The 72,089-nt window shown below is 34.1% G+C and overlaps 2 protein-coding genes and 1 long non-coding RNA gene across 3 annotated transcripts; 1 reads left to right on the forward strand and 2 right to left on the reverse strand.

Annotated features, from left to right (window-relative positions):
• Window positions 1-7,877: 7,877 nt before the first annotated feature.
• On the forward strand, window positions 7,878-40,626 carry LOC127857037 (potassium channel subfamily T member 1-like). The gene is made up of 15 exons (XM_052393314.1): window positions 7,878-8,063; window positions 9,631-9,730; window positions 10,700-10,816; window positions 13,894-14,268; window positions 15,987-16,092; window positions 18,963-19,135; window positions 19,636-19,707; window positions 21,235-21,369; window positions 22,119-22,230; window positions 23,628-23,732; window positions 24,977-25,060; window positions 32,507-32,662; window positions 33,355-33,550; window positions 35,164-35,248; window positions 37,596-40,626. Exons 1-15 carry the CDS (start codon window positions 7,889-7,891, stop codon window positions 37,768-37,770), a joined length of 2,166 nt encoding a protein of 721 aa, XP_052249274.1. The 5' UTR covers window positions 7,878-7,888; the 3' UTR covers window positions 37,771-40,626.
• Window positions 27,380-31,602, reverse strand: LOC127857055 (uncharacterized). Its single transcript, XR_008038294.1, has 3 exons — window positions 30,861-31,602; window positions 28,709-28,861; window positions 27,380-27,469 (listed from the first exon to the last, which is right to left on the reverse strand). It is a non-coding gene; the product is annotated as an uncharacterized LOC127857055 (long non-coding RNA).
• A 25,871-nt stretch (window positions 40,627-66,497) lies between the features above and the next one.
• LOC127857481 (uncharacterized) lies at window positions 66,498-68,223 on the reverse strand. Its single transcript, XM_052393877.1, has 2 exons — window positions 67,905-68,223; window positions 66,498-67,072 (listed from the first exon to the last, which is right to left on the reverse strand). Exons 1-2 carry the CDS (start codon window positions 68,221-68,223, stop codon window positions 66,498-66,500), a joined length of 894 nt encoding a protein of 297 aa, XP_052249837.1.
• Between the last annotated feature and the right edge of the window lie 3,866 nt (window positions 68,224-72,089).

Below are 72,089 nucleotides of genomic sequence, written 5' to 3' on the forward strand. Positions count from 1 at the left end.
GTTCATGACAAACCTGTTTATATGACATTTATTTATTGATTTTTTCCAACTTGATTGAAAATTATGTTTTATGATATTTTAATACATGTAGATGAAGTAGTTGTTTTCTCAACGAGGAGAATAATAGTTGTACAGTACTAGACACGAGTACTTGTAACTTTCAGGTTTCTCTTTATACCACAGACATTATATAGTCATAAAATGATAAATATGTGTTTATAGAAATTGTAATTATAGCATGGTAAACAGACTAGAGAAATCTGAAAGTTTCACGCACAGGTCTGTGGCAATGGGGGTTTGGGCTACTTTATAAATATGAGGTCGATATGCAATGCACATCGGTAGATTACGTCTACTGTAATTATTTGGACTAGGGAAGGGCCACAATTCCAACACATCAGCCCCGTTATGTCCTGAATAAAATACATGTATAATTTCTTGAGTGCCAATTGCATCTTACAAATATCAAAAACATTCACGGCAGTCAATTCATTGTGTAAACCTACTGGTCTTCATGGCAGTAATGAACGTATTTAGTTTAATGGAGATTATATAACGAAGGGAACTAATTCAGCTTATTCAGTTTACTAGTAAAAATGATTCGGATGTTTTCGCTTTTTTTTCCGAAAAGTAATTTATTCAACATACGGAAAATACACGCGCGCCACCTGTTGTCATAATTTAGTAACTTGCATTCTGCTTACTGCCTGTTGCTAACTGCCGTTGTTAATGACGCTTAGTGGCAAAACCGATTATGACTGGTTTCAGGAATAATGAACACACAAACATTGGATAGTCACCAAGCATGTTGAAACAATCATCAAGTATAACCGATAGAGAACAAGCATGTTGGAACTGTCATGAAGCATGTTAGAATAAACATCACGCATAATGTAAATATTCATCATGAATGATGTAATGTTGCAGCAATCATCAAGTATAAACGAATAGACAACAAGCATGTTGGACTTGTCATAAAGCAAATTAGAATAAGCATCAGTCATAATGTAAATATTCACCACGAATGATGTAACTTTTACCTAAATATCCTTCCATAGACATGTGTTGTTACTAAAATAGACATAGAGATTTGAGCATTGGGAGTGACCTAATCATACTGTGCTTTAGCAGTATTACGGAATACCGTTAGTGCCATCGTGGTTACACATTAAAATCCAGAGGGCGAGAACGCGAGAACGCGATAGTACGATGGCGACAATGTGACAATACGATGATGACAGGGTGACAATACGATGGCGACAATGCGATAGTACGATGGCGACAATGCGAGAACGCGATAATACGATGACGGCAATCAGACAGTGCGATGACGACAGTGCGACAATACGATGGCGACAGTGAGATAGTACGATGGCGACAATTCTACAGTTCGATAGTGCGATAATACGATGACGACAGTGCGAAAATACGATGACGACAGTGCGACAATACGATGGAGATAGCCGACAGTGCGAAAGTACGATTGTGCCAATGCGATAACGCGATAGTATGATGGCGGCAATTCGAAAATGCGATGGCGACAGTGCGACAATACGATGGCGACAATGCGATAGAACGATGGCGACATTGCGATGATACCACGGCGACAGTACGATATGACTATCGCATTGTCGCCCCCGTACTATCGCACTGCCGCCATTGTATTGTCGCACTGTCGCATTGTCGTCATCGTACTAGCGCGTTTTCGCAATCGTACGAACGCATTGTCGCCATCGTATTGTCGCACTGTCGTCATCGTACTTTCGCGTTCTCGCATTCTCGCCCTCTGGATTTTAATGAGTAACCACGGTGGCCCTAACGGTATTTTGTACAGTAAAGTGCGTAAAATCTGGTTTGGAATAACAATTTATATGCCGAAAACAGATGTTGAAAACCCGACTTTGTTTTATAAGTAGTAGTCTAAATATACAATGAGTTTTCCGAGCATTAAATAAACATATTAAAATAAAATTCATGTTCGTATCGGTTGAAGTTCTTGTTAATAGTAGAAGCAAAGAACACAATAATACGCTGATTGGGCTTACTAATTTGAGGCAAGAAAAAACACATCGCGCTATTATATATAACATATAACGCGCATCCGCAAAGTTCGAGCGCCCGTCTCGGTGCCGTCGTTTCCGGTGAAAGTTTCGCACAGGAGCTACCGAGTTTGGATATGAGACCACGCATCATGGCTTGACTTTATATATCAGTCAGCGTAGAACCTGACCAGACTGCGCGGTTGGACAAGCTAGGATGGACCAACTTTGGCCGCATATGACATAAGACCCATTTTCGCATGACGCGGGGCATCTGACCTTTGTAATGTGTATATAGCTTTGAATGGAATCTGCACATAGTTTTTGGCATGGACTTATTGTTATGTTAATGTGTTGCACGCTTTCAAAAGCAGAGGGCATATATAAGATCAATTATACTACGGAGTTCATTTTCTGTTGCAAAATGAAATGCAATAAAGATTGTTACTCAGCGGTGTGTACAGTATGACAGCGTTGTCTGTCTGCGATGCATTTATACTGGTTCTAAGCTGGCATACTCACCAATTGGACTCAACCATCTGCTCGAACAAGAAATGATAAGTTCTACTAGCATAAACCTTTAATTGTAACTCATTTTAAAAATATTCATGTTATTTATATTATTCAATTTATTATTCAAAATTATAATTATTATTTCCTTTATTGTTGTTTTTCGCATAAAAAAACTTATTCGGCTTACGAAACTGAAAAATCCCATTTGAAAAAAAATCCCATGGGAGAAAACATTTTTTTTGTTTTTTTTTTAAAACACGACTAAACGCATTAAAATATCGTAGTTGTTCATCATTTCATAAAATATGCTGTTTCTGAAAGTTTCATGAAAAAATCTCTCAAAATAAGAAAAAAATCCCATGGGATTTTTTTCTCCCATTTTAAAATGGGATTTTTTTATTACTATATATTTATATATATAATTGGAATAAAACCAATATACAGTCCTTAAATAACGTTAAAATACTTGCAAACGCAAATAAAACACGTTTTTTAAAATGTTCAAAATCCCATGGGATTTTTCTCCCATTTGCAAATTATGGGAGAAAAAAAATCCCATGGGAGAAAAAATCCCATGGGAAAATCGAAAATCCCATGGGAAAATGCAAAAATCCCATGGGAACCCCAACTTTGCTTATAAATTTCATAGTGAAGAAAACGCGTTTTTTGAGTGAAAATAACCAATTATTAATCAACGATAAGACTTTTATCGCAAACTATGTCTCAAAGTAGCAAATCTTTAAGAAAAAGGGTAATTAAGTTTGCGAAATTTCGGTTTCGCAAAGTTTTTCCGGTGGCCGTTTTAACTGTCTTCTTCTCGTAAACCACAAATGTCAATAGTTTATTATTTGGTGTGTAATATTGTTTACTGAGCATGTACTTATATTGTACAATTCATGTCCCTGGTGTCCAAAATAGCCACGCCTCAGGGGAAACATGGTTAGTAAAGACTTATATAGTAAATGAACATATATAAATGTACTGATTTAACTTACAGAACACCGTTTTGAATTACACATTAATCAACTAGTTGCTAAAAAGACTGGTACTCACATTAATTAAGTTGTGGTTTTCTACAGTAATTAATGTTACCATTCGGTTTGCGGTCAGCACAAATTCCTCGTGGTTAACATTAAATGTTATATCATATATGATTGTTTTGATCGATTTTGATATAACTGAATATGCATATGTTTCATGGTATTTGTTTAATTATAGTTGTTTGTGTGCTTAAACCCACTCTGTAAATTTATTTTCATCTTACGATTGTATTCCCCATAGATATGGCAAAGGGTCAATAACAGGTACTTTACAAAGGTAAATGATATAATCACATATTAAAGCGTTTTGGTATTTGGTTATTAACCATTCTGTACACCATGTCATTAGAAAGCACCCATTATATTCAATAGTTTGATGTATATGGGCTTGGGCTGTATGTATGTATAGACAGTGTGTGCTCCATTATGACCATGTGCACTCTACAGGCTCCTAGAACAAGCTTTATTGTATAGCACCGATTCAACAATAATGGTGCATATTAGAATGTCCGTGGACACATTTACCGGTATGCACATATATTCTCATACATTTGTTAACTTTCAACTTTCAAATTAGCCTAGGTTGTGGATGTTGGATGGCGTTACATGCATCATCTTATGTTAAAGCATACCAAAACTATACGCCATTTACCATTTACAATAACTGCAACATTACTATTGTTGCTAATTACTAAAGTAGCAATAATATACAACTTTAAACCAACAATTTCAAGATTTATTATATTGTGTGTGAAATATTAAAAATAGGCCAGATCTTAAGCTCAATCAAATCTTCTCTTTTGGTCTAAACAGAACATACACATAAAGTCATATATATTATTTATAATTAAACCACAAATATGTATTTTCGTCGGAAACCACACATTCGAAATTTAAGTTTTAACCCCTTGGCTCTGCGTTTTCGGATATAAAAAAGCTAACATTTCGTAAGTAACATTTTATTATGATCACTAAAAATACACCTGGGTTCAAATCTTGCCGTACTCCAGGGTCCAGAATGTAATTAATACAACTTGTGAAATATAACTGCATTCGGAGTCATGTGTGGAGGATTTTGGGTAAATAGTCACTTCTTTCAAGCCGGTTAAAGTTGTACCGCCGCCAACTTTGTGTGTGGGTGTGTACTGGAATCAACTGGTTGTGGTGTTTGCTGTGTCATTCTGATTTTGCTTATGTATTTTGGGAAAGGTTTGAAGTTAATAATGTTCTGTTATATAACTCTGAACGAATGAATGCTGATTTACGTACTCAATCATTGATAGACATTATTTAAATCCGAGCATAGATTGCTTTTTGCTTCTGTCAACAATAACTAACCGAACAACCGTTCCTATATATAAATTACATATATATAATAATGACTGAACTGGTTGACAAAATGATTTAAAAACACTATGAAGGATAAAACAGAAACATGGTAATCTAATGGATGTGCCTTTATTAAATCACGTTTTATAGTACAATATTATATTCAATGTTAAAGAATTATTAAATGATAACATTTAAGCCCATCAAGTGTAAATATACTTAGTGCAAGCTGCTTTTCCGTAATCATCAAATAATTGAACAATGTTAGCATTTATGTGCTTTAAAAAATTCAATAAGTTAGATATTATGAAAGAATATAGTTTACAAAAATGTAAAATTAGACAAATATTATATAAATAAACATATAAGAGACGTTTTAAATACATATATATTCAGCCCAATTTAAAATAATAATACCATTCAATAGACCGCTGCACTTCAGTGCGACACCATGAAAGGCATACAGAAAAAAAACTGAAAAAAATGTGTGCAAAGCCTGGAAAATACATGTGTACTCATTACGACCACTGTCTTTCCACATGCACATGTAACATCAATTACAGCGATGGGGCCAAGCAAGCGGACAAATGGCAGCATACTTACGGGCGTCACTCAGGCAACGAGATATACCACATACAGCTTGGTGGCAGCTTGTTTTTCTCTTCGTACGAGGGTAAAACGTTCACCGAGGCCTCCGCAGATGCACATCAGAGGTGAGATATCAACCAGTTTAAACAGAGTGCTATTATTCATTTACTTTCCGTTGCAATATGCTATATATTTCCGACTGTGCTTTATTAATATTCCATGAAATTGCATGGGTTCAATCTTCCACTTGCCAGCTCGGAGTTGCAATTTTAATGTTGGTCATGGCAAATGCGATATCAGGAATACATGGCTTATAAAACGAACCTACTTTTATATAATTATTTGCTTTGATATTGTCACCAATATTGGTACCAACCTTTTTTTAAACCTATTTATTTTAGCTCGATTGCATAAAAGCCTAAGGCTTATATGAAGCGCTCTCGAGTCTGTTTCCTTGGTATTTATGGGGGAGATATTAAGAACGCTCCAACAGTGGGAATCGAATCCATGACCTCCCGATTGATAGGCGGACACCATATCCACTACGCCACAGGTTACTACCCTGTTGCCGTATGATAAAATGGTCATAGTTTGATGCTGTATAGTGATTGTTTGTAATGGTTTTAGGATTTAGTCACATAGACGCCATGCATTGCTAGTTGCCTTTACAGAAAATTACAACTCTGAGTGGAATTGGATATATCCTTATCAGGCTATAATGTAGTTATATGTTATTGGACCAACAATTGTTACCAAGGTTACTTAAAACTTTGGTAACCTTATTCATCAGATGAAATGTATTAATATGCACCTGGTCTATAAACAACATTTTTGAATGCTGTATTTGCGAATCTGAACATATAGTGCTCATGGTAAGCTTTTCGGATACGGTCTTATATATCGTCCGTAAGTCCGAACGTGGCTTATCCTATTGATGTTTTTAATTACACTTCAAAGTAAGTGGGTGTCTTGAGTATCCTCTTTCAAAGTTGTCGAAATCTTTCCAGTCAATTACACATATAGTTCACCAGAGCTAAATAAATATTTTAAAACACACATTTTAAAACAATCTCTGACGCCTCAACAGCAAAAACTTAACTATTTGGTTATTAATTCAGCCTCGGTGAAAGCGATCTCCTCGGGATGCATTTTTTCCCCTATGATAGTGTTTTAGTATTCGGACTCAGATTATTTATACAGAAAGAAAGTGAATAGTTTGTATGTTATATAAACAATTACATAACAATGATAGGTAAATCTCAAGAAAACAGATTTTTTACAACACACAAAGAGGTGTCTTTGGTTAAGTCTGAATCCGTTTTTACGTTTGTAAATCCGAACAATACTTCATTCTGACAGTACTTAAATCCCGACAATCGGAAAAGTTACATTACATTTGTTTCATTTTCATAAACTCGTTTTATTTTGGCTTTGTTACAAGTTGTGTATTTCCCTTCAAATACTTAACATTTAAATATTGGGATTGAATTAAAAACTATACCTTTGCTTAATGAAGCATACCTGGGAATATATTAAAAACACATTTAAGTACTTAATTCAACAAATCCACCAATATGCCGTTCTACCACGGCGTAATAAACTTGTATTAATATGTTAGTTTTTTTAAAAAGCATGTGTTCAGCTTATCAAAATTTAGATACTCTTATTTGATATTTTTATACATGTAATATGTTTTTATTCAACCAATTATTTAGTTACTTTAAATGTGCGTTATTTACTTATATTTTATAAATCACATCTATACCATTATTTGATTAGGTACCTCTACCATTGGTAAGGTTTATATTGCTACGACTACTGGATTACATATCCCTACCAACTATTTGGTTTGGTATCTCTACAATAAATACGGTCATTATCTCTATCATTGCTTCGTTAGGTATCTCAACAAACAAATGTTTGGGATGCCTACCCTTTATTATTAGTTGGGTACCTCTAACTTTACTCTATAAGGTATCGCTCCCATTACTGGAGTGTAACATCTTGTCTATTTCTAGGTTATGTATATCTCCGATTATATTGTTTGGTATCTCTACAAATACTACTGTTCTTATAAATAAAATTGACTGGTTTGGTATATCCACTATTAACTAGGTTAGGTAACTCTTCCATGTCTATGTTTCATATCTCTAACATGACCATGTAAGTTATCTCTACCATTACTAGGTTTCATATATCTACCATTAAGTGGCTTGGTTTTTTAACTTTACATTACTATTAATTTATTAGGTACCTCATTGATTATTATGTCTCATTAACCAACAATTTGTCGGTTAAGTATTTCTTCCTTCTTTTGGTTTGTGATCTCCACAACCTACTCAGTTTCTTATTACCAGATTTGGGATCTCATTGGTTGCCATGCTGGACACCACGATAGATGACCCCCACTTACAGCTTAACCCTGGCCCAAGCTACCGCCTCAAGACCTCTGACATGTGCTTCTACATCAGTGTCGCAAAGGAGGAATACTCCAAGGTGCAGCTAGACACCATGAAAGACGATGGGACGAAGTCAGTAAGGGTGAAAACTACGGGTGAGTAAACTAAAGGACACACAATATTGGTAATTAAAATATAAAAATATGAACATTATCTACGGATCCTGATTTATGGGATTTGATAAGTAGATAGTTAGTTATAGTATTTTCGTTGTGAGAGGATGAACTTGACTTGTTAATGATAAGTAGCAGAGGCTCTGTGTACATCTACAATGAGGATGATAATTGTGTCCAAAATAAGTAATCGATATCGATACATCTGTATACTGTTAACAAACGCTCGAATACTAAGTGTATCTGGAAATCTCTAGCCTTGATAGTAGGGATTTATTAACGGTTTGGTAGTAGAGAAGTGGCTATTCGATTATATGTCAGAACCTTTTAAAAAAGATCTCTCCCCGATTATCTCATGTTTACTTGTCACTTAAATACTGACACTTCTTACAAGTTTGTATTGGATAGTAAATAATTTTTATAGTAACAAACATTATGACAGTTACTAAAGAACATAGCTAATAGAATATGTGCTGAATTAATGATTGTATAGAATGACTGACGTTTGTATAATTGCAATAACTTCACTGTCAATATACAAAGTGCACCATCTAACGACTAGTGAACAACAAAAAGATCATCGCGCCCCTTCACAGACACCATAACCTTTTAATTTTGGCAAACTAAAAGTGAAAGCCTAACCTCAAAAGGCTATAACGAACGTCAATTATTTATGTAAATTGTATAAGAAAGTTAATAATCAAGGTCAATGTTGGGATATTTTTATAAACATTATATAATTTATATTCGGAACATGAAGTGACCCAGCGTAATTGTATTGAAAAACATTGTGAAACAGAAAAAAGTTATATCCAGCTACTACATTTACATGCAATTTACAATATATAAGTAATAAACGAATACACGTATAAATAATAGTCAATAGTAAAGTGCTTTGGAATGCAATGATCATTAATACAACAATTGTTATCTAAGAAAATTCGTAAATTGTACTTCATTATATAATACATACATATTGATAGAGGTATTATTCTCATCGTCTGTGCAATTCAAAGTATGTTTAATGTAAATGAGCAACCTATCTACATCAATTATTCGACTAGAAGTATTCAAACGAATCTTCACTCATGCGTTTGAGTTCACTTATTATATTCCATAACTCATAATTGCAAAATATGCACAATTGTGCCCCTTATTGTACCAAGATATTTCAACAAAACGATTGCGTACAATTAACCAATATCTCTATATCGATAACAAGTACCAATATGTCCATGGTCTTTATGAACATTCTTTCACCAAGACCTATGACATTAGAAATGTGACTAACATAAAAAATGATATTGATACATTTATGGAATTGTTGGCATTTCATTGTTGGATATATATAGTAGTACAATGGTTAGGTAAAATGAAATTTAGAAACACAGAGGTAAATTACATGACTTAATATTGGTATTCGTTTTATTTTTTAACGAAGGCATCTAATTACGGAAAATAACTATGGGAGAGTAAAAGTCCACTAAGCATGAAAGGTATTCGTAGGTATTCGGCTTTTGTATATAACATGAATTGCCTTGGTTTGCAGAGCGAACAGCCTCTGATCTGCAGGGTCACGTAAATTCTGAAGAGGAGGAGGAATATGGTGAGGAAGAGAGTGTCTTCAGTACCCTAACTCTGCATAAAGGGTACTAACAATTTTCTGATACATAAGCCAACATGGAGTTTTTATGTAAACATATATATCCCCTGGTTAATGGCATCTCTTCATTATAGGGAAACGAACGTCTTCTACAATATCGCTCTGCAGCCAGGGCATTAGATAAATAATATAATAAAAGGCATAATTGAGTTTAAACTTTTTTACTTTATTTTCAAACGTATGTCCACGTCCAGCTATGTGCGATGCTTTATTCTGCTTGTTAAAATTTGTTTCGTATAAAAAGTAGAACATGTCTCTTTTCTTCCAGCATATATAGCATATTTAGCCTGTTTCATCTTTATTATACGCTTAAACTGTTTATCTCTACTAAATAATGAATGCTCAACCTTGCAGGGATATGTACTGTTGCATAATATTGTTCTAGTAAGACATTTCAGAGTTTTAAGTCATTAGGGGTAGTTGCTTATAAGTGCTCATTTCAAGCATGTGTAACATATCAGTGTAATTGGGTTACTATACGTGTTTATTTCAAGCACGTGTAACATATCAGTGTAATTGTGTTACTTTAAGTGTTTATATCAAACGAAGTTAATGAGTGTCTATATAGCCTTTTGATAGTAAACGTTACTTCTTAACTAGCTTAATAACCGTAAGGCTAACAGTTACGACTCCCACCATCAAATATTCGACCTTTTGTGTAAGTTTTATTTTAAGTTAAACGTTTATCCATGTTGGTCTATCTTTCACGACGTGTGTACTGTTTCCTTTTGTCAATATATGTTTATAATATTATAAAAGATACGTTAGGTATATAAAGCACATATGCAGAATTACCAACAGGTCAGAAATTAGAAAGATATAAGTAATACATTAGCAAAAGGTTTGCAAACAATCTATATTCTGTAAATAAGTTACAGACGGAAATGGTTTGTTTGGCGGATTTATCTGCAAATGCACTATTTATATATTAATTTTGTTTTCTTGTTATTCCTAGCTTTGAGCTTGCAAATCGTGTAAAACGTGCGACGTTCTTATTGGGAGATAAGAGCATACCGTCCAAGGAAACGGAACAGAAAGTCATCACAAACAGCGACAACAGCTGTCGATCCAGGTAAGGAAGTTCGGTATAGAGTGAATGTTTCAGTTAAGTTTCGTGGCTTTTATTATTGAATGTGGGAAACAGGTCCTAGCCTCCCATTAATTGGAATAAGCTTTCATCAAAAATAGAAAAACAATAAAACATTGCATCATTTTAGCAGAAGTAGGAATTATTATGGGGTAAGGAATGCCATACATAACTGATATCTCAGACCTCTGTCCACCACTAAAAGACACTGAGAGTTATTTAACATGCTGATATTTTGTTTTGTAAAGCCCGTATTGCACATTAAGAGTGAACTGCACTGTGTACCACGCGTCCATCTGAATTATACAGACTGTACTTACATTACACGTTTGAGGCGAGTATTTTGATCTAAATGAGTTTTAAGTGTTATTTAAATAACACATGACAAGAAGTGATATGATGTAAGTATTATAAAATATTATACTTCGACCCAACAAGAAGCATCATGTGGAATTTAAATTATTCTAAAGCAGCTTACGAAAGCTTTGCAAATAAACCTCGGATATTAAGATTTCCTTGATAAAGTGTTTTTATATCCATTTGAACCTTTTCGATTCTTTAAAGAGACTTTCGGCAAATAATGAAATAATTCATTTTAAACATTTGTTCGTTGGACCCTTCCTTTTCTCAAAGGAATGGTTGGGAACATACATGCCCAGATTAGCTCACAACTTTACAACAGTAGTAATATCCAAGGGCTCATTTAGCTTTGCGAACGTAGTTGAAAACCAAACTTAAGGGCATATTTACTGCTACCAAAATTAAAAATCAATTAGTATGTTCGCATTATGGCAAACACACCCACAAACAAATAGCTTGATAGTGACGCCTATTTTAATGTTTAAACCCGGACATTTGTTGCAAGCGTCTTCGATGGATTAGCTCAAGAAGTTAACTTTTAACACCCACCCTAGACCGTCAGTGCATTACGAGGTCGTTGGTTTTCCGGGCGCAGACCAATCCGGTTTGCTATTATGCTGTTATGTCATTTTTGGTATCCTCTAAGTGGGCTGAAGTCCATCTTGGTGGCGACCGTTTCTTGCCAAAAAACAACAACATGGGGCTGTTTGTTTACAAATTGTGCCAGTCCAATCACTTCATTTTAACCGCCAGCAGAAGCGGTTACCAGGGTCTGGTTGGGCCATGTTCCCGGAATTAAAAGTGTCAGTGACATAAGAAAAATCATTTTGTCTATCTTTCTGCGAGCTTCTGCCAAGGGAAAAGTATAACGCTGAACAACCTCTATCTGTCTTGCAAACACGTTTGTGCCAACCAGGAGACTGCGTCCCGTCATCTGTTTGAATTTATCTTTATGTGACAACCTTGAGATCATTTGTCGTTATGTGTGTGTGTCAAATTATATATTCTAACCTGTATGTTCCAACCTGTATTTACAAACTTCTGTATATGCTAACAGTATGTACCATCTCGGCGAACGTGTTCATAATCTCATATAATTTAGTCAGAATTAATAGAAACCATTGCATTTAGATTAAGACATGTTTGAACGAATAAAAGCATATTGTAACAGCCTCTAAAAATCTAGTCGGTCTGGCTTGCAATTATCAATATAAGGCCAAATATAGCTGATCCTATACGTAATAAATATTTCTGTTTCACAGTTTCAATCTCGGTAATATTCGGTGAATTTACATCTTTTTATTCTGTTTTTGCAGTAGTGAAATTGTTTAAATATTTGCGGGGTTTGATTTACTGAAAGGGTGTACAACACTATTTATTTCAGTTGTTGTACAATAAATTATAAACACGTAGTCTCGAAACCTGTTTGTGTAAACCAGGAGATTATGTCTCATCACGAATAACGAGTATGTTTCTACCTGCATTAGATCACCAAGCGGCATTTCCCGTCTTCATTATGTGCAAACCTTAATTATATACCTGTTTAATGCTTTTAACAAAATACAGGTTGTATCAATTGTTGAAATAAAAAATCCCGTATTACGCTACTCGCTGTTTCCAATTCCGTATTACCATACTAGCCGGACTACTTTCTTCGACCCATTTAATGACGTCAAATTACGCGCACCGAAACTAGGAAACCCCCATATTACGCAATATATTACATAGTACATGGTGTGGCGTCATTTCTGTGACGAAACACAATAGTTTTATTTAAACTCTCTGGAATTTAAGGACATGTCGGACGTGGTGTTTTGTTAACAGTAAACTATTTGTTTAAAACTAACGAATGCAGAACGTTTTTCGGAGTGTGTGTGTGTGTATCATGCATTCATGTAAATTTCGATAGGAATACAATAAAATAGTGTGGTTTAAACTAAGTTTCGATAAAGACATGGAAGAATAGAAGTGGAAGTGCATATCGTTTCAACGTTTTTGTTATAAACATCGGATCAAAGTTGTCAACGTAATTGTTATAAACATTGGATTAACGATGTCATTAAGGTACGCGTGTTAAAAACCTGTGTTTTCCCGGTGTGAATGTTTACACGGTAATTTACATAAACTGTATTCATACGCGTCTTAAACAAACTATGGCGTACCGTTTAAGTCATTCTTTTGTCAGGTTTTTTAAAGCAAAAATACAATTGTTAACTGTTTTCGTTAGTTGTGTATATAATAAAATGAATATTACGCTAGCCAATTGTTCCAAGAGTTTGTATTCAGTCTCGTGGCTTGTGCTATTTCGCATCACACAAGCCACTCGACTGAATACAAACTCTTGAAACAATTTACTAGCGTAATATTCCGTATATATGGCCCAACCTGGATACCATATTTCGTTATCTGTATCTTCCAACCTGTATCTGCCAACCTCTCGATGTGACAGCCTGTATGTGCAAACCAGGAGACTGTGTCATGCTATTAATGTCTATTTACAGAAACATTTGGTGTAAGGTTTAAGTTAACTTGTGAGATTTTCAAAAAGTAATAAAAATGACAAGTTACTTTATAAAACGTTTTGGAACAGTTGTCTGGTAGAAAGCCTAGTAGGGCTTGCAAGCATCACTATTATGACCGATATTAAGGCTGAGATAACAAGTTTACGTAATAACAACGTACTAACAAATTAATTTTTAAAGTTCCAGTAATGGACAACCGATCACATCCAATGGATGCTTAGAGGAATCCAGGTTCAAAGTTACCCAGGTTAATCTGTCGGCGGAATCGCAATTGCAAAGGCGTGGAACAGGAATTAACCTTACGGCGGAATCGCCATTGCAAAGGCGGGGAACAGGAATTAACCTTTCGGCGGAATCGACATTGCCAAACCATGGAATAGGAGTTTACCTGTCGGCGGAACCACCATTGCTTAGGCGTGGAACAGGAGTTAACCTGTTGGCGGAAGCGCCAGTGCCAAGGAGCGTAACACCCGTCGACTTTCACCACGTGGAGGGGACATATCCTTCCAAGAAAGATCAAGTGCTCGATAAGTTCCTGGACATGGATCAGGACAAGTATGTATGCCCTCAGTTTTATTAAAGCTTTTGTTTTTATTTTGTTTAATGCTGTTTGTAATAAAGATTAAGTGAATATGTATACTAGTTTGTATTTATAATTTGTTAAACTTCTCACAAGTTATTTGAACAAAAATCACTTGCCTGTTAGTTGGTGGATGGAGAGGTGTACATGATGCATAGCCCCATCTAATCACAAGGTGCTCAATGTGAGCTATTATGAACACCCTGTGTCTGGCGTCTTGCGATGTTAGGTTTGTGTTCACATTTTACATTCACAATTAAATAAACGTTATCTAGACAATCCAAGCCTTCACAAACTAGGTCACCAGGTTTAATCTCAGTGAACCTTTTTTATACTCTGGATGCCGCATTTTATTAAACGTATATATATAATACTTGGTAAGAATTGTTATTTACACACTTAACTGAAATCTAAACTGAAATTAAATATTGACAACTAGCCATATTAGAGAAAACATGCTTTGTAAAATTTAATAGCGTACAAAGTAACTATGAAATATATCATTTTTTAAAGCCCCATAAGGAGTGTTTTAAATTGAAGAAGTTTTCTTAAATGTTTCATACTGAATTTGGTTATGATGTGGATATGATATTTATATTGCAATTATTATCTTTACTTAAGTTGACGTTTGTTTTTTTAAATATATACAGACGTAAGCATAAATTAAGGTCTTGAGTGAAATAATATAAGCAGCATATTCTTTTTTGAATAACGTTGTATTGCTGTACTTGGATTTTTAAAGTATAACGTGAACCAATCGGATCGCATGATTGGAATTTTTATATGGAAAACAGGCAACTTAAAATGTAGACTGATATTTCTTTGGCCGTGACAGAAACACAACATGTTTCCAAATTGTTGTATTTGATTTTTATAAATGTTCAAAACTAAAGGCGAGATTTATTTCGATAGTTGATAAACTAACATGTTTAATATTTCAAATGCTAATCTTCTGAGCTATGTTTGCGGCTTTTTTACTTTCAATAAAATTGTATCACTCGTATATACAAGTTTTATATGTAATGTTAATACTTAATGTACAGAAAAGCAGATTATCTCAGTATGTGCCATTTTGATTCTATAATAATATATATAGGATCTGGCACGAGTTGTCATATCATACCATATTTTATTAAACGAGTTCAGGAATTTTGTTAGTAAGCAAGCATTTAGTTAAATAAAAAATGGTTTGATATGACACCAAGTGTCAGATCTTTTTTATCACATGCTTTTAAATCAGCAAATTAAATAAATATTAACGCAAACATAATGATAAATCCCGAATATTGTTTAAATTTCTTGACGTCATTTGAACAAAAAAACAAAATGCGATTGGTATATAAACGAATACTAAGCCAATGGAAACGCTTAAAAATGTTGAATTACACATGTGTAATAAAAAAATGTAATGGTTATATAACATGGGAAACAGGGTATGGAATGTGATAAAATATATATTTTGATTTTAAGTTAAGGATAATGGATATGAAGCTATCGTAGGGTAAATCACAACTTGTCATTAAACAATGCGACAGTTTAAAGTGAAATATTCTTTGCGAAATCCATGGATAAGGGTTTTTTATAAATGTAAAAATGTTAGACTCCTGTTAAGATTTATTGAAAGATACTTCCGGATGGATTTGTTGAATATAACATAAATGAATGACTCTTCAAATGTTTTATCTCGTCGCAGGTTTATCACTGGCCCGTCCCCAGTAACCCTTTACGTTGGATCAAAAAGGGCCATATGTCACCTGGTGAGGGAACAACGACCCCTTTGCTGCTTAGAGTGGGGACTGGTGAGTGGGATCTAGTGATAGGATACGAAAATAGTAGGGTCCAAAAATAGTACAAACGGACACAATAGGGATACAAATCGGAAAGTTATTATACATTATAGCAAAAGACGGATTAGGTGGAAATATGTATGGTACAAGACAAAACAAAGACATATTCATTAAACAAAACAAATTGCCCTCAATAGTTTCTTTCTTTTATACAAAACTCATCTGCTTGCCTTATTTAGAAATACTTGTTATCCTTAAATATATCAGAAGTTACCGCCGACACGATAAGCGTAACCAAATAATTCATTTTGCGACTGATTTAATGGGTTACATGACCAACTGGACGAATTAGAATATAAAATATATCTTATCAAGCTTGCATGTCAGTTTTATCCATTTCTTGATTCACTACAGTTTGTTTTTCATAGTGTGCAAAGACATTTGAACATCACTTAGTTTTAATGACGCCCGAGAAAAACATTAATTAATGTTTGCTTGAAAGGTTCACATTGCTTGACGCCAGTGATACTACTTTTCACTCTAATTTGTCAGGTGATTAGCAGGACTGCGTACATAATGTTTGCATTGATAAGGCCAGCGTTTTTTTTAATACAGGTTGCGCACACAACCCATCTTTTATACCACAGCTGCGCACACTTCTGTATTAAAGTGTCTATAAACTCTGGACTTCCGCTCTACCACCTATTTCTGTATTTATATACTATTAAATATTTGTAACAAAAGCATTTTGGGAAAAATCTACAACAGGATAAATGTGTTTTCTTGTCAATCGCCTATGGAAGGGAAAGGCCGCCAATATTATGCATCACAAGATATGTTGCATGTGTTGAATATTCAGCTCATTTGTTTAACAGAGAATTCTTTAAATGCAACATATTAATATCTGTTTTGAACACTTGTAAAGTGTAAAATGTTGTATGTTTCGATTCTACAAAATGTTTAAATGTTTAAAAAACAAACATGTAACTTCTTAAACTACAGACCTGAAAATGCCTATATAAAGTTAACACCTTCATATACCTAATATTGTAGTCATATAATTAATAAGGGATTACATCTGAAAGTAAGTTGATGACAAACTAAATAAGCATGTTGAATATTTTCTAAGTTGTACGATCGGTTTAAGTAATGTGCTACAAGTCAGCATCTAACAAGTGTACACTATACAAGTGTACAGAATACAAGTTGACGAATCACAGTTCAACATTTTACAACGCATTTTCAAGTCAACCGTTGTTAGGGTACAAATTTTCATTAGTAGTAGCCACAGGTTTAGGGCGCGTGGCCAAGTCACTTAAACACTATCAATATGTCATAAAACAACATGTTTCATAATTTTGACCAAATACAAATTTCTGATATAATTTACATATACAAGGTAGGTATCTCTTGACACAGGAAAGGCACCTACATTAACATTTTTAAGCCATTCAGTGCCTAAATGGCGATCGATTTTCGTTAACTATGTACCATTTTGTTGGGAAAGGATGCCTCGTGACGTGACCACACACGGCTACTTGATAACATAAGCTACAAGAAAACACTTCTCGAACTCGTAGAAATGCTAGGTCGGCTCTCGTCTGACCGAACATTCCGTGCCGATTTTTACAAGATGAAAAGTATCGAAATATCCCAGCTACCGAATGTAATCCACATTACCGGTAGTACAATAAACAAATAGGGTTTATCAACTAACAACACATATTTGTCCTTTTTATTTGCGTTATAGCGTCGAAATCGTTGTAAATCGGGGATTGTTTATAGGCAATTTCGAGTCCTGCTCCATGTCGATCAGACGCTCAATTTTAATACGGTTCTCGATTTCAAGTATTCGGTAACTCTGAGGCGTGAAATGGATAAATAGCGTAGGGTGAAGGACGGATCATCGTACACGATTGAAATAAACATTCAAACAAAACGATTATATAAGTGCTTGGTGTGGACAAAACACAAATCTATGTTGTTATTGGATAAATTGTATTTCGATACTTTTACTCTTGTTAAAATCGGCATCGAAGGTTCGGTCAGACGAGAGCCGACCTAGCATTTATATCAGAAAAAATGTTTTGGTCAAAATGACAAAAGCGTTGTTTTATAACATATTGATAGTGTTCAAGTGACTTGGCCACGCGCCCAACACATGTGCACCAGAGGAATCATTGTTTACAGTTACAATGGTTTCCGACCCGTAAGCGAGGGATTTGTTCCTGGCTATGACAAGAAATTATTTTGTCGCTTCCACCGCGTGTAGATTCCATGCAGACTTTACAACTGTTCGAATGTCAACCTGTAACATTGCAAGATGTAAAGATACGCGATGACTTATCTAGACGTGTTTACGTGCTCACAGCGGAAATCGGCAGTTCGTTAAATTTACTGTTGCAAATTTGTATACGTAAGCATTCACCTCTGTTAAGAAGCGTAAGAGTTTTGTGCGTTGTGTATGTGATTTGAAAATAAAAGTTAATGTATATTTTACATTTTGTACATTAAATATTTTATTAATTGAAAAGTTTTAATTGGACAATGCACACGATGAACATTTGAGCTGTCTCCACCTTAAAACTTTACATTGTTGAAAATTGAAACATTAAAGATCAACAATTTTTTATTTGAACGGATAGTATTAGACATGTTTGTATAATCTATAATTACAACATGGATCATATCAGCTGAATACTCAACACGTGCACCATTTCTGGTGGTAAACAATATTGGCGGTCTTTCCCTTCCATAATCGCCCAACACTTTCCGATTCACGGTCTCTATAGTATTGTAGATTTGAATTGTTTCAGTCGCAATTTATAGGCAATCGCCTTGCATAAACCTAGACCATTTTGTACAGTATTGATTTTTTTCAGAACTGCTCCCACTGCTCGTATAAGAACACAAACGATCAGCGCTGGACCAATCAGCTTATCATTCTCTCGGCGGAAAAAGCGTGTAATGGAATCTACAACTTTATCGTTCCGCTGCGTTCCCAGTTCATTGGCATGAAATCACTATGCCCTATTATTCTGCTTCTCGGAGAAAAGTGAGTGATGTTGGCTTTAAAACGCACTGAGTACCTATGTATTGGTGGGAAAAAAGAAAACGACATAAACACACCATTCTTGCGCTCGAGTTAGTATCAAGTACTACTAAATAAAGTATTTATTGTAGGTAATGGTGGGTCTCTACTAATTCTATATTGCAATAAATAAACACTTCAAAACATTTTGTGGGTGCCTGGGTGGTTGTTTTGCAATGCCATTTTCTTAATATAATTAGCTATTTACAACAGTTTCAAAATGTTTCTCTGCCATGAAGAATCAATTTGGTGTTTCACTTCAAAGCAATTATTCTGCTTTGCTTATGGGTGGTAAAATATTCATGTCGATTTGCCGCATGCTAAAGGTTACTTAGAAACTAACTGTGTTAAGATGACGTCTTAATTCTGTGTCATAAACATAATTTAAGTGTACGCCTGCCTTCTTGGTATTGTCTTCATTCTATAAGTTTTGATTATAATCACTATCTTTTGTGTGGTTCCAGACCGGAGAGGATGTTCTTAGAGACCGTTTCCTTCTTCCCTCTCGTCTACTGGATGTTGGGAACCATAACCAGGTATGTGTCAGTGTGGTTATGTACTGGGAAACATTACCAGGTATATGGCATTGTGATTATGTACTGGGAACCATTACCAGGTATGTGGTATTGATGTTAAGTACTGGGAAACATTATCAGGTATGTGGCATTGTGGTTATGTACTGGGAACCATCTCGAGGTATGTGACAGGGAAGTTTTGTGCTGGAGGGAACATTAAACTAGCTATGTTGCTGTGTAGCTATATGCTCAGAATCATAACTAGGTATGTGCAGATGTGGATATTTTATGTGAAACATGACTATTTGCTTATTAAGTTTTGTGCTGATAACATTTAACAGAGATGTTGCCTGGTGTGAATTATCATGTTCAAGTATGTGTGATTATATATATGGATTGGTAATCTTCCCAAGGTATATATTGTTGTAGATTGTAGATATGTGTTTAAACCGTTACCAGGTATGCGTCATTAAAGATATGTGCTGGAAACCGTTAACAGACATGTGCTGCGAACCATTACTTTGAATTTGTTTATTAAGATATGTGCTTTAAACCATTATCATGTATTTGAAATTGTAAATATGTGATGCGAACAATTTCCGTGTTGTGCTACCTTAGGTATGTGATTCGAAACATTACCAAATACGTGCTAATGGAGATATTTGCTTTTTACAACCCCGATACTTAAGGTGGTAGAGCACTTGGTCACACAGACAAAGAGTACAGGTTGGTTTCCTTGCCCGGTAAAATAACTTTTTGGACCTCGGCCCATTTACTAAGTATGTAGCCAGCTTACTTTGAAATTGAAGATTGTTGGTTTGATATCCGATTAGGCCAAATAAATTGTAAAAACCCGGCCAACCGGCCCAGGGGCTCTATCCCAAGACACATAACTTTTCAGGTGTTCACATATTGACCGATATAACGTCGCTATTATGTTTTTAACATACTGCACCGATATTGATGTATTGTGATCACTTTTTGTCAACCGTATGCCGTCAATATTTATTTTTTTAAATCTATAGAGGCAAAATTAACTTGCTTTTTCTTCCTTTAACTATTTCAAAATATGGTCATAGTGATAACTCGGCCGAGTTTCAAACTGGGTAGCATGTAGTCACAAAAACTAAGTAAACTGACAGAATAAGCTTCTGAACACTATAGAATCATTATTGTATTTAAAATCGTCATGAAACTGATTTAAAAAAACGAAAAATGCATAGCCGAGTTCGAAATGGTTTCGGTCTGTTGAATAACATGGCAAACTTTGGGCTGAGGTTTAGTTAAATTTGTGTGCATACTCTAGCGGTCGTATTGTTTTTCTTTATCTTCATAAACGAACTCAGAGTATTTGTCTCAATTATGCAAAGGGCTTTGAAACATGGCCACATATACGCGTGGCTGTCTTTTTGAACACATCTGGAACAAAGTTATTGCCAAATATTTAAGAAATAGGCTCAGAACATTTTGTCAATGATAACTCGGCCGACTCAAAAACTGAGTCGCATATGATTAATATTTAAGTGGTGAGTTTCCTTGATGTTGCAGTGTGGATGACCTACTAATGGCGGGTATCAACAAAGCTTCACACCTTGTGGTTGCCAACAAGGAAATGGTCCAATCAGTTTGCGAGGACACTCTTGCAGACTCGGAAACCATCGTGGCAGTGCAGACTGTGTTTAAGTAAGTGTGGATTCTCAATAGTGATGTGTGGTTTAATCATGTGGGGCAAGTCAGGGAAAGATCAAGGGCATAGTCTGAAAACAGGAGTATGCTGTTTGTGAATAACTTGAGTTTAAGTGGAGATATTACTTTGAAGTTGTTTGCATAGCTGACTTGTATGAAGAAATATATACTTTTATAATACTTCTTCAATTATTTTTTTTATTATTATTATTATTATTATTTTTAATTAATTATTATTATTATTATTATTATTATTATTATTATTATTATTATTATTATTAGTAGTAGTAGTAGTAGTAGTAGTAGTAGTAGTAGTAGTAGTAGTAGTAGTTGTTGTGGTAGGGGTAGTGGTAGTGGTAGTGGTAGTGGTAGTGGTAGTGGTAGTAGTAGTAGTAGTAGTAGTAGTAGAAGTAGTAGTAGTAGTAGAAGTAGTAGTAGTAGTAGTAGAAGTAGTAGTAGTTGTAGTAGTAGTAGTAGTAGTAGTAGTAGTAGTAGTAGTAGTAGTAGTAGTAGTAGTAGTAGTAGTAGTAGTAGTAGTCGTAGTAGTAGTAGTAGTAGTAGAAGTAGTAGTAGTAGTAGTAGTAGTAGTAGTAGTAGTAGTAGTAGTAGTAGAAGTAGTAGTAGTTGTAGTAGTAGTAGTTGTAGTAGTAATACCGTAATGATTATTAGTTTTTAGTTCCCGACTAAATATTATGTTCATGTTTGAATGTCCCATGCTTTATATTTAAATTGATTGTCCCATGCAGACTATTCCCGAAAGTGAACATTCTCACCGAGCTTAAGCAGGCGTCCAACATGCGCTTCATGCACTTCCGGGCACACGACGAGTACTCCAAGAAAATATCCGACATCGATAGGGTATGTTTCAATAGAAATTATGTTTGCCAATCAATTTTAGTTTGTTATAATATGTTTGTCTTTTTTAATTTTTCAAGTGATGTTTTAGTTAGTATATACATACCTTTTACTGTTTGTATAAGGTTGAAGTCAGGCTAACATTAGTATGATGTTGTGTTTAGCATATTAACATAACGAAATTGTCGAGCTATTATGTGTTTTTCTCATTATTTCTTGCATTCGTCACTATGTGTTGTCAGACATATAAATGCATACCTGTCACATTTTTCACTGCATCTTATTACTATGATATGTTAAGCTGAATTAGTCACGTTGTATATTTTTTTAAATTTTCATTGTTTTTGTTTATAGTTTATTTTATGACATTTATGTGACATTTATGATCAATGTCGTGCTTTTAATGTTCAAAAGGCTATTGAAATATGTTAGAAGTTGTTTTATGAAAGGAATTTTTATTTTATTTAAGTCAGGTGTTGTTTAAATTGCTAAAACACTTAAAAAGATGTCATTTCTGTTGTTGGATCGAATTTGTATACTACTTTTAAACAACCTTTAGGGCCATCTGTATGTTTTGAGATCCAAGGACTAAAATTTTCGGGGAAACACTTATTGAATTAATCGTAACATTACTACGTAGTCTTCTACTTTATATGTTCAAGCAACTTGAAAACAGCCATGCCCAATATGTCACATGAGTTATATATTTTTTTGTCTAAAGGTGCGACATATATCATATACTAGGCTATGGAATTACAAATGGACTTCCCTGGAGGTGATTTTTTAATACAGTGAACTTTTCTCATCTAAACAATTGACTAACGCGTGTCTCGGATGTTTGTTATGTTGCCATGTACCAATGCATGGTGATAATTTATCAATATTTTTAATCATACCGCTTTGGTGAAAAATGCTTAATGCCCTAATGATTATTTGTAAACCTTTTATGCATATTGTGAGGTAACTTCAAAACTTAAAAATATGAACTGAAACCACATATTTGGTTTTTTACATGTGAAATCAATAAAGTTTTGTTTATTAATTTTGTTTATATCATGCCTCTAAAGGAAATAATTGCCTTCCATTGGGTAAGTATATAGTGAAAACCTTAAACATTGTCTTTTCTGAAACTGCAGAGGCTGGAAGTTTGGTATTTCTTATGTACAAGGTTAGGTAGGCCTTCTACCAAGTTGTTCAAATCATGGCTGCGGGGACAAATATGGTTACTTGTTACTCTTGAATATATTTCGTGAAACTTCTAGCAATCTGCACAAAATAGTTCATAGTCTTTACGTCTTAAGTCATCAACCTTGGGCTTTTGTTTTTAGTAAAATATGGTCCACTTTTCATCTAAGACATGTGCGTGTCTAACGTTTTGTTATCATTTCTTTTTTCTATAGAAACTGAAGTCAAGAATAATGTCGAATACGAGTCACATCTTCTGTCTACCTTTCGCGTCCGGTCAGGTGTTCAGTGCCAGTATGCTAGACACGCTGCTTTATCAGGTGAGGCTATCGACCTTTTAATGGCAGGATTGTCATTCGTGTTTGAACACATGCCACATGTGTAAAGAAAACTGCGGCGAGGAAATCTAAGTAAATTCAAAACGTTTAAAAAGTTCAAGAAGGGTTAAACATGTTTACAAATGCAAATTTAAGTTTGTAAGAATTAAACAAGACCCTGTTTATATTGAAAGTGTGCAAAAATATAATTTAACCCAAGAAACCGTCGAACGTTGCCCAGTCACAATATTGCACTATATATTCATATTAAAGGAAACGTTTAGTAGTTGAGAGGACAAGAATTGCACTATATGTGCAGTTTATAGAAAATTTCAAAGGGCCATGATTCTGTGAAAAATCATCCGACCAGAACCGGCTGATAATATGCACATCTCCTGTTGGTAGTGAAGCTTCCCATACAATTTAATTGAATTCCGGTCATTAATTGCTGAGAAATAGCCCGGACAAAAATTGTGCACGGACGGACGGACACACACACGGAAAGACAAAGCGGCGACTATATGCTCACCCAAAAAATTTCGGGGGAGCATAAAAGTAAAAGAAACAAAAAATACTCAATGCATTTAATAATAATGTTAGAACATTTGAAAATTTCTTATATAAGCAAATTATCGATTTTTAGCATTAAGAAAATATATTTCAGTACTGATTAAGCTCCTTATAAAAGGTGATCACAAATTATCATAATTGAGGTGCGTCATGTACAGACTGGTCTTATAACATATGTGGCCAGAGCTGATCCAGACAAGCTAGCACAATCTCGCTCTTGTCTCAGGAGCTGCTCTGTCCGCTTACAATTCACGCAAAATTAGTTGTTTCGTCAGAGAATAAGGTAGCTTGTGAACAGATAGCTCGTGTGCTAAGGATTATCTTTAGATACGCTTACTGCAGATAACATCAAAGCCACGTTTATACGATTAGACTCATATTTAGATTGGCTTAAACTACATTTTAATTTCAAATGGTTATGCTATCAGAAATGTCTTGTTAGTTTGAAATTGCAAAATTTGAAAATGTCCACATCATGAAAAAATCCGATGCCACTGTGATGTTAAAAGAATTCTTACAAAGAAAGGATTTAGTCAAATGGTTGATACAATAGCTTACAAAGTATTGTAAACCGACGTGGTCATCAATAGGTATCCATTAATATTCAAACGTGCGCATTTTTGTAAAAATCATATTCAAACATTCCTATATTTCTTAAAATATTGTTTCTTTCTCAGACGTACGTTAAAGGTTACCTCATCACGTTTGTGAGACTGTTGCTTGGAATGGACGCTGAAAACAACTCCGGGCATCTGTCAAGCGTAAGTTACCAGTGCTGTATAGTGTACTCATTTCAATCTAAAACAATCTGACGGGATGAGTATTTCATAAAATATAAGTTTCTTCATCAGATCGGTAAAGTGTGCAGCGCTTTAGGATTAATGGATTTATACAAATATGATCAATTCTTGTTCGCTTCCACTAGTACTTGTTTTATATGTCCCGAAATGGGGATCATATTAACATAATTACTGTTCTTTGTAGCAAAACAACACTTGGTAGGAGTTTTGTGTATGTCACACTATCTTTTAAGGCAAACTGATATATTTAACCGTATAATTCCAAAACCTTTATCATGGGAGAAATTGTTGTGTTTATACATTTTTTTCAAAACAGAATACCAAATATAAACATTCACGTAATTAAAACGGGGATCATCTAACGTATACATTACACTTACAATAACAAAATGCCTACCATATGTCATATTGCCGAACTTCATATTTAGCCAGGAACTAACTACTCTGAATATATCTATGCCATATTATCTATTTATATAGATGTTGACCTAGGTATGTTAAAATTGTTTTTATTGTTGTATGCTGACGACATTGTTCTCTTTGCGGAATCAGAAGTTGGTTTACAAAATGGATTAGATTTGTTAGATGAGTATTGTGCGAAATGGAAACTCTGTGTAAATATCAATAAAACAAAGATAATGATTTTTTAAAAAGGGGGACAAAATAGAAAACATTTGAAGTTTACATATCAAGGAAATGAGCTAGAAATTGTTAATAAATTTACATATCTTGGAGTAATATTCACAACGGGGGGATTTTTCTCAGCAACATATGATGTGCTTTCGGGGCAGGCCCTAAAAGCACTTTTTAAGTTAAAATCAAATTTGGTGAAATTTACAAATATCTCAGTTAGCCATAGTCTTGAATTATTCGATAAACTTATCGAACCAATTTTAAATTATGGCTGTGAAGTTTGGGGATTGAACAATAGCATCCAAATCGAAAGAATACATCTACGTTATTGTAAACAGGTGCTGGGTGTCCGAACTCAAACACAGAATAATTTCATTTACGGGGAACTTGGGCGTTACCCTCTTATAAATAAACGGATTGTTTGTGTTTTAAAATACTGGATAAAAATATTACATGTTAAATATGTTAAAATGGTTTATAATATGTTAGTACATGATCTCGAAATGTATCCCGAAAACAATTCTTGGGTAACATCTATTAAATACACTAGGTTTTGGTGATGCATGTTTTTTTCAGGGAGTAGGAGACGTTAATTGTTTTTTATCCCATCATCAGACGTGCATTGCCGAAATAAACCCCTGTGGAATAAATTTTCCTCTATTTCGGCAGTGCTGAAGTAGAGCTGTCCGGCGCGGCGGACTGTTATGTGAGGAGGATGGTCATATTACTCGGAATCAACTATTAAGTAATCAGTTTTAGTAAAATCGAATCAGATTAAACAAAACAAACAATTTGATACCAAGATGTAATATATTTGAAACACAAAATGCAACACAAACAGCAAAATAACAACATTGTTTACAAATATTAAGTGCGCGTCCTCATGACGTCATTATTAAGAGGGACTACTTTTTGTATCACGGTTCAGTAGTTAGCATCTGTTTACCTTGTGTATGACTTTTCTTGTCAATGAATGGCTAAAAATCAACACAATGCAATAATAAAATATATTATTTTCATTTTATTGGAAATAAATTGTTTAGAAATAAATATTTAAAATATATGAAATGTTTCTTTTTTATTTCATGTATTTTATTAAATAAGTCAGCAGCAAATCAAGTCGTCTGCTTAAGTCTTAAATGTCAATTGTGGTTGAAACAATGAAAAAATAAATAATACACAATCAAGAATAAAATAAAACTGCAGCAAAACATATTTCATGAAATGAAATAAATTTTGACAACAATGTTCAACCAAGAAACAGGTGATTTTGATGTAGTATGGGATGGTTTGTTTTCAAATGCTGTGGAATTAAGTTTGGAAGACTTTGAGCAAAAATATGGAATAAATGCACTTCAATTTGATGAGGATTTAACTGAGAATAATGCCCCTGAGTCAAATTGTGATGATCAAAATAACACAAATGTTACAATTGAAAATGAAGCTAAACATCTCAACCAGTCAATTCCAAATGAATTTAAAAACATAGAGCTTTCTGAAGTCCGACAGTACATCACAAAAGAAGAAAACAAAAACACAGCAAAAAAAACATTAAATGACACAAAAAAGTTTCAGAGGTTTCTAGTGACTAAGGGTGAGACCAGGGAAATGCATCAGTTGGATGTCGATTTCCTTGACGAGCATATTGCAACGTTCATTCTATCCCTGAAATGCGAAGATGGCACAGAGTTTGAGCCGACAAGTATCCGGGCCATCATCAGTAGCCTGGACCGGAAGCTGAAAAGACACAAATACCCTTTTAGCATTATGAATGAGAAAGGGCCACAATTTTCTCTGACAAGAGAAACCTACAATGCTAAAAATAAAAGCCTGAAACAGCAGGTAAAAATAACTTTCTTTTTAAAGATGGAAATGCATAATTGTGTTAAATATTTATTAATTTGTATTAAATGTGTTAAAAAACATATTATACATATATTTAAAAATAATATAAATTAAAATAAAATATAAGAAGAACATGTGTCGAAAAATGCGAAACAAGCCAGATATTTAATTCTGAAGTCGAAAATGTCTGTACAGTCGAATTCGCCAGTACGTATGTCATGCATGTACGCTGTGAATCTACATTTAGTTTTACAAATCATTTTAATTTCCTGCAATGATATTTGTTCAAACCACACAAGAACACTAACTGCAATCATATTTAAAAGACAAATGCTCTGGTTTATTGTAGGAAATTATGTACAAAAAATCTTCCGTTTCAATCGGCTCGGGGGGGGGGGGGTGCTTATTTGGCTTTGCTGCATTTTATGAAATTTGTCTTCAATGCATAATTGTTCTTGCCTATTTTGTGTTATTGTGACATATTTTTAGCAATATATTACAATTTAACACACATCAAAATCGTGCATAGCCACTTTAAATGAAAGCAATTACCGGTATAAATTCATTACTCAACACTGTTCTGAATTATTTAACCCTTTGAATGCTGGGAAATTTGTTGTCTGCTAAAATGTCGTCTGCTGAATTTCTAAAATTAGCATTTTCTTCGATTTTTTTCAAAGAATATTATCAGAATAGCAAACAGTTTGGATCCTGATGAGACGCCTCGTTCTGTGGCGTCTCATCTGGATCCAAACTGTTTGCAAAGGCCTTCAAAATTCGGTTCCCGCACTGAAAGGGTTAATGAAAACTATGACAGTTTGTGATATATTGACGAAATGATAATATTTTTGTATACTGACTGCAGTATTTCTTTAAGCCAACACTGATTTTCACAGTTTACAGCAAGTTTGTTGCCTTTTTGAAAAGTATCTGGGACCAAACAAATCTGAAATTTGTGTGCGTAAATTCAGTTGATTGGGATTTTTCGCGTAAATCTAGAAATAAGGACGAATAAAGAAATAATTTTTACAATTCTAACGCTATAAATTATAATGGGTTTTTCTTTTTCTAAACCTCCTTTGCTTTTATTTAGGGAAAGGGCAACCGGCCATGTTAGGCAGACGTACTTACCGACCATGAAATAGATATAATGTGGCAGAAGGGTGTCCTAGGTCCTAACAGTCCAAAAGCTCTTGTCCACACCATGTGGCTAAACAACTGCTTGCATTTTGGTTTGCGTGGCACGAAGGAACAATACAGCCTTAGGTATAATCAATTTGATACCTGAAATAACAGAATTTAAATTTAAAAAAATAATAATAATAAAAACTTCGCTGTTTTGCATAAAGTAAGTTTTGGTAAGTTTCACACACAAAAAATCTGAAAAAACAGCAACAAATTAAATATTATATAAATATTACAGTTCACGTCAGACAAGGTGACAGTAAATTTGTCAACTTGAGGAAATGTCAACCTTCGCTTCACCTCGATTGACAGTATTTTATCAAAAGTTGACAAATTTACTGTCACCCTGTCAAACATGTAATATTTATTTTATTATACTGAAACAGCTATTCAAACATAAACAATTTATATGAAGTAGAACTATGAACTATTTTAATATAAAAATTCATTAATTTGGTCGTCTGTTAATAACTGAAATTTTAGCAAAACTGCTTACTGCGCGAATTGGACAGTTTAATTTTGTACCATTCCGCAGGTGATTGTTAAAGTCACTATCACGCTCACCAATACATACGGCTACTGTATTATGCTATATAAAAACATTCGACAACAAGTAGTACCATACGATTGTTAATTACAATAGGAAGACCCTAAAAACAAGTAACATTGATGTAAAAACGTTATATTACAAGCATTCAGCAAGTTTTAAGCATCTAAATATCTAAATATCGTTCCACGATGTAATCTACTTTCGCTTTCGAGTCAGGATCGGATTCATTCGGGTTGCGTTCATTTGCATAATTTATACAAGCCATTTTCGCATTCGCTAAGTTCCAGTTACCCAGAATTCATTTTGATTTCACAGAATGATTATTCATGAGAGCTACGTCATGCTTCCGACGCTTACCGTATCCAATCTCGTGTTCGCCCGTAAATGTTCGGATATTTCACGGGAGATATAAATGGAATTATTTGTGGCCACAAAAAAAATAAAAACGAGCATTTTGTATCTCGTTAAATCAATTCTACCAGACAACATCTAACGTTGAAATTTTACATTTTGCTAAAAGAAACATTGATTTTTTTATGGGTTAGCTTTATTTAACGAAATATTCGATATTTTTGAGCGTGATTGTTACTTTAAGGTAGTGGGCGACAGTTTTTTTGGGAAATAATATTTTCACGAGTGCCGCACAAGTGGCCACAATAAAGTGAAAATATATATTTTCTATGATCACGAGTGAATTAAAATCGTAAATCAACGAATCAAACACATTTTCTTTTTATTTTATGCTTTTTTCACACTTAATATTCATTGTTAACGAACGAGCTTAACTAAAGAATTTTGCTGGGATAATGACATCATTTCGTCAAAGAAATTACATCATTTCACAGTAAACAGTGAAAATTATCAATAAATTTCACTATAAATTTTTATTGTTTGAAACAGTGAAATTATTAGTTTTAATTCACTGATATTTCTCTATAAACCACCGGAAAGCATAAAATAATAAGTAATAAATTACTGTAATATTTACAAATTATTTTTTTTTCCAAACAGATGGGGGGATATTAAACTGAAAATATATTCTGATGGCACGGAGTACTTGGAGCTCAATGGACGTCAAACCAAGACTAGAACTGGAGAAAACTTGAGCGATGTTAGAAGAGTCACCCCGAAAATGTTTGCCACCAATGAAAATGACCCCAGAAACCCAGTTGCTTTGTACAAAATTTATGCACAGAAACGCCCAGCCAATTTTTGCGATGTGAACGACCCATTCTATCTCGCTCCAAATACAATAATGAAGCAGGAGTCCGAGTCTGATCACAAAGAAAGCGTGCAATGGTTCATTCGTCAAAAAATTGGGATGAATAAATTGAGCAAAATGCTCAGGATGATGGCAACTGAAGCCGGGCTACCAGTTGAAAAACGCCTGACCAATCATTCAACTCGCAAGCACCTGGTCCAAAAGCTTAGAGAACACAACATTCCAGCCACTGAAATTATGTCTGTCACTGGACACAAGAATGTACAGTCAATTTTAAATTACTCAAATGTAAGTCATGAGCAACAGAAAAAAATGTTCCAACATACTTGCCTCCCATGGTCAAAATGCAGATCCAATTCAAGGAAGGAAACACTCTGTCACCAGCACGGCCACATTTTCGTCAACGCAGCCCCCTAGCCAGCCGGAACAACATCAGACCGAAGCGGAAATTCTACCCGAAACACAAGTGCAAGTTCCCCACCCACAGCCACAGTACAGCTTTCAGCAGTCACTGTCCAGCTCATTTAAATCCCAGTTCATCGGGGCAACGTTCAACATCCAGAATTTTCATGTACACAATAACTAATCCAGTATTGCAATAACACCTTTGACACACCGTAAATCCGACAAAAGCATCGATTTGCTCTACACGCCAAGTCGACTCACGTGCTCGGCCTACTGTGTAGAAAAACAAATTCTAAATGAACCTGACTCTTTACATCGCTATAAATATAATTTGGTTATTGTTATTGATTTGGTTGAGTTTTGGTAACATTTGTAAGTGGCTGTTGTCTTGTAAATAAATGAATTGTTATTGTTTTGCTTGAAATATTCTGGTACTATTTTCTTACGCGGACCTCTTTACAGCTAAGGTCGAAAAACACTGTTTGCTTAAAATAACTTCGGGATTTTCCGTGTAGTTTTATTTTCCTATTCTATTTTAAAAGAAATAATTAACGAATAAGAAAGATGATGGGATAAATCGAATACTAGGTCGGTGCCGAATAAAGCGAAGTTTATTTTGCTCGGCCCGAAAATCTGAACCACTCGCCAAGGCTCGTGGTTCAGATTTTCTAAGCCTCGCAAAATAAACTTCGCTTTATTCGGCACCGACCTAGTATTCTATATATATCCAGTGTTAAACAACGCATATCTGATATATACGTTCAGAATAGGATAACCGAGTTACAACAAACGACAAGGGGTACAAATTATTGCATTTACGGAATTTTTAGATTTCAGACTTATCTTAATGTTGTAAATATTTCAAAATTAAGATTCGAATTTACGCGTTTACGAGTATCTGCTCACAGACTTGAAGTCGAAGCAGGGCGATGGCACAAGCCTGAAAAGACACCGTATGAAAACAGAAAATGTAAACACTGTAACGTTCTCGAAGATGAGTTCCATTTCTTACTCGAATGTCCAGTTTTTAATAGTCTTAGAAAACAATATATACGTAGATATTATTGGAATCGCACAAATATGATAAAATTTATCGAACTTTTACAAACTGACAACGCTAAAACAATTAAAAATCTTGCAACATTTATTTTTAAAGCAGCTAAATTGAGAACTGAATTATATTATCAATAGCCTCTCTCCACATATTACTGTCTATGTGTTGTCAATCAATAAAAATTATATGTTTTCACATTGTTAGAACATTCAAGTTTATTTTGAATACGATAATACTTTACAATATGCATATTATATAATTACCTTAATATATAAATGTTCAAAATATTTGTTTATTTTGAATATGAATGACTTTAGAGTTGCCAATTCTTTCGTTATAAATTGTTAACTTATAGTGCCTAAAATAGTATATATATATAAACATGTATATCATTGACCACGGTTTACTACATTGTGTATTACATGTTTGTGTACTCATGGGCTTAAAGCCTAATGTATTCTGAAATAAAACCATATATAGATGACTCAACATGCATGTTCTTTCCACCCACAGATCCGCATAACACGTGCGACGCTGGAACAGTTTAAGACGTATGGGGAGCTCTACCGCGCCCTTTGCTCTACCACCGGGGAGATTCCTGTAGCCCTTTATCGAACGGAAAGGCAGTCAAACGATAAACCATTTGGTACTGCCGCAACACGTTTTTCGGTATGTACCCGCTAGTTTGTTGCGAACATATATGGTATATGCCTTTGCAATTGAATTTCATGATCTATCTCTGTGAATAAGCGAGCAAACACCACAAAATCTGATAAAAAAATAACGGGAAAAGGTGTAAATTTATACTCCTGATACACACAAATGATTCCCACTAAATAGTATTTTAATCGGTTGAAGAAGAAAACGATCAGAAGACATTACGTATGAACAGCACATCGATAGTGCAAAGCTCTTTTTTATAACGCCTTTGAAGTTTGCATGGCAAATTATATCGTGGAAAATTGTTTCCCTTTGTTAGATCTGTGAACCAAAGTTCATATCTTGACGCTTGTCCAAATTATTATTTATTGGTATAGTTCGCAACCATTTAAAAAATATTTACCAGACACTGTTTTCATTATTTTTTTAAGTTTAATACAACTCTTGTTGTTCTAACCGTCTTTCTTTGCTGCATTCAAATACTGTTTAATTTCTTATACAAGTAAAATGCATTTTATCAATAACCATAAATACAACTTATGACAGCCAATGCTCTCTAAGTTTAGAATATAGTGATAAAAAAATAAAAGATATAGCATGGACGATGACAACTACATGTATTCATTAAAATTTGTTTTTTTTTCAATATCGAGGAATTATTATTAATTCTGGAAAATGATGTATTGCTGTACGTGTCATAGTTTCAGAATAACAATAAACCGGACAAATCGTCCATGGCCAAAGGCAAGAACGGTCACCACAATCAACATGACATACGTAAGGCGAGCATGTGGCATATACAGAAGAAATGGAACAACCAAAACCCTGAACATAAGGATATTTACGACCTTATACGCAACCGCATGAATTGTCTAGCACTATCTGTAAACGACTACTGTGAGTTTCTATTCTTTTGCAGTCCTGCTTTTCTGTCAATTAATACTGTTACTTTGACTTTATAGTTCTACTTTGTATAACATCCCCACTTGTTGTGTTGCCCTGATTTTGTTACAAACCCGAAATGGCGCGGCAGAGGCCGACGCGTATCCCCGCGCCTCATGTTCGACCCAGGGGCGCCCCATGGTTGGTAAAGGGGCCATACATAGTTGAGATTGACCTTATTGTTATAAGAGATGTTCAGTATCAATTTGAAGTAAATCGGTGTAGAAATGAAGAAATTATAGTAAAAGGCAATTTTGGGTGGGCGTGGCCTATGTGGGCGTGGCGTTCAGTAGAGGTGCAGTATCCATTTGAAGTTAATCGGTGTAGAAATGAAGAAATAATAGTAAAAGGCAATTTTAGGTGGGCGTGGCCTATATGGGCGGAGCGACCCAGGGTTGGTAATGGGGCCATGCATAGCTGAGATTGACCGTATTGTCATAAGAGAGGTATCAATTTGAAGTAAATCGGTGTAGAAATTAAGAAATTATAATAAAATGCAATTTTGGGTGGGCGTGGCCTATGTGGGCGGGGTGCCCTTGGGTTGGTAATTGGGCCACGCATAGCTGAGATTGACCGTAGTGTCAAAAGAGAGGTTCAGTATCAATTTGAAGTGAATCGGTGCAGAAATGAAGAAATCGACCCAAGGGTCAGATCAAAATTCCGTCACTGTCACCGTCGCACATATGCTCATAGCTACCATGTATGTAAGTTTCAAGGTTCTAGTGCTTACAGTGTAGGATGAGCAGGTGGCCAGGACGGACGGACAGACGAACATCAATACAATATCCCCACTTTTTCTCCGAAAAACGTGGGGATAATAATCGAATGGTTATTGTAAAACGTTGATTTAAGAGCGTGGACCTCTATGTCAGTTCATGATATTAATGGTTTGGTATTAAGAATGAGCCACGTCATGCAAATGGGTCATATGCCATTTGCAGCCATCACATCTCAAGACCAGAATGTGCATTCTAATATCGAAGTCTTTTTAGGAGCTTCACCGCCCTTTTTGCAGTCAAGCAAGGTTTCGGGCATTGGCTTGCACTACTCTAGCCGCATATGGCATAAGACTCAGTTCCACATGTCGTTCCTCGAAGAAAATCATCATTTTCAGCTTTTCAATAATTTGGTTCACTGTTTGAAAAAGAACGTGTTTTGCATATGATTGCAGTTGTGTCCTTATGACAATTGTTTGTGTGAACTAAATCGAATTGTTTGCCTAATTTTCTTACATTCTTAGTGTTTACATGGTAAAATGTAATTGTGCCTTTTACGTCTCAATGCATTGTCTGTGGTGTTACATTATTCTACAGTCAAATTTAACGTAATAAGAAAGTGTTTAATACAGATTGTTTTATGGTTAATAAAACCAAAACATATGCCACATAATGAGTTGACAAACATTTGTATTTCATTTTTTAAGCATTTTTTTCTTTTCTGGCAAAGAAAACCACACAATTTTCTACTTTAAGAAAAACGACGCAAATCCAAAAGGCACCTACCCCATTTTAAACATTGTAAGGAAAACAGATGAATTAAAGACAACTTCCCTTATTTATCCACTACAGGCGATGATGAGTACGAGAAGAACGTCATCAGCTACGTGATCCTTAACCCGTCTCCTAGGAAAAAACTGAGAAAAGGAGACCTCGTGTAAGTGACATCTCATTAAGGACACAGTTTCCACACTTTAAGTCAGTGTGTCCGCACTTTTTCTTTTTCCGATCTATATCTCTTCCCTATTTGTTTTTTTGTCGTCACCAAACCCTCTGAGTTTATGTGCATTTTATCAGTATACAATGGAGGCGCAGTTCAATAAACAGCAAAATCTCACGACGAACTTTAACATTTTGTCCGTCAGTTTGTTCTACCGGATGTCTGTTCGAAACGTCTAGTCTCATCTATAACATTGTTATAAAGTGTTGGATTCTGAAATATATTGGCACAAATGTTAAGTTTTAAAGATGACATATTGCATTTTACTCAGATGTAGAAGGTACAAATATGTCATAAAACAGGATTTCCAATATATTCATTATTGTGCAATTATACAATAACCTACCACTACTTATCGTTTATAGAAGGCAGCATGTTGCTTTTAACACCCGTCTTCCAACCTCAAAGGTTAAAGTCATACCTAGATTGAAGGTCAAACTTTCGCCTGTACACACTTTTTGAGACTATGGATTTGTAATTAATCGTGCAATTTTAAAAATATATACTAACAAAAGATCATCTTGAGAAGGCAGCAAGTCATGAGTATAAACGGCCTCCCTGCCTCAAAGGTCAAAGTAACACTTCAAGAAGTCACAATTGTTATTGTCCATAAATATACCAACATTATTTATGATTAAAATTCCCAGTCATAATGTATTGAGTTAGATAAAACTTAATCAATTAAAGTAGTGTTATTTTATTGACGTTATTTCTAACATCTGAGTTTCAATCAGGTGATATTAACACGTAATGCTGTAGGATAATGTACTTAAGATTCTGGTAGCCCTGTTTTAAGATTTAATTTTGGACTCTTTGGGTCAGCGTCAAGGTCAAGGTTACTACCAATAAAAACTGGTTTCTACCCCGCGATGTCACTTTTTATTAAGTGTTTGTGTTCACATTTGGAGTGAAGGTAACTTTATTGTATACATAACTTAGAACTGCATCTGTAGGAAAATCTGAGCAAGGCAATGTTGCTGTTTCTCAAATTGAAAAAAAAACACCATGAAATAACAAGTTTGAAACATTGAATTGCATAGAACTAGAATGTTCAGGTAGGTTACACGCATAGTATTAGGGTCATCATGTTTCAATATTTTGAAACTCTAAATCATGCATATTCTGAGGTGTTCAATATAACCTATTACACTTCATTCATTAAGTATAAAATATATTGTTTTGTAATTGAAACTTGAATCTGATGACATATATCTGACAGTTTTCAACCGTTAAGTTCAACTGAGATCAACGGATTAAATGTGAGTTTTTTATCATCATATGTACGTCGTGTGTCTTCTGTCATGTTCGTTAACTTCTTTAACACTCTTAAGGTATAATGTATTGCCAAATGTTCCAAATCTTTGCCGAGTTAAAATATGGGTCAAGAGGAGTCACAAACTAGGTATTAATGTCAAAGTAAAGAAAAACACGTGAACGTTTAGTATGTGTCCTATCTCCATGACACTCACTCAAATTTTCTTCTATCTCTGCCTACTTTAAAAATGACTTCAATCCAATACAAACATCCTCTAATGGTTCTTCGCTATTTTGTTAAAGTGAATCCGTGTGAACTTGACTTAAATTTTTCAAACCTTTATAAAACTGACCCAGACGCTTTAACGTAATCTTGGCTGAGTTGACATCAGTTCCTGTCCATTGAAATGAAAACATGGCTACCAGTAGGCGTCGCAATCTTTAATGGCTATAGCGAAACTTCATAAACTTACTGAAAGTCACATTCCTAGTCCAATCTTCATAAAGCTGTTGCTTGAACCGAGATCGAAAATGGTTCTGGTCCGTTCCATTATTTTATGTATGGACTTATATATGTCTATATTGCTTTATTTATGTATTGTGCGTGTGTTGATAAGCATTTCGTACGAACAACGCTTAATAAAGTTTATTTGGCTGGTATAGGAACACAATGCTGTACTATGTTTTCTTAGACACATTCTACCAACATGAAATCAAGGAAAATGGGTGTCTCTCAGATAACCCCACTCATTCTAATGACTTAAAAAAAGTATTTAATAATAATCATTCACTTTTTTCCGATACTGTTTCGCCAGTTTAAGCCACTGCTTGTTTCATATAAACATGCAATAACTACTTAAACACGAACCAGTTATACGCCCAATACAATGATTGCAACGAATACAATTTCTCTTTTTTAGATTTGAATACAAAATGCTATTAATAGCCAAAAAAATGATAAGTATATAATGACGTTTGATCTTATATTGACATCAACTGAAATCCTCTTGGTATGTTTTGCTCTCCACAGATATGTTATTCAGCCGAGCTCCATGTTAGCCATTCCCAGTCGTCTCAACCGCACAAAGCAGAAACGTGCGAACCTTAAGCGTTCGGGCTCCGACACGGATCTCAATAAGCCCCTGAACATAGGAAACACATTGCCAAGGGAAAGAACTCACTCACTGACGACTAATTTATTTTAGTTAGTTCTTATAGATTTGTCTTTCCTAAGGGCATTTTTGTGGAGTAGATTGTCTTCCCTTAGTTCTTATGAGTATAGTGACTTCAATTATTTGGCTCTGTGAAAAAGAGCTCTCTTCATTTTAAATAATGTACAAAATAAGTGTTAGTTTGCAGAACTAGAGTGGTCAAATGGGCTTTGTTTCTTAGTTTAAGCAGTTTTGAAGACAAACACGGTGGTTTCTGTAGAATTTAGTGACCGCCCAAACAATATTTGCATTTTGAGAAAGGTTTCGGATTAATGTACCACGGGATGTTTGCACAGGTTGTTCTACATTAAAGCATGGACATTTATATCATGTCAAGATTACCTAGATGAAAGAAAGGCTTTTACAATTCTTGTTAACCCTTTCAGTGCGGGAACCGAATTTTGAAGGCCTTTGCAAACAGTTTGGATCCAGATGAGACGCCACAGAACGTGGAGTCTCATCAGGATCCAAACTGTTTGCTATTCTGATAATATTCTTTGAAAAAAATCGAAGAAAATGCTAATTTTAGAAATTCAGCAGACGACATTTTAGCAGACGACAAATTTCCCAGCATAAAAACACTATGGACCTTTTACAGATGATTATCATTGAATCCTATCGTTTATGTGTGAACTACACAACACTGCTATTATCATTGAATCCTATCGTTTATGTGTGAACTACACAACACTGCTATTATCATTGAATCCTGTCGTTTATGTGTGAACTACACAACACTGCTATTATCATTGAATCCTATCGTTTATGTGTGAACTACACAACACTGCTATTATCATTGAATACTATCATATATGTGTGAACTACACAACACTGCTATTATCATTGAATCCTATCGTTTATGTGTGAACTACACAACACTGCTATTATCATTGAATCCTATCGTTTATGTGTGAACTACACAACACTGCTATTATCATTGAATGCTATCGTTTATGTGTTAACTACACAACACTGCTATTATCATTGAATCCTATCGTTTATGTGTGAACTACACAACACTGCAATTCTCTTTAATGAACATTAAACATAATTTTGAACATGCATCTTCTTCAATATGTCGAAGTAGGTCTAAGTAACTACTGGCATCTAGTTTCAAAAATTGAGCAATTTTGTTTTTGTTTTTCAAGGAATATAACTCAAAGAGACCCGATAATGCAGAAACACGCTTACAATTATTTATTCAAATTCTTGGCTTGAGAAGTATTAGGGAAAATACGTTTTAGTGTTGTCAAGAGAAATAAATACCTGTTGTCTTTTTCTTGTGTGAAGACATATACTATACCAAAATCATGTGTTGTTTTGTAATAAAACATATTTTATGCAAAATAAACACACAAACATTGGAAAAAGATCTATGTTTAACATCATTCTCCTAAGGATTGTGCAAAAATGAAAATTGTATACGTTGTAATCGTTTGATCTTGTTCCTTGCAATCATTGAATTTTATCATTTTAGCAAATGTGTTTAAATAAAGTTGCGTTTAATGGAACTTGAATCTTTTTGAAAAATATCTTTAAATGAATTCACAAAAAAAACTTAGTTACTTTGAATAGTATAAAATTATAAGAACAACAAGAACATTTCAGGCCTTTCTGGAGCACAATTTAACTTGCTACCGCTGCACTTTTAAGATCAACTGCACATTTCAAACGCTATGTATTGATACAATACACATTGTTTCAATTATTTATTTTTTGATCGATGGTTTTCAATTAACGAGCCGCTAATGTTAACAGTTTTCTTGAAAGATCCTTGAACGAATCTCATAATAGTTGTATTTTAACATCATGTTATAGAGATCATTTATGGTTTTGCTTAAAACAACATGTATACTGAAGCATTATAAATTGAATTGTTAACAAGTGTGTCTATTTATAATATCATTGTTGTTTTCACTGTTGTTCTCTAATCTAAGCGCATCAATGGACATTTTATTCTCTTTTAGTGTATATATTGTGTTTACGTTGTGAGGTAGTTACCTGAGATTGGCATGTGTGTATATGAAGTGGAATCTGTTGTCTCAATCATAATGATACTACCATTTTAACAGTGTAATTATGTTCAGCTTATCGCTTATAATTCATGTTTTACGGAAAAATGTACATTTTTAAATATATTTAATATATGTAAAGCGCAAAGTGTATACTTAGTTTACTTTACTATTGCTGCATGTTTTACAAAATGTGTACATTTTCATTTATAAATGCACTAAGGCTTCACTTACGAGCATTACTTTTCTGTACATGACATTGTTAAGTGTATTGAATGCACATATAATGGGCACTAAATGCATAAAATCAATTCTCTACCAGTGCGGTAAATGTAAATAAAATGCAATGTTTGTTAATATAATTGATGTTATCCAGACAATTGTCTGCAATACTTTCCTTGCATCAAATAATCACAAATGTATACGCCGTCACAGTCTTGTAGAAACATGTTATCCAATGTACAAAGGAAATATATTTCCTTGCTTTGTTCATTTTGTTGTAAATTATTTAGTGAAAACAATGTCCAAACACTTGTTTTCAACGTTTCACAATTAAGAACACTGCAATGAAAACGATGAAATAAACCATTATTATAATATAACTAACATATGAGAAATGTTTAGTAACTTGTGAAGAACATTGATTCTAATTTTGGAAATTTTTACAAACTGAATAAACCATTAGGTTCTCAAAACAATCTAATTTAATGTTTATACCATACACTTTCTTGATTTGTTCGAGAAAAGTTATTATATAAATCTTAGAGTGTTTAACAAAATGTATCTTTGTAACTCTTGTACTTTAAAACAAAATAGTATTATTATGATTATTTAGTCTGTATCGAAATTTAAAATACCCAATATTGTATTGTATGTTTGGTAATACGTTAAACATTGTTGGTACATGTTAAGCAAATATAAGATTGTTTGTTTTGGCTTTTTTGTATTAACACTTAAGGTATTGGTAAAGTTAAATAGATTAAATCTGTAAACTGTACACATTTAAACGTTTTATCGTTTAAAACGTCACTTGTTAATCTATCATATTAAGTTTTGGTTGTATCAGATCATTAAAATCTAAACAAAAATCCAACTTGTTGTCTATGCTATATGTTATATGCTTTCAGCCGCACACGGGGAAATTACTTCTTTTATAATAACTTTTTTATATACCTTTATTCTCCATTCAGTTTTGTTATTATGATTGTGACAACATGCAACACAAATTTAATACAAAGCAAAATGCTGCGATGTTGATAACATTTCATCACTGTTGTGATTGAAACTAAAGTGAGTGAATCAATAATTTCATTAAAATTTGCATTATAGTCGTGTTGGTTTGTAAATGTGATTTACATTACATTTAAATTGTGTCCATGTACGACGCAAATTGTAAGTATGAAGATTATGTAAACTGCAATGTTTTTGCATTTTGTTGTTTTTTGTGTGTGGAAAACGATGTTGAAGTTTAGATCAGCCAATCACATTCTCCTGATATAAGTAATCTGGTATTGTATTGTTCCTAACAGTACTTATGCCCATCTTTAAAGACATCGGCGTATATTAATGTTAACATATCCGTCGGAAGGTTGGGCAGTCTGTATACCATTTATATACAAAACACTTTTACCAACGATCATACTATTTGGTATTCAAGTTACTTTTGAGGAAAATCGGACACCTATCGAATAGAGGTAAGAATATTACATTTGGCTTTTAAATGATAGATTCACTTCAGATGATGCAAACAGTTAAGCAGGACGATGTTTATTGATCTTCAATGAAACGGCCACATGGTAAAGCAGTATTCAATAAAATTTGTGAAGCAACTACAGTGGTTTGCATTTGCTGAACATAGGACTAAATTCAAGTGTTAAGCTTACCCTTACACATTGTGCTCATGGTGAGCTTTTGTAATCGCGTTTTGACTTTCATCTATCGTTCTTTTACAACACCTTGTTAAGACTTTGGGTCACATTTAAAGTAAATAGAGAATACTATGTTAGTGTGATTGTGTACTTAAATTTATCCCACGAGTGAAGAAAGGTTTACATGGCGAGGCTTGCAGAGCCTTGTAAGCCTTTCTGGCACGAGTGGGATAAATTTAAGTACACAATCACACTAACATAGTATTCTATTTATCCTACAATATTGTTTTATTTATTGTTTTCCTAAAATAAAAGCAAAAACACATGAAATTAACTGAATCTTACATTGCGTAGTAATATTTATTGTGATCTTTACTGTTTACGGAAATCGATATAGTCCTTAAGAATTCCACGCAAAAGAAAAGCAACGAGACAAAATATCGCTATACGCCTCGATTCAAATTTAATCAGCGTTCCAAATGTAACACACTCAAGTAGAACACAGACGGTTGTGTTCAAACTACAATTCTTGTTTCACCACTGTAAAAAACCAAAAAACAAACATGGCTCCTTCCATTTTGAAACTTACAAAATGTGTAGACACATACCGTGGCTACGTGAAGCATGATTCAGCATTTATTCCCGCCGATATTATTAATTTTAGTCTTTAAACAACTCTTCTTTTTACACACTTTATACTTACTTACATAAAATTATTGTCTACTCACCGAAGTTGTATAATTACCACGTCCATGTTTATTTTCGTAATTTTTAATTTGCTTCCATGACGAGTTAAAATTCTAGACAAATTTCTTCATCGCCATCCATCTTTTCCATTTTAAAGCACTGGGTGTAAGCAGGCAATTCTTTGTGGATAGACATTCTTTGATCGACTGACAAAGGAACGACTAAACCATCAAATAAATTACCATTTTAATTCGACATCGATTTCCTTCGAAAAATTTAAGAACAATTCACTGACACTTTTCTTAATTTTAATCCATCAATTGTTTAACAAAACATCGCGTTATTCGAGTACATTCGACATTTTAACTAAATCGAAAATGCAGTCTCACCAGTTTCATTCCAGTTTTATATCCAAACACTGTGTTTTTCACATTCATAATATTATAGTTATCCATCGTAAACACACACACACTCGTAAACTCGTTAAACGACCGCGTACCTAATGACCTAAATGACGCAATCAGGGGTGAAAGGCCAAAAAAACTAGTCCCTACGTAATGTTCTAAAAATAAGTGTGGATGAAACCTGATCTAAAATAACTGTGGAGAAAACCTTATCTTTTCTTTATGAGTCGTATTTGTTATATAAAATCATTAAGCTGTAGGATAAAAACATTTGTTCGTATACAATTTTGACCGCCTTGTGTGGGGTAAAACGCTAAGTCACTGAGTAAGGTTAAGTCAAAGAAAAGGCGTGTGAATACTGTATAAATTACATTGTTTGCCAACCTATCATGAAACATGTTTATAACATTTGTTCTTATGATATCTCGACTGTGTTGAGAAATACTTTAGGTATGTTCACAAAAACGCAACTAGGGACGCGGTTAAATTTTCGTGTGTATGGCTTTAGTTAAATCGTGTGTCATGCAAGACGTAACAATGTTTCCCAAACATTATGACACTTGCATGGTTCAAATGTGGTTCCAGCCCGTTGCAAAATATAGCTAGGGAGTGGATCAGTTTTCCTTTTAATGAAACCTTGCGAACTCTCTGTAAGCAATATTGTTTCCTAAACAACATTTAGCATGGTCAGAATATAGTTTAAATAATATCACAGGGAAGTTGAAAAACATAGCTGCTCAGGCCGTTTTCTAGCCTAGTCTATAATGACAACTTTTGTCACATTTTTGCACAGTAATAATGAAATTTGTTCAATTGATTATGCTGCCGTTATCGACAATTGCTACATTCCTTAAAAAACATGACAGCCGTGTTGGGAGGCTGTTCTCTTTTATACGGCTAGTGGGAACTTCTGTGAACAGTCGGTAAGTCATATGCGTTATCCTACAATCACGCTTCTAAATCATAACTTGCGTTCGAATGGTGTCTTGCCCTAGCATGAAGATTATTCAGGTCTGTTTAAACATATTATCTTGGAGGAGGAACAGTTTTCCGTTATATTGCTATAGTGAAACCTTGTGAACACTAATTTAATAACAGCGAAGTACGCACACGCTTATATCGGAAAGTAATGCATGGTTTGTGTTAAAAAAGATCACACCAAAAGCACTTTCTATGCTTATATTTAAATATACATCTGCCAATCGTGATACATCGGCTATCTCGGATTCCTCCGTAAGATAGGCCTCGTGGCTAACGGTCGCCATATTGCCTTGTATTACTACTTTACTACCCAAAAGGTTGTCAGTCTATTGTTATGAGGCTGTATACATGCGCGTTGAACTAGCGCCAAACTTTTTACCGAAACTTTGATATTAAGAGCACTATTAACGTTCATTTGTGTTGCATTTTGACCTATTATCCAAGTGATTTACTTTTCCATTATTATTTAATCACCCTATCATCCAATTTTTAAGATGAAATTACGGTGTTTACAAAACCAACCAAACCGAAAGTGAAACTGGATGCATTACGTTTCGCGATGTAAACATTAAATATTTGTTCAGTTTGAGGAAGCGAATCGATAATAGACGTTGGAATATGTATGCAATACAGACTATCATTGCCGATTGTAATACTGGCTAAAAAATACCTTTTATGACAGGTCATGTATAGAACGTTAATCAAATAGTGACCATAAATCACTACAAATGTCTGGGTTGTTAATTAACCCATTTATGCCCAGTGGACTCTCCCATCCTTCTAAATTGGATCAATTTATTTCCAAAAGTAGGGGTGTCTGGTATATTTATTTCTATATTTAGAATATTTCTTACAGAAATTTCTTTAAGCAAACAGCGCAGACCCAGATGAGACGCCGCATTATGCGGCGTCTCATCTGGGTCTACGCTGTTTGCAATGTCCTTTTTTTCAGGACGCTAGGCATGAATGGGTTAATATAATTAATGCACGTTTCTGATCTAATTGCCTGTATCTAGTTGTAATTACCATGATATTGATAAAATTAAAACGTTTTTTTCATAAATTAACATTACATGTTTTATTTTTATCATTTAGGGAATATATAATTGTATCATTATCATCATTAAATATTCTGAAAATGATCTAAATTATCATGATTACTATAAAGTATAATTTTTAAATTTTACTCATTATTTTTAATGAATTTGCACATTTGCTTGATTCAAAATAAAATGAATTAATAAGGGTTTCAGTTGTTAGTTTTAACCCATTTTTAGTTCGATTAAATTTAAAGTACTTACTACGTACATGTATGTGAAATGCTCTTGAGTGCGTTTCCTGGGCCTAGAACCAGTACGGTGTCTCTTGGAGATTTCTTAAGAATGCTCCCACACTGGGGATCAAACCAGTGACCTCCAGATCATTAGGTGGACACCACATTGACTGTTACAATTGGATACTGTTTTAAGCTTCACTCTACTTTGTCTGAAAATAAAAGTCATAAATGATGTAATAGAAACATACATATTTAATTTTTAGTTTTACAAGGATATATATACATACATATATTATAATATCTTTTTATCGATGGTCAATCAATTTAAGTTTAACTAATATATACATACATATTTTATACACGTGTATGCTTTGATTTTTTTCTATTGAAGCCAAATTAATATCCCATTAGATAGATAGATAATATCACAGCAGTATTCCTATTTTGTCTGCAAGTACTGCAGAAATCATGGATTATTATTTTACTGAGTCAGCCTTAATCTTTATATTATAATTGTTAAAACAGATTAAGATGTGCATTATACAATTGAGGATGCATCAAGATTAAAAAAGGTACATGTATAAATTAATAAAGAATCAATAACAATCAGAAACTGTGCATTTTTTTTCAGTATTGTGTGAAAGGATTTGAAGTAATGATGTGTTTTTGAAATATGATTTATGTGAATTTGAATAAATATATAAAATTTAGTGATTTTCTCAGACAAAACTGTTAATTACATACTAAAGTATTCAGAATGTATTATTGTAATATTCATTCGAATTTTTTAGTACAAAAAGCACTTTTCCCTGGCATTTGTATTTATAGTAATTGCATATTTTATAATTCTGACAGCATTTATAAACTGTGTTCATGCAAGCATGAACACGGTTTCATTTTTTGAGTATTTAAACAAGAGGGCCATGATGGCCCTGTATCACTCCACTGCTGAAAAAAAGGCTGAAACAAATTTCTCTGCATGTGCAAATACTTAAATATAGGCCCTATTTAAGCACATGTACACTTTTGTGACCTTCTGGGCTGGGTCAAATTTAACCCCAGGGGCATAATTTGAGAAAACTTTGTAGAGGACTACTATATCTCACTACATACAAAATGTGGTAGCCCTAGGTCCTAGAGTTAAGGACAAGAATATTTTTAAAGTTTTCACAAAATAAGCAAGATATAAGCGTATATAATGTTCAATTTTGTGACATGCGGGTCAGGATCAAATTTGACCCAAAGGGCATAATTTGAACAAACTTGGTAGAGGACTATAAGATGTTACTGCATACCAAATGTGGTAGCCATAGTCCAAATGGTTTTCGACAAGAAGATTTTTAAAGATTTCACAAAATAGGCGCTTTAAAAGCGTTTATTCAATTTTGTGACCCCCCGGGGCAGGGTCAAAGTTGACCCCAGAGGCATTATTTGAACAAATTTGGTAGAGGTTTATTAGATGTCACTACATACCAAATTTGGTAGCCCTAGGCCCAATGGTTATGGACAACAAGATTTTTAAAGTTTTCACAAAATAGGCCCCATATAAGCGTATGTTCAGTTTTGTGACCCCGGGCAGGGTCAAATTTGACCCGAGGGGCATAATTTGAACAAACTTGGTAGAGAACTATAACATGTCACTTCATACCAAATTTGGTAGCCCTATGCCTTATGGTTAAGGACAAGAAGAGTTTTAAAATTTCACAAAATAGGCACTATATAAGCATATAATTGATTTTGTGGCCCCCGGGGCAGGGTCAAATTTGACCCCTGGGGCATAATTTGAACAAACTATGTAGAGGACTATACAATGTCACTACATACCAAATTGTGTAGCCCTAGGCCTAATGGTTATGGACAAGATTTTTTTTTAAGTTATCACAAAATAGGCATTATATAAGCATATGTTCAATTTTGTGACCCCCTGGGCAGGGTCAAATTTGACCCTAGGGATTAAATTTGAACAAATTTGGTAGAGGACTATTAGATGTCACTATATACCAAATTTGATAGCCCTAGGCCGGATTGTTATTGACAAGAAATTTTTTGAAGTTTTCACAAAATAGGCCTTATATAAGCATATGTTCAATTTTGTGACCCTCAAGGCAGGGTCAAACTTGACCCCAGGGGCATAATTTGAACAAACTTGGTAGAGGACTATAAGATGCCACTACATACCAAATTTGGTAGCCCTAGGCCCAATGGTTATGGACGAGAAGATTTGTAAAGTTTTTACAAAATATACCCTATATAAGCATATGTTCAATTTTGTGACCCCCGGGGCAGGGTCAAATTTGACCCCAGGGGTATAATTTGAACAAATTTGGTAGAGGACTATTAGATGTCTCTACATACCAAATTTGATAGCCCTAGGCCCAATGGTTATGGACGGGAGATTTTTAAAGTTTTCACAAAATAGGCCTTATTTAAGCAAATTTTCAATTTTGTGATCCCCAGGGCAGAGTCAAATTTGACCCCAGGGGCATAAATTGAACAAATTTGAAAGAGGTACACCCCAGGAACATTCCTAAGAAATTTCATCAGAATTGGACCAGTAGTTTAGGAGAAGATGTTTAAAGGAAAAGTTTATGCATGGATGCACGATGGACACAGGACCTTTGGCCAGTGGAGCTAAAAATCAAATTAAACATTTAGTTTTGATTTAAAATCAGTTTTTATATGCAAGTGTCTATTTCACTTATAAATTAAAACAGCATATTATTCATTATTGAAAAGATTATTCCAAGCTTGATGTCATATTTCAACTTTGCATAGTGTAGTTAATTGAACATTGTATTGAACTGTATGGGCAGCTATATTTTTTAATTTATGTATGTTGTATTATACAAAATGCATTATTTCTACCACAAGTAGACCATATAAGGCCTACTGCTACTAAATAGGCACTGATATGAATTTGACACTGTTTTTGATGCTCATACAAAACTTTAATTATTACTACACTTTAGTATATAAAATATTTTCAAGTTTTTGTTCAACATTTTTTGCAAAAGAAAAGAGTGTCTTAATGCATTTGAAAATATACTTAAAACAAACTAAAAATGCATTTTAACATACCTTTTTCCTGGTAAAGTGTATTTGGGATGATAAAAAATACACTTGAAGAGTATTAATGCTGGAAAAATGCAGACAAAAATACATTTGTTTCTGTTAGAAGTGTGTCTTGTCTGCATTTTTAAGTGTATTAAATGCACATCAAATGCAGATAAATACAATGCCAATACTGTTACATGTATTGTAATGGACATAAAATGCACTTGTTCTTGTAATTAAATGCTTTAGTGAATTGAAATAACCTTTTATAGCGTTTTAACAATTAATAATACCTTTTTATATAAATTTTCTTTTGAAATGTGACACTTTAATGATTTTTGCACCAATAGTAAGAGATATAATTTGTGCTCATAATGCTTTATCATTACACTACATAATATCATTTGTTGTATGAAAATTACCCGTAAAATTCATGTGAAAGCTCAAGCGATCAATAGCAGCGTGCTATACCCTGCTCCTTTTTACATGACTTGATGGTATTTAGTCCCCAATTCTACATGGCTAAGGGAAAATTAATGTGCAGATTTGACAAATAAGTCTTAACTGGGATCCAATAGGCAGACTTTCATATAACTTGTATTTAATTTAAATCATGATCTGAATTGCTCTTTGGCAAATCTTGTTGGTCACAGTATTCAACTGAATTTTGTTCACTTTGTAGTGATTATATTTTCTATATTTATCAGACAACATCTTTCTTCAAAAGTTTAAAATGATTGCTTGGTTAATTTAGAAACAAGATCAATGCATCATAACATAAAATGAAAAAATGTGTAATAGTAAAAATGGCAGCAAAAAAGCACTAGATTATCTGCCTTAAATCTGAGACGATATGTTGATGTATTGGAATTTCTCATAAATAATGTGCTCCATAGTTGTATAATTGTATAGTCGCATGCATGAGTGGTGTCAATGTCACAATACCAATTAAAGCCTATAATTTACTAAAACAATTTAAAGTTTGATGTGAGTTTTTTTCAAGATCTGTTATATATAATTATATATACATGTATATATATATATTGTTGAAAAGTTAACATGCAATAAGTTTACTGTAATTAAGTGACAAATAGTTTTACTGATTTGGTTGGATGCATATATGCAGATATATCATGGTTTGTGCAGAGGACAGTAGCAAAAACAAGAGCTGTCTCCGTAGGATGACATACGCCCCCGATAAACGCTTTAATAGAAGTTATAAGCATTTTTCAAAACCTAAAAGCCGACCCTAAGTTCAAGGTCAAAGAGGTCATATTTTGTGTGTGTATGGGAAGGCCTTGTCCATATACACATGCATACCAAATATGAATGTTACATCTGAATTGACATAGAAGTTATGAGCATTTTTTCGAAACCTAAATGCAAAGTGTGACGGATAGACAGACGGACAGTGCGATCACTATATGCCCTCCTTTGGGGGCATAAAAATGTGTTTCACATTGTTTTGGTAAATTAGTAATGTAGTTAAAAGAACAGAATCATCAATTATAAAGTTATTGATTATAAAGTGTTGCTGGCATATTTGATGCATTCATCTAGCTATAAGAAGGTCCCTGTTTTATCCCCACTGGCACCGAGTGAGGGTTCTCAAAATCTTTAAACAATATGAATAACTACATATAGGGTCGAGAGCCTTGTTGATATGGGGGCTAAACACCTGAAATCAAAGCGACCCAGGTTAAAGGCCGAGGCCAAATAAATAAAACAGAGGCCGCATGAGCCTGCTATACTCTGAACAAGTATTGTTTCTTCTCAGAAAACTTGCTTTATTGTCTTACTAAGCTTTAGACTTTGAGTTTCAGTGCAATCAATCTAAAATAAATTGGTCAAATTAAATAATAATTTGTAAAAAATAAACATTCTGCACAAATTCAATTATTTACTTTACCTGTGTGCATGAATCATTTCAGTCTTGATGGTTAGTGAACTATGTCAAAAGCACAATATCTATGAAACACTTGTTTTTTGAATAGTGCAATGTTCCACAGAAATGATGCTGATGATTATTCTACACGATGATGAATTATTAGATATATTTCTAAATTCCATTTCCACCAACAATTCGGTTATTCCACTACCAGTTTACATGCTTCATACACAGTTGAAAATAACACTATTTCACTCAACAACCGTGACACATGTACTCAATTTTTCAACTTTTCGCAATTAAAATTGTCTTCTACTGTTATTGTTGTTGTTGTACTTTTGAAAGTAGTTCGAAAGATGGCGACCATTAACCCAGAGATTGATTTATGAAATAAATCGTCTGCTGATCCAGAGTGACACATCTGCATTAAATCAACTAATATAGTCTAAATATAAAAGCGAAATTGACTCCCCTATTGTAACTACAACACGCATCAAAGCATATATTATTGTTTATATGCAGATTAACATCAATTATTAGCAAAATTAACGGGATTCGATTCAATGTGATATTCAATTCAAACTAGATTTGAATATGCAACAAATAGGATCGAAACTTCGTTCGTGTTTTGACAAGTACCATATTATTAAAAAAGTTTTAGTTACACACTTTTCAAATTCCAAACCCATGAGGTTTTCGTTATAGATATACAATTACAACTTATACAACTGCTGATAATTTATTACTTAACATTGTGTTGAGAGCCTCTTATTTTAGCCAGTGTGGTAAAATGTTCAAAGATACAATCAATGTACTGCAAAGGCTACTACACATTGCTCATGTATTAGTTAAATTATAATATTGGCTTATTTTATAGTTTACATTGCAGTGTTCTCAATTATGAAACATTGAAAACAAGTGTTTGGGCATTGTCTTCACACAATAATATTGAAACAAAAAACAGCCACGAAATATGGTTCCTTTGTAGATGTAGAATAATTATTGCATCGAATCGTGTATGGTTATATATTCAGCAAGACGATAGTCCATAGCACACAAATTAGAATTTACTCTTTTATAACCTCTCTCGTAATGCGCGTCGATGCTCGAACTTGTTCCAGAGAATGACCTCTTGATTGCATAATATTCATACACAATTTTTTAAAAATATTAAGGGTATTTCATGCTGGCTCAGGTTTCATCTATCGTATTTATGAAACAATGTGACTATGAATTAAATCAATTGCATACACAAAGATAATTCATATTATGCATAATGAATGAAAGCATAGCTCTGACAACAAAGCGAAACAAAAGATAAAACGTTCCTAACGTCGTCAATACCGCAAATGAACAGTTGGACGTGATAAAATGTAGGGCGTCAGCCGATGATTATATGCCAAAAAATGACGGGAATCAATTGCGCTCTCTAGGGCATTTTTCAGTAACACAGATAATTTTGTTATATCAACCTATCGGATGACGTTATAGTAGCTACCTGTCTTACGTACACGAGAAACAAAGCAAACAAGATTTATAACGAAAATAGGACGGTCGATATGTGATTAAATTGTATTTGTCAAGCTTTCATTTGTAAAACAAAAATGCCATTATAAAGCTTCGAATTATGATTATGTTTAGAGCATTCGCGAAATCAAAGATCATGTAGTTGTGTTTTTTTCGGAACAATAGATTTACTATATAGGTTATGAATAAGTAAATCTTATTGCACATCACAAAATTGCATCCTGTCATCGATAACAGTGACTTGGATATCTATCTTCAACTGGATCAAATACCAGATTATTAAACTAGTCTTTATGTTTCCATTTCCTTCTTTCGACGTTTGTTTTTACTACATACTTTTATCGATGCATAACGGTAACTTGATTCAAATCCATGTTGCTTCAAATAAACAAAGATCTCATTATTCAACTTAACTCGCCGACATTCTCTGTACGCTGCGTGTTGATTGTATCTTGACGTCATTTAATTGATTCATTTGGTAATTCACCTCTGTATCGAAACACAATTGTAGTTAACCCTTTTAAAAATGTTCAACAACCAATAATAGGAATGCAATAAGCAACAATATCTTTTTATAATGATACATCCTTGATCATCTTAGAATAACAAACGATGCTAAAAAGACAAACTCTCATCTAGTTGAGGTTTATGTAGGGCATTTAACTTTGGGATACACACATATGTTACTACATTTCGTTTTCAATATGGAAATTGAGATTGCGAGAAACACAAAAAGTAATTTGAATAACTGCGAAGAAAGTAATCAACCAACCAATATGGTGAATATTTAAAAATGGGTGGTATATTTTTTTTTTATTCGCGCTAGGGTGACAAAAATATGAATTAATCAGACGGTACCATAATCCTATCTACAATAGCAAACATATCAAACAGTTTGGTCACAGGAAAAAGCGTACTTCCTTTGTATTATGAAACGCAATACAACGAAGTGGTCTGCAATTATTTCCATAATTAACAAAAATAAATCCAATTACTCGCAATTAGTGTTCAATTCAATAACACAGAAAACGTACACATCTTACCACGATGCAGTTCAATTAATGGTATAAACATTGTGTATACAATCAAGAATAGAGAACATTTGTAAACTAAAACTGTGCACGCTTTGTGGAAATATCTTGTAGAGACCAAATACATAAAGGTATTGAAGCTGTATGCGTTTAGAAAAATTAAAAATGTTTTATCACCACTCCAGCTCGATTTTAAATTAAATGACAGCCGATTGTGTAAACTCCTCTCTTTTATATGTCATTATATTTTTCAAAATAAACTTCGGATTACTTTTTATGTGAATGGACACTCTTTAACAGGTGATTTGCTAACGGGTAACATGCTACCCACTGTACAAATGTTATTCCTAGAGGCGGAGCACTTCAGTACCTGGAATGTGAGTGCATTACCGCTTTTAACCGTTACGCCCTTAACGTGTGTATTACCGATTTAAACCTTTATAAATGTCTGTATGTTATAATAGGACGCAACACGATTCAAAAGATCGCAAACATCATTATTTTCGCGAGCCTTGGCGAGCGCTTTCGGTGTTCGAGCCGAGCAACATAAACTTCTATGTATTCAACGCTGATCATAGTATTCTATTTATCCCTTTTGATTTTTTTTCAACGTGGCATTTAACATAAATAGATATAATAACCTTAACAATAAGTTTCATTCATTCTTTAAAGCGCTTAAAATCTAACGAATGTAACCATGCGTAGAAATATTGAATGTATTTGTTCTGGTACGCAAAATAGTCTTAACAAATTTCACACCAAAACTATTAAACGAGAAAATAAATCAGCATATGCCTCGATTCAATTTTACGCAGCATGCAAATTGTAACACATTACGGCCGCCAAAAGAATATTTTACTTTAATATAATTCATTTTATTTTCAAAGAAAATGATGAACGTTTAATACGGTGGCGATGCTCCTGGCAAAATGATGGCGATGTCATCATACAAGTAAATTTAGATTAACACACAGAGTCGTTCTAACATAAATTATCAAAAAACGATACTCGCCTTATTTGTTCATGGACGCTGCAGATTTTGATGGCGTCTAGATATAGCCTTCACATCCTGTAGTGTGTGACCCAACATAAGATAATCCGTCATAATTCTATTAAACTTTGAAACACTTGTTGCAAACTGGTTATTTTTACTGAATAGACTTTCTTTGATAAAATAACATAGACAAAGTTTATTCATGAAAGAAAATACCTTTACGTTACCTTAAATCCCAAAGCAAAGCAATTCGAACAGACTACTGAACCAAAATACACACCAATCAATATGTTCTACACACACAATTTTACACCCAAATAGGCACGCACATTCTGAACATCAATAACACGAATAAGCTAGTCTTACCGGTTCCATCCGAGGTAAGTATTTCATAGGATGTGTACTTTTTTATAATTACATTCAGGATAAATTTACAAGAAAAAAATGCGCGTCTTCAATGTTTTATTCCCAGACATCGCATACTAGTTTCGCGTACACCAAAAAATGACATCACATAATTTTGGAAAATGACGCAATAAGTATGTCATTTTATGACGCCATCAATCGGCTGATATATATTATACGGATGGCGAAAAATTATGTCCCTTGACTAGATCTGAAGATTGAAGGTCGTATTATTTTAAAGCTAAGGTTTTCTCGACTCTAGAGATTTGTTATGAAAAATCATTCAGTGGTAGAATAAAAAGTAGTCCGTGCACGCGACATGTATATTCAACAAGGTGGGATACAGGTTAGTTTATTCCATGAGGTGTTATACCATCAATGTTGGTATAAAAATGGGATCAAAGTCACTAGAAGATGCACTTTTGACAAGTAAACAGTACTGTACGGTGTCGTTATTCACCGGACGCTGTATGCGCAGTGGTTAGCTTCCCATTAACATTTGAGAGCTCAAATAACGCCGATGTTCATGAATTCAGCGAATCAATTTTTTTAAACAGTTTTATTTATTGATTTGTGAGGACAATAATACCATTAAGATGTTGAATTTATAGAATGAAATAAATTTGCAACTAAACAAACGGAGGCAGAACATGGACAAGATAAGTATACAAGGGAGGTAATTGCATCGCGAAAATAGATGTCGCGTGTCGAAAAAATTTCAGATGCATCCCTTGTCTATTTTTTGGTCTAAATTTCCATATGTATGAACGGTCAACGCCCGCTACGCGGGCTTTTGCCCGTATCAGTTTTATCTTTTTTTATTTTCTCCGCTTTCTGTCCGTCCTGGTCGGCCACTATCTCCACCTACAATATAAGAACTTGAACCTTGAAACTTACACACACAGTAGCAATGAGCATATGTGCGACGGTGACGGCGACGGAATTTTGATCTGACCTCTGGGTCAAAAGTTTTGGGTAAATAAATGGGTAAAATGGGTAAAAAAAGACTCATTTTACTAGCAACATGAAACGCACATGATAATAACTTTTTACCCAGGGGTCAGTTAAAAAAATCCAAATAGTGTACCGTCGCACATATGCTCATAGCTACAATGTGTGTAAGTTTCAAGGTTCTAGTGCTAATAGTGTAATTCGTACCAAAATTTTGTTTCGTAACCAAAATTTTTCGTACCCAAAAAATTTTTCCTACTCAATTTGTTTCGTACCCAAATTTTGTTTCGTACACAATTTTTTTCGTACCCAATTTTGAGTTCTACCCCAAAAAAATTATTTTGTACCCAAATGTTATTTCGTACCCAATTTGTTTTAGCATAATTCTTTCGTACCCATTAATTTTCGTACCCAAACTTGTTTTCGTACCCAATTTTTTTCGTACCCAATTTTTTTTCATTCACAATTTTTTTTTCGTGCCCAATTTGTTTTCGTACCCACATTTTTGTTCTTTTGTTACCCAAATATGTTTTCGTACCCAAATTTGTTTTTGGCATATTTTTTTCGTACCCAAAATTGTCGTACCCAATTTTTTTTTCGTTCCATTAATTTTGTTATATCATGACTTCCTCATTTATTCACCAATTGAGTTCAAATTAATACTGAACATCTCTTATTACAACACGGTCTATCTCGACCATCCATGTCCATATTACCCACTCTGGGGCCCCACCTGAATAGGCCTTGCCCACCCAAAATTGACTTTTAATATAAAATCTATACGGCGTGGGGGTACGCGTCTGCCTCTGTCGCGCCTCTTCTAGTTTGTATTAGTATTATAATATAAGCACAAATCTGCTTTTTGTAATCTTACGTTAATCTTTATCTTTACTATATTGCTATCTAAACTTACATAAAAAACAATCAAACTGTTAGAGATATCAAAGTGACACTGCTTGTATGACTCCCCCAATATCAATATATACAACACTTGAACCGAACACAAAGTATGTGTTTTGTACTGTGTATATTATATGTTACCCATGTTGTATCGATGTATATCTGGAAGAAAATAAGTATTGTTCTGGGTTTTTTATATTAAATGCGATCCTTATCAATCTAACCAGCACACTCATTAGAAATCCGTTGAGAATGCTAACACACGCCATTAAAAATTTTAACAGTAATTAAATCGTAATGACACATGCATCATTAAGTCATTCAACACCTTTGTTTTGGGGCCTTTGGTAAGGTTGTTTATTGCATCACGTATAACTAGTTATGGTATGGTAAATTATTATATAAATTAGTTACCTCATATTCTCGGAAAAGCAGCATTAATCAGACTTAAACTACTGTTCTTTTACATATCATGCCTATGCTTTCGACATCAGAACTGTTAAATGAATTATGTTTGGTCCACCATCACCTAAATTGTTATAATACACATTTTCGGGTCAAAAAAATCAGCATTTAAATGCGAAGTACAAAATGAACTTCCGTGTTGTAACCGACCCTCAATATAAAGTAACAGCTTTATAAACGGGCATGTATTCATCTAGTGAATGTTATTCATACGTGAAGTAGGTGCGTTTAAATACGAGATTGTTTAGAATGTGTTCGAATCTTGATATAAACGTTGTGACTGGATGATAAAATATTCTATTCAAATAGTGTTTTTTTCGTAGGAGTAGTAAAAATTGAGTTATGTAATAACTTTAAAAGTGGTTATTTACAAATGTTCAAAACCGTACGTGGCAAAAGCGTTATATAACAATTAGGATAAGTAGAGTTATTTACGTAACAATGTCTGAGATGAGCGTGCTGTGTCTTGTTGAAAATCCGAGGCACGAACTATGGTGGAGGATATATATTATGTTTGCCTCAATCACCACTATGCGTATTTTGTCAGAAGGTACTGACATTCTGTTAGTTGAGTATATTTAAATAATATCGTTCATATAGGGTTATTAATGCATTACGAATACACCATAAGAATATACACACGTAAAGTGTTTTGTTTACAACAAATATAATACGTTTAATAAACAACTCGTAATACGGCCGTAAGTATTTAATATATACTAATAAAATAAACATATTTTTTGTTTTCCGCATATTGTTTACAAAGGGTGATGATCAATGTTTTTATTATATATTATTAACATTTTTATGATTTTTTTATTTTTACATTTTACTAGCACAAACTTGTTCAAGCCCGTGTCTAACCTGTGGTACAGACAACACATGCGCTAGCTGTGTGGATGGATACTATCTGTATAGCAACAAAACGTGTGCTCCGTGTTCGATAACAGGCTGTCTTACGTGTGCCAATCAATATAGTTGTACTTCGTGTAGGAAAGGTAAATGGAGTACAATGAATATCGTGTTCAATAATGTAGCATTGGATGCAACAACAATACGTGCAATGTCGGAGATGGTAAGTGCTCTAGCATGGACGGATATTATGGCTATTATTGTTTGCAGCAATGTTCGGGGAATTGCTCTGATACATGTGAAAAAGGCAATGGGTCATGCCTATGTAAACCAGGATACTTTGGTAATACATGCACATGTAAGTGTTACCTTGGATGCAAAGACTGTGATAATGATTATTATTGCTCAGCATGCCCACCTGAAAAATACGGCCAATTATGTGAATTTCCTTGTCATTTTGACTGTAATGGTACCTGTCATATCATAACCGGTTATTGCATAGCGTGTAAAGCTACATGTGTAGCATGTGATAGTTCGACTTCAAAATTTTACGGCTGTATACCGGGATATAATGGAAAAGTTTGTGAACATAAATGCTCTTCACAACGTCCAACAAATTGCAATCAATACGAAGATCAATGCGTTAACAACCGTCCTTCCTCTTCCAATTGTATGGGTAATTGTAATTCAACAAGGAAATGCTTTCAATGCGAGACGGGATATTATGGCGACTATTGTAATGAAACATGTCCTGTTAACTGCGATGGCCAGTGTGATAGATTCAGTGAGGAGTGTTTGAAATGAAGTCCAGGATATCATTGGCGCCGTTGTACCAGCGTGTGTCCTGCTACATGTGAAAACGGATGTGATCGTTTATCCGGTTCTTGCGACAATTGTTCAACAGAGAGGTGTGGCAAAAGCTGCGAGTTAACGTATTCTACAAATTGTGTTGATAACGTTTGTATGTCATCTTCAGAGTCATGCGTTCTGTGTACATCTGGCTATCATGGAGTTTTCTGCAAATAATCATGTCCTTATATGTGTGAGACGTGTTTGAACGGCACGCATTGCACACAATGCAAGAGGGGTAAAAAGTACGGTCAAATGTGTCAAAACTCATGCCCTGATACATGCGACAACTTAACGTGTGACATACGTTCAGGAGAATGCCACAAATGTATAAACAATACATTATACAGTGGGTGGTGCAATGTTTCATGCAGTTCCAACTGTAAGTATACAGAATGTTTCAAAGACAGTGGTACGTGTACCAGACGTTGCATTATCGGCTATTACGGTCTTCTCTGCGATCACAAGTGTCCTGAAAACTGTTTACGATCTGCAGTCAACACGCCCGCTAGATGCGACATAGATGGATATTGTTTCGATGGCTGTGTGGAAGGGTTCAAAGGGAAAACATGTGGTAATTAAACGACATTTATTATGGTTCATATATTAGTTTTGGTATTGTGTCAATGAGCTCAAACTCGCCCAACGAGCTTTAGCATATACATGTATTGTATTTTATATTAAGAAAAAAAAAACAACTTATATTATTCATGGTAAAACTCGCTCAATAATTATTTAAAAACCTTGCAATTTCTTAAAGTCTGTTAATGATACATTTCGAATAAATAAAAAATACACATATATACGTCACATTGACGATGTGTAAAATGTTTGTGATTTGTGCGGCAATTCAACGCATATAAAAGAAAGGTTCTACGCAGATGTGAATGTAACTTCCCCTGATGGAGTTAACAACACGAGTGATCCACCTGTAGCTATCATTTCCGGGGCAGCAGGAGGGGGCCTGGCACTTATCATACTCATAGTGGTTATTGTGGTCGTTCTAAAAATGAGGTATTTTTATTCGTCATTGAATTTTAACTGATTGATCTTCGTGATGTACAATTTGCATTATTCCATTGATAATGACGTTTGGTTTGGTGTTTATTATTGTATAAATTCTATTTAAACTGTTTGATTTATTAAACATATGACAATCTCATCGTTGTAATTGTATTCACTTTGCGCGTTTTGTTGAAATAGTTGTAACGTAACGAATAGTTGAACATTATCTATTGAACATTTGACAAATCATGTATTTACAAAATAAACAAGTTTATGGTGTGGCCTTATGTTTACAAAAACACATTTTAATGGCGTGGCCTTATTACAAGTTATTTTATTTACCCTCATTTATGAATTACATAACTCAGTGAATTAGATTTACTTTTTTTGTTTAAGTAACGCATCTAACCGTGAATTACAGTGTTAAATGGATGAATAAACAGTCAGCCCGCCGCATATTGTTTAGAAAATTTACCGTGATTAGAAAACGTTGTATTAGAACTAAATTAAAATAAATTGCAATGAAAACCTTAATGCACTCGATTACGTTAATCGTGTATCAACGACTACATGACATAGTGTAAGACTCTCAACAGACATATATATGACTTGATGTTACGTTTGCTAAAATGGTACTAATACCTTGAATCACATCATACAGCCCCCCCCCCCCCCCTTATTGGATAAGACTAATATTTATCTTCTGATATAGTTTCTGGAGGTTCATTGCTTGCTATTTTACCATTAAATGCATTGTTGATTCGACTTTTAATCATTGTATGTTATATTGTTATGTTTAAAAATAAAAATAACTCTCGGTATTTGTAGGAACTTCATTTAAAATCGACTTTGTTTTTTTAAATCTACATAGACGGCTTAAAGAAAGATAATCTCCGGGAAATGTGTACGAAAACAGCGCATTTGATGGAATGCCGGTTCATGCCCAGTCAAAGGTAGTTTAAAACTAAAGAAACAATTTCATTGAATATATATATGACACATTTTTTACGCGTCCCCATCATTACAACCATGCTATATGACAGCTATTAATTGCTGTCATGATCAAAGATGACAGCAGGACATGCACACACTTATCTTTCAAGACATTATTGTGGTTTTTATTATGATTTATTGATTGTAATGTTGTTGTTCTTTCTTGTTACATCATTGTAACGCGACATTTGAAGATCCAACAGGTGGACTTCTGACGTCGACGTCAGTCTACAGTAACTTGGATGATAATCCGGATATGTCTCATACATATTCATCATTGGAAATCAACGCTGCTGGCATAATGCCGGATACTTCACATACGTATACGAACCTTGATCCCAATGCTAAGGGTGACAATCTGACCAGTCGAACACAGAAACATCATTGGCTAATAAAATGCGGTTTGAAACCGAATGATGATTTCGTATGTAACATAAAACGTCTTTTTATTATCGAAGTGACATAAAGAAAGCATGTTTTATCTATGTTCGTATGACCAATTGCAAATCATTTAATCATAAATTTAAACTGTATGCATTATTCTTGATAATTGATGCAATAACTTATAAGAACTATTGCAACAAACTACATCAGGTATATATGTAGAACTATAGTAGTGAGTATTACCGTAGTGAGTTATGAATGTAGAACTGTAGTGAATTATATATGAATCACCATTGTGTTTTTCTGTATAATACCAGAGTGCGTTATATATCTGTAGTGCTTATGTGAGTTACGTGTGAATTACCATACTGAGTTATATGTGTAGTATCATTGTGAGTTATATGTATAATACAATAGTGCGTTATATGTGTTGTGCCGTAGTGAGTTATATGTATAATACAATAGTGCATTATATATGAAGTGCCATAGTGCGTTATATGTGTAGTGTCATAGTGAGTTATATGTGTAGTGCCATAGTGCGCTATATGTGTAGTGCCATAGTGAGTTATATGTGTAGTACCATAGTGAGTTATATGCGTAGTACCATAGTGAGTTATATGTGTAGTACCATAGTGAGTTATATGTGTAGTACCATAGTGAGTTATATGTGTAGTACCATAGTGAGTTATATGTTTAGTGCCATAGTGAGTTATATGTGTAATACCATAGTGAGTTATATGTGAAGTACCATAGTGAGTTATATGTGTAGAACCATATAGAGTTATATGTATAATACCATAGTGCGTCATATGTATAGCAACATAGTAAGTTATATGTTTAGTACCACAGTGGGTTATATGTATAGTACCACAGTGAGTTATATGTATAGTACCACAGTGGGTTATATGTATAGTACCACAGTGGGTTATATGTATAGAACCACAGTGAGTTATATGTATAGTACCACAGTGAGTTATATGTATAGTACCACAGTGAGTTATATGTATAGTACCACAGCGAGTTATATTTATAGTACCACATTGAGTTATATGTATAGTACCACAGTAGGTTATATGCGTAGTTCCATAGTTAGTTATATGTGTAGTACAATAGTGAGTTATATGCATTATACCATAGTGTTTTATATGTAAGGAATCATAGTGAGCTATATGTATAGTGCCATAGTGAGGTATATGTATAGTGGCATATTGATTTATGAGTGTAGTACCATAGTGAGTGTTATGTGTAGTACCATAGTTGGCTATGCGTGTAGTACCATAGTGAATTATATGTATAGTGCAATAACGATTTGTGTGTGAAGTACCATAGTGAGTTATATGTATAGTACCACAGTGAGTTATTTGTGTAGTACCATGGTTAGTAGTGAAATAGCACTTTAAAATATACTGTTCGAACATTTAGAGTAATTTATTATGGACGTAAACCCGCATGTCCGAAAATTAAGTATTTGGGCTAAAAAGGCCACACAAATTAATTAGAGTATTTGCGTATGAGTGTGTAGAAGTGTGAGTTAAGTGTGCAGTTCCATTTTGATCTGTGTATATAGTGCCTGTTTAAGATGAGTGTATAGTATTGGCGATTGCTCTGTGTGTAGTACGTGAATGCGTATGCATATATTTTAATAAGATTAGTATTAAATAGTATTCTGTTGTAGAGAAACGATTTAAACCATTTTTAAAAGTTGTCGATCAATGAATGTCGATCTCCTCCAATTAATACTGTATACGCATGGCTCTTTTGTTTGATGTTGTTTGTTTAACTCTTTACCACTAACATACGAATTTTGACGCATTTGTAGTCTATTAGAAAATTACATTTAATTAAAGACTTTTCTTACTAGATTAAATTTGTAAAGGCTTCATTTCTAATCCTTAGAAACGGATGAGCAGAAAATAGCATAAAACCTGAACAGGCTGCGAATTCTGGTTTATGCTGTTTGCACATAGCTGTTTAGACTTTGCTTTTGACGGGAAAAGGGTTAATTCGTGCAGATGTTTTAGCTTAAGAGTTTTATATGAATGTTGGTGAGCAAAATCTAAACGGATTGCGGGCAAAGAAATCAGGAAAAAATCCTTTAGCGTAAAAACTTGTTTTAGATGCATATAATGCACACTTGTCTTCACTTCTTATCAACACGTATTATGTTTTAGGAATGGGGAGTATATGCATTATATATCACAATTAGTGTGTTAATGTCTTATCATAAGTGTGAACTTATCTAACTCGTTATGATATTGATGGAACATAAAAAAATCATAAATCTTTTTTCAAAACTATTTATTAATATACCATTCGACTAACACAATAGAGGATAATAGATACATCTTATTGTGTATAAAAATGCCTTGTGCACAAGATTCTAAAACAAACTTACCATATACATTACTTAACCACTTAATTGTGATTGAGGCATAGTATATATTACATTTATTTATGGTTCAGATCTTTTAGGTAGGAAATTTATTTGAATTACATTTTCAAGTGAATGAATAAAATGTTAATGAACTTTTATTAATAAAATATATAGCAAACACATTTTTCTCTGACACAACAATACCATATACAAATCTTTTACAGCATACATACGGAAACCGTTCACATGGCTCAACATATTGCTTTGAAAACAGTATACAAAAGATGTGTATGATTGTAACAGCTTAAAATAACTATTGAGTATGTTCTTTTAAAAGATAACAAACAAAACAATCAACATTAAGTCATTGATCTGAGTTAATAACTATATTTTACTTTTGAAAAGTTGAAATTAAAATTTCTAACTATATATCTATTTCTCAACACTGCCAAACACGTGTTTAAAATAAATGTATGCCTTATTTAACACATATGTTACTTCTATTTTTATGGAATACCCAGCTGCTTTTACAAAGTCTTATACAAACATCAAGTGTGTAATACGAATACTATAATGGAATGCACATTATGCACTGCATTCAATGTAGACCGTTATAATATGTGTACAGCGCAATAACAATAGTGTAACACAATTTATCAGCAGTAGCATGCTTAACATTGAACAACATGTAGGCACAGTTGTGATGAGGCCGCTGTATTACGTACGTACTGGTCATATGTTTATATCACTGAGCCATGAATTTTATCGCAAGCAGTTCAGTTATTTGTTCCATACGTTCCGGACTTAATACCAACATTACATCGGCATAAATAAAATTCTGAAACTAGCCATTAACGGGTTCTTTATACATATATCCATATTCCATTCTGTCAAACCAAAATCGACATATAACGCATATAAATAATAAACGCCAATTACTTTGATTGGTTTATGAGCATATACATCATATAAAATCGTGTAATTAAAAGCAAGATCGCGAACTGATATCAACAAAGGTTTCAATGGCTTGAAAATGTATTGTCGAAAACAAAATAGCTTCGTAACATTTTTGACATTAATACGATCCCTTTTTCGCTATGCGTGCCTTCCCAAAGGTCCCAAATACGTATTAAAATGATACAAGATAAGTATTGATGCAAAGCATCAAAGGGCGTCGGGAATTTCAGTGTAAAAGTGACCAAATGAAGTTAAATGGAACGATTATTTTTCTACTGTAATTATTAATATATTGGCCGATTATTTTAAACAAAATAGAAAAAGATACTGGTATTACCATTATCTATGATTATGTGTTATAACCCCCCAAATAACCATTATCTATGATGTTGTGTTATAAGCCCCAAATAACCATTATCTATGATTTTGTGTTGTAAACCCCAAATATGTTATAGTTCGTTTTATTTACATTGGTTTCCTTTTTTTACTGACATCCGTGTACAGTTTTCATTAATGGAACAGAACTGTGTAGGCTTAAAAAATCTGCTTCATCTTGTTAGCGTAATTTCATATTTTACTCAACTTCAAGGGGAGATGATTCTGAACTTATTATTACGTTGCTCATTTACGATAGGGGTTAAGTACTCATTGATATGAAAAAACTGATAAAGTTTTAATGTGTTTACGACCCCCCCCACCCTCTCACACATATATAAACAAAAAATGGTTACAATAAAACAACATATTTATTTAAACTAAAATGTATACACCAAAACAAAAAGTTAATGTAGAACACAAAGCAGTTCAGTTATTTGGTCCATACGTACCGGACTTAATACCAACATTACATTGGCATAAATGAAATTCTAAAGCTAGCCATTTATGGGTTTTTATACATATATCCACTATCCATCGAGGCAAAACAAATTCGAGGCATTTGACATATAACGCATATAAATAATAAACGCCAATTACTTACATAGGTTTATGAGCTCATAATTCATTTCAAAACAGGTGTTATTAAAAAAAGATTGCGAACTGATACTAACAATGGTTACAAGGGCATCGAAAATTGTCTGGTTGAATACTAATTGGCTTCTATACATTTTTGACATAAATACGATCCATGTTTTCCTATTCGCTCCTTCTAAAAGATCCCAAATGCGTTGTAAAATGATACAATGAGAATACATTATCACAATATGGACACATATACTTGATAGCACAGATTTAATTAGAAAAAACAACTTAATGCATGATATATTTAAGTCAGCATATAACCGGCTTTGCTCATAATTTATATAAACACGCACAGACAATCTAGTTGTAAACACACACACATAAATAGCGCGCTTCAGAAATTGACAGTGAAAGTTTTGCTTAGAAACTTATTCACCTCAAGGAACTTAACTATTTTGGCAACACGGACATCACATTTCATGAATTCTTATCCCTAGTTTACTTAAAAACAAGGGACAAAATTGTCACAAAACCAGGTTTTCAAATTTGAAAAAAAAGTCTGATAAAGGGAGACAACTCAAACTAAATTGATTGTACCCCGCCCCCTCTTGTTTCAAAATAAATCGCGCGACACACCGTCCAATGATGGTGAACAAATGTGCCAAATGGTTTTAAAATCTCACATTGAATGACAGAGTTATAGCCCGGACAAGTTTCTTTTATGGCCATTTTACTCAAAGTGTGACCTTGACCTTGAAGATACCGACGTATTTCTTTCGCGCGACACACCGACTAATGATAGTGAACAAATGTTCCAAATGATTTTAAAATCTAACAATGAACGACAAAGTTATGGCCCGGACAAGCTTGTTCCGCCCGCTCGCCAGCCCGCCCGCCCGCCGACATTCGCCGATCTAAAAACCAGTTTTTTTCTTCGGCAAACCTGGTTGATAAAGTATGTAAACGAACAGAAAACCGCCTAAGAATTTCGATCTATAGAATTGCAACTTTACTACACGTTATTAATGCCAAAATGTAAAGTTTTATAAATAAATGGCCGTGCTATGCGAAAGAAGGTTTACTGCATGTACGTCAAGTGTTTACCAGATTAACCTGTGCAGATCGCACAGGCTAATCAGGGACGACGCCTACACTGGATTTTTGCTGACAAGATACTTGTTCAAAAGCAAAGTACCTAGGGAGAGCGTAGTCTCTGATACGCGTGAGCGGATTGTACAAACTTATCTGGGACGACACTTCACACACATGCATTAAAACCGCTTTACACAGATTACGGCTCAAATATGATAATTTAGCAATAATGCCCCAAAGGCAATACCAATGCAGCCACTCTAGTTGATTGCAATATATCTTAAAGTTTCGGATAGTAAGATGTTGAGCTTCAACTTCATACCACTTAAGTTCTAATACTTTTCTTCCACTGCGGCTATAGGTAGCACAATGTATATGCAACAGCATGTTGCATGTGCAAACACAGAATCAGCTATAAAAAAAAACGTCGAGGAACAGAAACATTCCATATACAAATTGTGACTTGAGGAAAGTTTTAATACGTTTTAAGATAATAGTGCAATATAATATTCCTTATTTAAAAAAAACTATATACTGTTTTCACATCGCTATACGATATTACATAATTGATCTTTCTCGAACGCTACGATTATAAACAACCTTACATTCCGGGTTATTCGACAAAACTCTTAGGCAGAAGCCAGTAACGAATATTTTACGCACTACTGTATTGACATATTGTTTTCTGAACGGGATGGTATAACTCCATTCGGACCAGCCTTGTGGAAATGTAAACAGATTAGTTCATTGTTTAGCTTGTTTATGATAATGTGGTTACATACTTAGATGTGTTATATCTAAAATCACGGTATCTAGCTGTTTCTTCCACATGTAAGAACGTTCAAAGCCACAGAAGCGCATTCTTTTCTGAATTTTCTGTCACAGAAAGCATAGATGATTGGATTGGCCATGTTGTTGATCACAAATGAACGAAGAAAGAGATTATACACCACAACGCCAGCTGGAGTCATCTCTTTAAGAAAGTCGGACTTTATGGAAATTGTAACCATGAGAACCAAGTGTGGGATATAGCTTAACACATACACAACTGTGATAATGAACAACATAAAGGTCACTTGCTTTGTCCGAATACTTGGCCCTTTGTTGCTTACTGAACTCCGGCTAGTTTCTAGTCTGTTCCCGATGCAAATTCGTTTATTAGACTTTTTATCAAGATTGTGTCCTACAAGGCCTGGGCTAGGCGACCTTAAGCGATCATTTTTTCGGATTGCACTTATCCATTGGTTTGAATACGCATCTTTATTGTTCGTTTCGTTCGATGTTTCCTCGCGTGCATCATGTGCTTTAACTTCGTCAAGACCTGTTTTTAAGTTACTGCCATCTAATTTTGTTTCCACCTGTTCCGGAATACAGTCACCCAAGTTAGCTGAAACGAAAAGAAGAAAACACGGTTATTACTCAATTTACTAACAATGTTAATTATAATTTCCTAAACTTCATTTTAAATACATTTTGTGCGTGTATGAACTTTTGTCGTCAGCTAATTGTCCTGTTGTTTTGTTGATAATCTTGGGTTTTTCGGTAGCGGATGTTAAGTTTTCATGAAATGTCACAATGATTTTTGTTTAAGTTTGTGGGAATATAATTTTAGTTTAGGTTTTGTTCAACACTCCTACGAAGATCTATTTTGAAGATGAACCGTTAAACTAAATACATTTATCATTTGGTAGATTTGACAACATTTGTCTGAAATTACAATCATGCTGTTATTGTTTAATACCAACATAGTACAACTTATATTTTAACGTAAGAAAGATAATAGGACTTACGCGACTCTGTTTTCTTATTTGTGTTACCATGCGTGCAGCTGAGTGTATTTGTACGAATATACCCATAATGATGCATTATCGTCAATCCAATACGAAAGTAGACTATCCCAATAATCACCATGGAGATTACGCACAACAATAACTGGAACACAAAGTAACCTTGAGGAAAGTTCGAATCTTGCATCGTTGGGTCAATAAAACATTCGGTTCCATTAACTCCGTGAACCCCTGTGTCAACCAATGCATCACCGTACACAAATATGGCGGGTAAAGCAACAAGACTTCCAAGAGCTACAAACACAATGCACACTATTTTAATCTTGGTCGGAGTTATTTGTGTTGACAACGGGTAACGGATTCTCTGGTGGCGTTCTATTGCAATTCCTAAGACAATAAACGCTGAAGACACAACGAAAAACACGTGTAAACATCTGAGCGTCTTGCACGCTGCCTCGGAAGGGAACATGTACGGATACATCAAACTGTATATCAAAAGAGGCATCCCAACAGTGCAAGCTATGAGGTCTATCCATCCCAGCCATAAAATAAACGAGCGGTATGTGGAAGGTGAGTACTTGATGGTATAGATGTAGACGACGAGGATGTTGCCCAACACGCCGACAATCATGAGGATAGCGACGTATATGATGGAGAGGATGTGGAGATCCACCAGAGAGTTGTTCAGCTCCGCGAGTGTCACATTCTCCCGAAAATCCTCCCGCCACACTTTTGGGATCGCAGAATACATGGCTATGTTGTCTTTTTCGACTTCAGAGACTGTAATCAGTGGAGCGTTATTTATTAAATTGATGAAACAAATAATTATTTATTTCATCTGCTTGACAATTTTCTGTAGATACATCGCTTACTTTATGGTTCAATACATTTTACATATGAGCATTATTTCTATGTTTACTAATAACTTCAATCTAAACTCAAATCGTGCTTAAAGATTTCCGAAACTTACATCTCTAGTACATTTAAATTATGTGTGAAGTGTTAGAATTACTCGTAAAGGGTTCGGTTTAAAGTTGTGTGCGTAAACTTAATAATTTTTTGAAATTATCGCGTTGGAATAACAGTCTAAAGGAAATGGTTTTAAAATAGGAGTGTTTAATTACTTTTATATTTAAACGATATAAACAAATAATCTACACAATTAAGTATGTATTAATTATTAATACAACAATGTTTTTATTTATTAAACACATTTTCTTTGAGCTTGCAGCGACACGTAATTGAAATTTGTAAACAATAATTCATTCGAATAAACAGAAGATAATCATCACATGCATTATTACAAACTTCATATTACGTGTATTCCTTAGCAATATAATCATCACACAGACGTATAAACCACTAAGAGTTCACAAATACGCCATAATGGAGCTTTGATGGAAATAAATTCGTAATGCAATCGGAAAAATAATTTGCATAGTTCAATTATACATGCATACTTGTAAACAAAATAAATATGCAGTTACCCTTCAATTATACTTTGGGTACTGGGATACAGTTTTAATGGACGGGATTACAATACATTGTTATGTGCATGTTGTTACTTCGCTCTCTACATCAGATCTGTAAAATCAATTATCTATTTTTAAACATAGGGGTTTTTAAAACATTAGCTCAATAATTTACCACCCAGCCTATGATTTAATCATGAAAGTAATATAATTGATATCTCAGTTGTATTAATAAAGAATACGTTACTCTAAATTTGTTAAACTACTACAGATCGATTAGTTTACCAAACATTCAACTCCACCTAGTGTTAATTAAACGTTCATTTAACCGAAAAATATCCCAATATATAAATCTCCATTTAAGGGCTTGGAACGAATGAATAACTAAAATTACCGTCCAGAGATAACCGTTATTTGTTCCGAGTAGTACTCCCACTGTAATATGTGTTAGTCTTAAACAATTATTTGGAAAATATGACGCACTAACTTACGGTTTGGAAACCGAAATACGCTTCTGTTTGCATCTATATATTTTGTATTAATCATCACTATCTTTCAGATAGTTGATACATTCAAACAGTGATCCGTACATATAACAAATCATCATTATTCACTAATTGCGAATATGATAGTATCACATTTACACTATTTAATTTTGTTTGGCGATAACTACTTTTATTTTAGAAAATTAACAGTCCTGCAGCGAAGTTTATCCACATCAACAGCAATAACAGATATCCAGACTAAGCATTCGAGTTTTGATTGATCATAATTAATGTATCTGCCGCAGAACTGGGTGGAAGGTACAATATTCCAAGTCGAACCACGCCTGACTGGCAGTGTATGGTAATTACTGAAAATATTATTACCACGTTGGCGTTCTGCTTTTTATTCTAACAATCAAACAGAACAAACGTAAAGTACGAAGAGTGCTGAGTCACCTCTAAATGACCTTTCACAACTTATACGTTGATGTTTTAGCCCCGTGTCACTTGCACAGTCGCTTAGTCATGTCAAGCTGGTGGCGTTACGTAGAAGGCTGAATAGCATAATGTTGATGGGTGGCAAATCCGCGTCGTTTACAAGTGATTGTGTTGGCAGCTGATCGTGTCTATGATAGAATATTCGTGCGTCACTTGTCACGTCCATGCATTAGTTTAATTAGTATATATAACTTGAACAGGTTCAGTAGATGTGTCGATAAAATACGTTTTGCAACTTTTTTTATTTTTGAAGTATTATTAGTATAATCATAGTTGTTAGTAGTAAAACATATTTTTTAAGATTCATTTCATGTGCGTAAATTTATACATTTTCAGAAATCAACATTGATACAAAGAATACCTTACAACCTACATATGTATGTGTTTAAAGAGCTGATTATCCAGAGGAAATCATATTGACTTCAACATGTTTCATTAAGAAGCGTTGTGTATGTTGTTGTTGAAACATGTATGTTGTTAAAACAGGAACTCACGTTTTAAGTTATCAGACAGCTTATGTTTAATTATCAAAGTTATATAATTGATATTACAATTTTACTCTAACACAATGTCGTCTATTAATAAAGTTATTACAATTGTGTCCTCCTACTACGGGACGATTTGACAAAAAATTCAACTCTAGTAAACATTTAATAAATGAGAATAGTTCACGCTCATTTTACCGAAAGATTCCCCAGCATATTGTAATCTCCATTTTGTAGCTTTGACATATTAATAACTTAAACTTACCTTCCGGAGTTGAAATAAAAATATTTATGTTTATAAATTAATTTAAAACACGTTTAATTATATCAAAACGGTCATATATTGTGCGAAAAGTTCTTTAGAAACCTCTAAGTAACCTTTCAACAACTAATGAGCGTATACATATGAGTCGTGTACTGTGAAGTCTGCACAGGCTAATCAGGGACGACACTTTCAGCCTAAACTTGATTTTTTAAAAGAAAATACTTTTTGTAAACGAAAAATATAACAGCGGAGTGTGTCGTCACTGATTAGCTAGTGCGGACTGCACAGGCTAATCTGGGGCTACACTTTAAGCACATGCATTAAACCCTCTTTGCACAGAGCACGGCCAATATATATGACGTTGTCGAGTGTCACTTCCACGTCGTTAAGTAATGTTAGGCGGAATGTCGCAAAAGGAATGGTTGTTATCATGCAGGGGATTTACAGGGTTGTGTTGAATGAAGAACACTAGCCGAGTCGTTTGCAGGTGATTGTTTTGACAGCTGATCGGTCGTGCTGAAACCTCGTGCTTCACTAGTCACATCCAGAATATATTTGACGTATGTATATTATATTTTTACCATGGGTTATACCTTTTTAAAAAGTTCTTTTATATTTAGTATATTGTTAGAATATAGTATACTCATTTACATTAATAGTGTACGTGCATTGTGAATATCAACGTCTAGAATGTTATCATATTGATAAATATCATTAATTGCATCATTTAGTTCATCTAAAGAATATATTCTGCGATGCACAACACATCTTCATCTGTGTCAGATTTGTAACGGTTCTGTTATTTTTACAAATCCGGTGTTAAAAATGACCGAAACTTAGCGGACTATCTGTAAAAATTTACCTAGCTTTGATTATGCTACTGTATACGAAACAGTATGAACACGTCTAAACTTGATGTGACTATGGACTTGTGTCGGTGTATCCGTCTTCGGAGGGTTACTCATATCAATATGTGTAAGTTAATTATTGGATATTCGTACCTGAAAGCTCGATACATCCGGAAGTAATGTCAAGTGTGCATCACTACATTATTGGCGTCGCACTGAAGTGCGGCGACTAGTATGTAATACTTTTTTTTCGCTAATGGTAGTAGAAGTTATTTTACGGATCAATGTATATATTTTTGTTGTCAGTATATCTTGCATTGTGGTGATTTTTGTGTAAATTAGTGTAAATAAGTACTGCGTTTGTGCCTATTACATTTACTACAACATGTATTGCCAATAATGCAAAGCTAATTCTTTTAATTAATAACTGATCACAGGGACTTAGCAATAATAAAAGATCACAGGGACTGGGCAAAAACGCGAACGGTTGAAACTTTCTGGTTTTGTATAGAAACAAATCTTCTTTGTTCCACTATCCTAGCAACCACCTAGTTACTAATAAAG

This window comes from Dreissena polymorpha, chromosome 14 (assembly GCF_020536995.1).
Source record: "Dreissena polymorpha isolate Duluth1 chromosome 14, UMN_Dpol_1.0, whole genome shotgun sequence".
NCBI classification, from domain to species: domain Eukaryota; kingdom Metazoa; phylum Mollusca; class Bivalvia; order Myida; family Dreissenidae; genus Dreissena; species Dreissena polymorpha.

Bases quoted from the DNA above. Each gene is read 5' to 3' on its own strand.
- LOC127857481 (XM_052393877.1), bottom strand. From the start codon at position 68,223: ATGTATTCTGCGATCCCAAAAGTGTGGCGGGAGGATTTTCGGGAGAAT. The intron at 67,073-67,904 runs GTTTACACGTGT...TTTTCGTTTCAG, and splicing joins AGCGTGCAAGACGCTCAGAT to CTAACTTGGGTGACTGTATT.
- LOC127857037 (XM_052393314.1), top strand. From the start codon at position 7,889: ATGCTGGACACCACGATAGATGACCCCCACTTACAGCTTAACCCTGGC. The intron at 16,093-18,962 runs GTGAGTGGGATC...GATTTTTTTCAG, and splicing joins GCTGCTTAGAGTGGGGACTG to AACTGCTCCCACTGCTCGTA. The intron at 25,061-32,506 runs GTAAGTTACCAG...TTCCACCCACAG, and splicing joins ACTCCGGGCATCTGTCAAGC to ATCCGCATAACACGTGCGAC.